Below are 72,089 nucleotides of genomic sequence, written 5' to 3' on the forward strand. Positions count from 1 at the left end.
GCAATTTTGTCTTCCATTACTAAAGGATCATTGTGCCGGAACTTGACATGAGTGGCATCGTCCTCGGTGAATGTAATAGGCTTACACTCGTACCGATGCATTTTGGGAGTACGCTCCTCGATAGCCAATACCTCTTCTCTTGGTTCATGGCGTATCGTTCTAGTGCCTTTTTGCTATTGCGAGCTAGGTGTGGTCCCCACAAATCATGTCTAATCAACCTGCTACAGGGGTTGGTAGCAATGGTTGTACTGGTGCATCAGGATTTCTTGTAGCATCAGGATTCTGCTCGACTAGGAGACAAATATATATTTTCATCACCTGATGGTTTTGACGAATTGAAAACTCAACATCGTCTTTGAGCTTATTACACTCGTTAGTTTCATAATCGTTATGGAAGCAGCAACATTTGTTGGTGTCTCTCTTGCTTATATCCTTCCTAATAGGATTTGGTTTTCTATAGGGTACTTTGACTTGTGTAACTTGAAAGACCTTCACTCGTGACCCTAAGAGCATATAGTAGGTGGTAAAACGAGGCCCATATTCTCATGTCTTGTCATTGCTCTTTGCTTGTTTATTGTCGTTATTATTCCCACTGTTGGAATTGTTGTTCCGCTTAACACTTTTTTGGTTGTCTTGTTCTAGTTAGTTGAATTTGAGCTTTTTACTGGTGCATCATTGGTTCCAAATTGGTTAGCTTGGATAGCTTTTCGAATAGATTCTTCCATTTTTATAAACTCATATACTCGATCGAGAAACTCTCTGGTCGAGTAGATAGTTTTTCTTCTAAGGTCAGTCCAAAGCGGACCTTTAACTTAGATTTCAGCCATGATGTCCATCAGTTTTCCCTCATCGCTGACTATCTTGGAGTGAGCAACTTCTTGCATACAATGCTGCACATAATCTTTCAAAGGCTTTTTAAGCCCTTGTTTAATGTCAACAAGTTCATTGAGCTTGGCTAGCAGAGTTTGAGCAGTGAAAATTTGTGAGTAGAAGAGCCTAAAAAATGCATCCCAGGAGTTGATAGTCCCTGACTCTAATTCGAAAAGCCATTTATGAGAAGATTCATCAAGGGTAGCATGAAAAATCCAGCAACAAACATCACCTCGAACTCCTTGGAGATTTGTCTGTATGTCAAAGTTGTTTATGTGGGAAACGGGGCCTTCCTTGCCAATGTACATCTTCCAAGTTGGCATCTTGAACTTGGGAGGGATAGTAAGGGCATTGATTTGATCAGAGAAAAAAGAGCCTTTCCTCATCTCTAAATCAATATTAGTTGGTTTTGGGGCTGTCAACTTCCGAACCATCTGAGTTAGAGCATCCAGTTGTGTTTGAATTGCTGGAGTAACCAGAGGAACAACTGTTGGAGCAGCGCCAGGGGGTGCTACAACTTCAGTTTGGATAACTGGAGGGATTACCTGTGCAATGGGTCCCACAACGTTAGACCCATTACCTTCCCTAAGTTGGTCGATGACATTGCGTAAGTCTCGTCCCTAGTTTCCAAGTCTATTAAAGACACCGTTTCCCCCTAGATTGCCCCGCAGCGTATGACTATCTGCTTGAGGAGCACCAGGAGTGGTCTAGCAGGACAATTGGGTTGCTCAGGCTGCGTTGGTGGGACAAACAATCCTTCAGGCTGCAAATTTTCACGAGCAGGTATGTTTTGAGGCCCAGATGGCCTTGGCGTAACAAATTGTCCTCTTAGATAACCATCATCATAATATTGGTTATTATGGGGTTCTGGGACTCTACCAACCGACCTTTGATTCTCAGCATTTTCTCGGCTAGTGTTCTCAGGTTGAGGAATCATTGATCGATTTCTTGCAGCTTGAGTTTGCTGTAAAATAGCTTCTAGCAGCCTTGCTGCTTTAGTATTACGGCGATCAGCCTCTTCTTGATGAGCTTCGAGGGCTCGCTGCCGTTGATCCATCCAAGAGTGAAAGTCTTGCCTCTATTTGTTCAGGGCTTCATCTACAGCGTCTTGGGATGTTGTCTGATTCTTATGCATGGAAAATAACTGCTCTTGCATTTGTCCCACGACTTCCTTCAGCTCCTTAATACTAGGGTTGAGGTCTTCCCCTAAATCCACACGGGGCTCATCGTTCCCCATTGCTCCTCATGGGGGCAGATTTCCAGATAGAGGCACCTGATGACCAGGGTGCTACAGAGGAGAAAATTGACTGCTTGAGGGGCGGTCATGTGGTTCAATAGTGGGGTTTCCCCTTGTTGTTCTTGGCTTTAGCTTCTAGTAGTGATAGCCATTGATTCAAATAGATTAGTGAATTAAGGTTCCTTGATTTCAGCTCTCAATGAAAGCACCAAAATATTGACCAATGTTTTGGTAAACGACACTGAGCCAAATTGAACGAAAATTATGAATGTAAGAGCTAAATTCAAGTAAACGACACAAAAAAATTTATAGTGGTTCGATCCTAAGAGTTGTTATTGACCTACGTTCACTTGCACTTTTATTAATCGAAAAGGTCTCATTCTCAAGATCAAGAAGAACAAGATTCAACTAAGTTTCTCAAGCTTGAGAGAGAATACAATTCAATAGGGATTTTGTATGTAAAATGTGCATGAGAGAATAATGACTATGAGAGATCTCTAATTATAGTCTCCTAGTGGGCCATGGGCCTTACAAGCATAAACTAGGCCCTACGTGTGTGGTGTGGGTTTGTTACAATGGATTACATATTAAAATAATATGAAAAATACATTCAAATATCGATTACATAGTATCCTTTAAATTTCGGATCATGCTGGTTGAATGGATCATCCTTCGAGCAGGGCTTCCTTCGAGGAACTTTATGAGATCAGTGTGCCATCGACCAACCTCTTCTATTCGACGAGAAACCTTTGTGTAAAAAGCTTCAATTTCTTCAAGGTGGAATTGAAGTAAATTAAATATTATGTTAATTGAATGCATTCGACCAACTCATGCAACTCGACAAGCACACACAAACTTAATACTTTTTACTGCCATTTGTCATTTTCATATGTCACATCATCATGTTCAATTTTGGGTTAACCATATATAATATATAATATATAATCTTAATTTTTATAAAATTTTGGTAGAATAAATATTTAGTAATTATATTTATATTAATTCGAATAATTTAAATATAATTATTATAATAATATTTAATACAATACTAGATATTCAATTATTATATATATATAAATTTTATTGTTGTAAAATATCATTATTATTATTATTATAATATTTAATACATAATTCTAACTTTTATAAAAAAAAAATTATCATTTATAATTGAAAAAACATGTTACTTATTTTTTTTATTACTGAATCTAACCTATATAAATATATATTCATATTAAATAACAACAAATATTATAAATGCATTATATATAGGTGTCGTGTGTGTACGAAGAATATGATTGTGTAACTACATAAAAAAGTAAATTAACATTTATGTGCTATCAAGAATAAACAAGTTTCTTCTCCAATAATTAAACTTTGCTTTGACTAATATCATGAATGTTTTGTTCCTTGAATATGATAGTTTGTGATCTCAAATGTTATTATATTATTTTTCTAAAAAGACGAAGATACAATGTTTTGGTTTAATTTTTCTTTTAATATGTTTATGTCATTCTTTTATATATAATATTGTTCATTTTTTTTAATTTATGTGGTAATCATAAAAAAATAATATATAAATTTTCTATGTAAAACTAAACAAACGTGTATTGTACGTTACTTGCTGATAAATTAGTTTTAGGCTCGTTTATGGTCTAGTTTTAGGATGGTTTTCATTAGTTTAGGATTATTTTATTGCAATATTATGTTCATTTGTTCATGTTTCAGGTTTTCCATGCTAAGTTGGTGAAAATAGTGAAAGGGAATGAAAGTGGAAGAAAATATAGTTAAGTTGGAGAAAACCGTGTTTTTCGGGGTCGTTATGTGCGAGTTTTGATGCTGTCAATAGCACTGCAGCGCTATCAAAGGAGTGCCATAGCGCTAGGAAGGACATGAAGGAGCTGTTGAGTTTGGAAGTAGCGCCCCAGCGCTCCAAAGGCAGTGCTACAACGCTATCAAGAACAACAGAGCAGCGCCCCAGTGCTACATCAAGGGCTATAGCGCCAGTGAAATAATTTTTAGGGTATTTTGACTCTGACTATAACGCTACATCGCTCAAGACATGGCACTACAACGCTAGCAACGCGTTTTTCATATTTTAAACCAGTTTTTGAAGGGCAAAATGGTATTTTCACTTGGGAATCTTGAAAGACTATTTAAGGAACATTATTCTGCGATTTTGAGGCAGTCTTAGTTTTATAAACCCTAGACTAGAAGAGGCTGCTATAATTAGTTTTCTTTTTCATCTGAATTCATTAGGTTGATTTTTATGAACAATTATTTGAAGTTTAATTTCATCATGTTATCTATGAACTAATTTCTTTTATCTAGGGATTAATGTAGTCACTGGGAATTTTATTTAATTTTATTATGATATTCTATTGATTCTTCTTCTCTATTCTAATCTATATGATATTTGTTTAATGCTAGTAAATACTTGATCACTATTTACTTGATTTAATGGTTTTGATTCAAAATTCGAAAGATGAGAATTGAATATGCTATCATTGTATAGACATAGGTTGCATATTGGACGAAAGTACATGTATGACTTGTGTAGTAATTAGGTTTCCATGTTTAATGCATTCTATATGTTCAAGTTTATCACGGAAATGTAGAAAACATGCATGTAGATTGAGATCTTATATCTTGAAAAAGAATAGGATCGATTATATTAACCTACTATTAGAATAGAAAGAAGAGAATTAGAATTGATTATTAAAATTAATAAAATGAACAGTTGATGAAATTAATTCCTATGTTTTTTTATTATTGATTTTTTATTAGTTGAGTCATTGTCTTGTTTCCAATTATTTAAATTATGTTTATAAGTTAGAGTATTCACTTTCATTTTGTTCTTTTCATCATAATTTTAATTCACCAAATAGAAAGTTAAAGAACAATTAGTGGTATTTGGAAATCAGTCCTCGTGGGATCGACACTCTATTTATCATATATTATTTGATTCGACCACGTATACTTGCATGTTAAATTTTGTAGACCACTTGCACCTAGCTAGTATGCAAGGTCGGCCCTGAGTTGTGGGAGGCCCTATACAAAATATGCTATTTTTAAAAAAATTATATATAAAATGACAATTTTCAAAATTTTAGCGCCTCATTATGTGGGGTTTGAGGCCAGGCCTGGCCCGCTTGTGCCTAGGGCCGGTCCTACTAGTATGTATATATATATATGGATGAATAAAATTATTAATTAAGAGTAAATTTTTATTTTGAATTTTATGTTAGTAGTAGCCACCAAGCAAAAAATAAATTTATTTACTAAATTTTCTAACTATTTTAGTATATTTTTCAAATCTAGGATTATTTCTTTTATTATGCATGATAGAGGGTGCTAATTAAAAAAAATGGTAGGAATATTAAATACTTCAAAATAATGCCACTTTTTGGAACTCTACCCAAAATACCCTTGTCATTTTTCCCTATCACTTCTCACTTCTCTCTTGTCTCTTTTCTCTTCTCCCCCTCTCTCTTTGTTCACTCTCTCTCACCTCACAGCACCACCAACACACCACCCACGACAACGACGACACCACCAGCCATGGCAACGAAGGCACCACCAACACCAAAAACCTCCATAACTTCGGCCACCTTGTAGAGATAAACACGATATACCCAGAGAAATATACATTTTGATGATTTTTGGAGTAGAAATTTATGGTAAATAATTTTTTCTCAAATATAGTGATGTTTCTTTCCCTTAAGACACCAAATATTGCATTTCGAATAGATATGGGCATTATTTTTGGGTTTTCTTTTTGTGATTTTTTTTTCAAATCTAAAACTCTGAAATTTGTAGAAAATTGACCTTACCCGATGGTGCTCGATGCTAGCTCAGTGGGGCCTCCAAAATCAAGATTTTCATGAAAAATGACTTTGTTCGATGGTGGTTCGATGTCATCTCGATGCTTGATGCGATTCTAGCAAAAGACATAATTTTTCACTCGGCTGTCCATTTGAGTGATTTTTTTTTTTATTTTTGGTATTTTTTCAAAATCAACACGTTTGAAATTCTTATATGCACATTTGTGAAGTGTAACACTTGAAAATAATACAAAAATGCAAACTTACCTCATGTTTAAGACATGTTTTGGTATCTTTTCACGTTTTAAACTTCACAAATGTGCACATGAGCATGTCAAACATGTAGATTTTGATAAAAAAAAATACCCAAAATAAAAAAATCACCCCAAACGAACACTAGAGTGAAAAATTACGTCTCTTGCAAGAATCACATCGAGCACTATCGAAACATCATCGAGCAAAGTCATTTTTTTTAATGAAAATCTTGATTTTGAAGACACCATCGAGCACCATCGAACGACCATCAAACCACCATCGAGCAAAGTCATTTTTTTCTTCATGAAAATCTTGATGATTTGAAGGCTCCATCAAGCTGGCATCGAACACTATCGAAAAACCATCAAGCAAGGTAGGAGAAAAATGACAATAGTATTTTAGGTAGAATTCTAAAAGATGACATTATTTTAAAATCTGTAATGTGCCTAGCATTTTTTTTTTAAGTAGCACCCTCTACTATGCATAGAAACTCAAATTTCCCTATAAAAATTATAAATAGGCCCGCTCATCCAAATCACCTCTCTTTACAAAAAATATCTATATATAATTAATGATGATTAGTAAAGTTTATATGCATGAAGATATGGAGATGCATCATGCATGCATATATGAACACGAGGATCAAACATATGAGTGAACATTTTGGAGCCATCTAATTTTACATTTTAGCCTAAAAAAAAGAACAAAACAAAAAAACAAGAAAAGTCAAACAAACAATTATTATAGTTTCCAAAACTAATAATGTTTTTAAGTTCTCTTTTTCTAAGTATTCAATTTTAATTTCGCCTCTGGTCGTTCTTACTAATTATGTACTTGCTAATATTTTCTTTAATTTACTTACTAATGATATCTTAGACCTAATAAGCATTCAATGATTAAAAAATACTTTATTAGTACATGCATCTATAAGCTAGATTATAGAAATTAACTAAAATTAAAAGAAACAAAAATGACTACATCATCTCTTTTAGCGCAATTCTCATAATCACAATTATAAAAAATAAAAAGAAAAATTATTATTTTTGCTCTATTATTTTAAACTCATTACCCAATTTAACCCTGAAATTCAAAATAACCCCCATGTTTCAAAAAACATAGAATTATTTTAGCTTTTATGAAAATACAGAGTTAAGCTTGATAATGAACTTAAATTAGAGAGACTAAAATAATAATTTCAAACTTACTACAAAAAAAAAAAAAAAAAACTTAATAATTTCAAAATAAATAAGAAAGTTGCAACAGAAATTTTTTTTCCTAGCAACTCAATCAGTTCAATTAGTCGACTAGACTAATCAATTCAGCTTCCTCCAATGATATAATCATATGAATAATAGTCAATTAATTTAACATAATTAATCAATTAATATCATTATCATTTTTACCTAAATATAAAAAAAATAGTATTATTACTTATCGAAGAAACCATATTATAAAACAAAAGAAAGCAAATGCATATACAAATAAAATAATAATAATAATAATCACATGGAAACAGCAAAATAAAGAAATAAAAACTATTCAAGGATAGAAAGGCACACCAAACAATATTTCATCTCAACAAATGAAAATAATAAAAAACGATTCTTCGTTGTACCCTCTCCCAAAACGGAAAGAAAGTGCCCTCGTTCTAATCGCTCCACGTGTCGGTGATCTATACGTTACACATCTGAAATCATTTCAATGCCCCCCACGAATCAAGGACTCCGTTATTATCCACGCGCATCATTCCCACAAGTCCACGCACATCTCTACCATCGACACGTGTCCTTTACAGTACAAATAAGCGATCTCCTCCGTCTCAACCAATGCTCAACGCTCCTGAGTTTGATTCACTATAGTACATGTCGACTTTCAGCAGCGAGTACAGGCATTTTAGTGTAGTCTTGGCGCGTGAGACTTTAGATCACTGAGAAAAACCAGAGTGGTTTTGTGAAGCGTAAAGGACCGGCTGTTAGCATTTAGTTTCCAAAAATAAGAGGTTTTTTGGTATCTGGCAGAGAAAGACTTCCTTAATATTTCCATATAAAGCATAAAATAATTTATTTTATGTTTTTTCTCCTTATAGCTTCTCTAAACCAAACAAACCAAAAAACAAAAAAAGAAGAAAACTTTCCTCTTACCTCTTCCAGCCTACATTCCAACTATAGTAAGAGCTCTTGTACCTGATTGTTTGATTTGATTGATATACATATATATATATATACATATATATATATATTTCTTCTTCTTATTGTTGTTGTTGTTCTTCTTATTGTTGTTCAAGTAGGTATGTATGTTGATGAATACCCATGAACTGAGATGGGAAATTATTTTGTTGATGTGTTAAGATGTTTTTGTTTGTTTTGGTTGCCGATCTTGCAGATAGAAAGAGTGAGAGAATTAGATCAACCCTCAATTGTTGTTATTATTAATATGGGAAGAGGTAAGATTGTGATCCGTAGGATTGATAATTCAACAAGCAGACAAGTGACTTTCTCAAAGAGAAGAAATGGTTTGCTTAAGAAGGCCAAAGAGCTTTCCATCCTTTGTGATGCTGAAGTGGGTCTCATTATTTTCTCCAGCACTGGCAAGCTCTATGACTATTCTAGCTCCAGGTTTCATCAATTTTCTCTCTCTCTCTCTCTCTCTCTCTCCCTCTTTTTAAAGAATATTAATTAGTATTTTTTTCCCTTTATATTACTTGTTTTGATTCTACGTGTGAACTTTGTGTCAGACTGCTGTGTTGGCTAGTTATATGTACTTAGGTAGTTCATAACAAGTACTTTTGTTTGAGTTGATCTATGTGAATATTTTCTTGGTGCAAGATTTATCAGGTGATACTATTTTTGGAATTTTCATTATGTAATGGGTGCTTTTATTTTTCTTCTTTTTTCCCCTTTATTATTGTTGTTAATTTAAATATATTAAAGGACAGCTACTTTGTTATAAGGTTAATCATCAAAAATATTTAATTTATTATTAAATTCCTTGTAGATTATATATAAATTAACACGCACGATGCAAGTGTCTTAGTATTTAAAAAAAAATTGACTGATGTATGATGATTTTAGTTCTTCAAAAACTTATTAGTTGCTCTAAGTTATATTACTGCCCATGTTTAGCTAGCTAAACAAATAGAATATCGATTATTAATTAATTACCTCTTTGGCCTTGAAAATTAACCACCTCATATATATATATATTCTTACTGTTCTAGGAATATATCTCAATTAGTAAAATATTAAGTAAAAAGTAGGTCTTCATTGAAATCTCACAGAATATAAAACGTCATGACTATATCCCAAATTTGGCTGGAATGAGAGAGATTAAAATCTTCATATACATACAATATTTACTGTTTACATATCAGAATTATTATTATATATATAATGCATTTGACATTAATATATAGTCTTTTATATTTCTTTCCCCTTTGGAAGAATTTTGACAAACCATGACACAATGTAGTACTCCTATTCTCTGTGAGTTTTTATACTATATTATCTGTGCAATATTGCTATGCTATATATGTGACAATTAAGAAGTTCATACATGGACGACCTATATACATACATGAATATATATATTTATATATATACACACACCAGAAAAGCTGGGAAAGGAAAAGAGATATGAAAAAGATATTTACTTTATTTATTAATATCAAATAAATAAATTGAGAAAACAATATATAACATTCTTCTCTATGGGATTCTTGCATAATATAATAGACAACCCAATAAGATGAAGTGATCATGAATTAAGAGAGTCCTTTCATGAAGTTATTTGATTTTAGGGTTTGTAATATATAATTACACACAACTGGATATAATATATCTATATATATTTATATAGTGTTCATTATGAGGATATTGACATCAATATAAATCGATGTCTTAATTTCATAACTAGTGTGTGTATATATATATATATATATATATTTGTAGATCAGATAGTTGTTTCTTAACTAGCTAGCTAGGCTTATTAATTATGCTATCTTTCGGTATATATAAAATAGAGAGCACAACTAACTTTAAACATTGATGATGATATATAATTTAACATGAGTTGTTTTTGATTATTAGGCCAGTTGTTATCATGAAATTATATGTACATATATATATGTATGAATCCAATATGTTAGGGGACTTGGAGAAAAGTATGACATTTTGAAACTTATATATATAAATATATATATATATATATATTTATATTTATTGACGCAGTGGCTACTCTCTTGCTAACTATATATGTTATATATGTATATATATATATACATATTTTATTTTCTAAACATGTTGAATATTCCAAAAAATTGATATTAGCCAGAGTTTTCACCCTTCAACGTATATGTCATGTGTGATGAATCAATGATATGAATGCACTTACATGTGTAATCAATGATATATATTCGTACATAACAAGATATTTTATACATATAATTAAAACCAACTATAGGTTCGTTTGTACTTTTTAGTGAAATAATGACCCTTAAAATTAAAGGAGCTAGGTTATAATGTTAATAATAATATAACAAATGCAGGAAAAGCAAGTGAGAAAAAAAAAAAAACCAAAATCGACAAAATCTTGTAGAAGAAAAAACAATTTAAGACTAGTTTTTATGAACTACAAGAAATTTGAGAAGAGAATTAACAACTAAAAACAACCCCCATCTTACACAACAAATTACATTACACAAAGAAGTTATCATAATAACTAGCACAACCAAGAGCACTACTAGATTGACATTATGTACACGTCTAAAAGATAAGAGAACAAATTGAAACACTCAAGCCATCCCAATTTATTGAACAAAATAAAATTAATTAATTATGAGGGACATAATCCAAACTAATTATATTCATTAATACAAAATATATTATATACATAGATCGTATAGCATGCAAAGTAATAATCATGTTTTATAATGAATAATTTATAGTATAGTGATATACTATACATAATTTTATATATCAAAATAAGCATTTGATCAGACACATATAGTAATAATCATAAAACAACTTATAAATTTAATTTATATTTTGAGGTTAAATACTCATTTTAGATAGCATATTGGATAAGTACCCAATTTTAGATTTTTATAATATTATACCAATTTCGAAATGTGAAAAAGGAAACCTTATATAATACCACAAAAATAAATGTAAAGATAAAACTCCTTGTACAAAGTCTAATTTTTCTTTATTTTACGATTAAACTCCTTGCATGTAATAAGAATCTCTTAAATATATATATATATATATATTATTCCCCAATTTCCCGTGCGCCCCATTGAAGTAAGTCCATATTAATTATATTAAAATACATTACAATTCATTTTTCGGAATTAAATATTTAATTCTAATTTTTGAATGGAAGTTATATTTTATCGAAATACAAACTTGATACCCTATATTTTCAATAGTACTCATCTGGTACCCTACAATTTGAAATCGTACATATTTGGTATCCAGGACTCAAATTTGATCAATACAATTTATAAATATGACCAAATTTTCCTTAATTATATGAATTTCAAATTCAATTTTAATTACTTAATTACATATAACTAATGATAGTTTAGTTATGTTGATAAAATTTAGCTTCAGGGTACCAAATATGTACGATTTCAAATTACAAGGTACCAAATGAGCATTATTGAAAATAGAAGGTACCAAATTTGTATTTCGATAAAACACTACATGAGAATTATTGAAAGGGTCCCTTACAAAAATGACACATTTTTTAAAGTCATTTTGCACTCTGAATTAGTTCTGATAATTTTTTGCAAAATGGTCTCCGACAGTCCAGACAGTTGATCGAAATATTTAGAGAGCTAGTCGAAATTTTAGATAGAGGCCATTTTTCAAAAAAAAAATTCAAAACTAGGCCATAATGCAAAATGACTTCAAAAAAAGAGGCAATTTCCACAAATTACATACTCTTATTCAAAATATAAGGTACTAAATATTTCGATAAAATACATGGTACCAAATATTTATCTACCTTTGAATTAATTAGAGAAATTATATAAAAATTACGAATAATATGTTCCCAACCAAATTGCTCTTTCAAATCAAAGGAGTGCTCATGTAGTTTGTAACCTTTTTTTTTATTGATATAAACTACTAAAGTTATTCTAATAAATTTATTCTAATAAATTTATTCTTATTTCTTTACTAATGGGTATAGGTATGTTACAATAGGTTTTGAAATATAAAACTTATCTAGCTACCGCCACCAAAAAAAAATCTATTTTGTGAAAGTATAATTTTTCACAATTACCCCAAAAAAAATCCATTGTAACTAAAGAGAGGAAAATTTACATCTAAAATAATTTTTGGATTTTTTGCATTTAAATAATTCCAAAAATCACCTAACATACTTTATTTACATAAACATTGCGCCACACCATCAAAACAATATTGGATTTATAAAATAATATACGTGAAATAGAAAAGTTCGCGAAATCCCAAATTTTTCCGTTTTTGTTTTTGTTTTCAAAAGCAACATTTTGGTTGCTTACAATATCAATAAGATACATTTTCATAAAAAAAAACTCCATTTTTAGATTATTTTATTAAAATTGTATTAAAACTTTTTAATTTAAAAGTTACCACATAGTATACTAAAAGTAAATTTTGCTAATAGGTTATATGATAACTTGTTATACTTTATTGTAACTTATTAGTTTCTAAAATAAGCTTGAAAGTAATCTAAAGTTATCTTAAATAATAAGTAATATAACCTAAAAATGACAATTTGGTATCTTTAAGGTAACAAATTTTCTACAAATAAATTTTGGAGGTAGGCAAAGTGTATATAAAATAATATAGTCTAAAAATGAAGCTTTCTATAAAAAAAAAGTAGCCAATCGGTATCTTATATTATCGTAAGTAACTAAAAAATTACTCTTGACAACCCAAAGAAACATAAATTTTAGGATTGCATGAACTTCTCCTTTTCAGCTATTTTACTTTTGAAATTTTTTTTTTTTATAACGTGACAAGACATTTTTGTAAATAAAAAGTTGTAGGATATTTTTGTAATAATTATATGTTATGTGTATATAGATGAAAAAATTCCAAAAAGAAATCATATTTTGACACAAATTGTGAATGTTATTCTTTTTAGTCACAATTGTTTTACATTTATAATTATGGAATGTATTGAGTAAAAGTACATTTATCTAGGACGAATATATTTTTTCAGTTAATTTTGATTGTCACGCACTGTTTAACCATGCACAGCAATATGGTCCTGACAATTTTAGTTGTTATCGTTTTTTACTCTCAAACTGTCTCCTTTCAAAAATTAAAAAATAAATAAAAAATCTCAAACTGTGTGTTACTAAATTATAAAATTTGTGTCCTAATGTTATCTGTGTGGAAATATGAGCCTTTGGTATATAATTATATTGTTTACATATATACATGGTAATTTATAAAATAATAATTAATAATTAAATTTGTTGATCGTTTTGAAGTCATGAAATTTCATTAACATATTCCCACAATTTTTTTTTTTGGTACATTACATATACCTTGGTTTTCACGTTATATGAATCGCACAAATAAATTAATAAAAATAAAACTACCTTTGAATTTTATTTTACTTTTTTTTTCTTTCCCAAATTTTCTCTTAAGTTATAATTCAAAATCATTTAATAGAAGTTTAAAGTTGTTATCCACATGTAAGTTGATGTAGGAGATATATTAACCAATCTTAATTAATTTAAATAGTCTAGATTTTTTTTAAGGTAGAATAATCTAGATTATTAATTTTAAAAATTTTTCCATTTTATTAACTTTACTGTAATGACTTTATAAGCCTAATTAGAAAAAATGTATAATGAAATATTATTGATTATTGATATTTTGAAATAGAGTCTTGATTCTTGAGAAAGAGTTTCTCTTATATATTTTGGGGTTTTTCCTTTATTGGTCATAAATTTGACATGAGTTATTATGCTCACCAATTCCAATTTGTTACATCATAAGTACTATAAAACTAAATGAAATAAAAATATTTTTATCCTTGAAATTATCTTTCAAATAAAGTTTAAATTAAATCTGAAAGACAACAAATAATATTGTTAGTTAATAATGCTACTAGGCCACTGATCTATCTATAATCCATTGGGGTTCCTTAAAAGTAGAACTCTCATTACCAATACATAAAACATATTAACTGAAGCTAATTAATTTTGTTTTGATCAGTGCAATATTTTTAGGATACAAAATTCATGTGTCAGATTAATTATTATCATTTAAGACAGTAATTAAAAAAACTTGCACACGCCATTTCAACACATAGGAAAATGTTAAAAATATGTGTAAGTTTTAAATATGATTGAAAGAAAAATAAATTTTAGATATAGAGTTATGAAAATATATTGTTCAAATTATTATGAAGTGTGGAGATGCACTTCAAAACAATTATTTTGTATATATCCATGCAATGTATAATTTCCTTAAAAACAAAAATCAAAATTTTCTATATTCGTTTCCTATAGGTAATTTGAATCTCTTTATTTTCCATATTTCCTTTTCCCATAAAAGAAATTGTTATCTTGGTGTATCCTGTACATTCATGCATGCTGAAGAAAGGTAGTGTTTTTGCAGATGCAGCAATTAATAAGAGTGGTTCTTTATCACTCTTTTGCTCAAAAATCTCACTACAATGTAGCTCTGTAACCTTGTTCTCAAGAAACAAATGGGTCTGTTTGACATTATTTTCTGTTTTTTGTTTTCGAAATTGTGTTCACAGAAATAAAAAACAATTTTTGTAGTTTTAAAAAACAAGAGGTGTTTGGTTAATGTTTTTTAAAAACTATTTTTTAGTTTTATTTTTTTTAAATCTTAAATAAAAAATTAACAGATATATTTACAAAGAGAAAAGTCTTTTAATTTTTTTTAATAAATAATGAGATAAAATAATTTGAAAGAAAAAATGATGAAAAATAAGGAGAGAGAAAGTAAGGAGAGAAAATGTGAAGAAATAGAAATTGAGAATAAAGAAATTGATCCAAGAAAAAATGAGAGAGAAGGTGATGAGAAAGAAAGTGAAGAGAGATAAGTGAGTAGAGAAAAAGTGATGAGAGAGGAAATGGCGAGAGAGAAAAAATGATTAGAGAGAAAATAAAGATATATTAGGTGATGAGAACAAAGTGAAGATATAGTAAGTGATGAAAGAGAAAATTATGACATAATAAGTGATGCAAGAGAAAATAAGGAGATAGAAAATGATGAAAGAGAAAATGAAAATATTGAAAGTGAGAAGAGAGAAAATAGCAAGAGAGAAAGTGAAGAGGGAAAACGTAAGGAAAGAGAGAAAGTGATAAGAGAGAAAATAAGGAGATAACAAATTATGAGAGAGAAAGTAATGTGAGAGAAAATGAAAAGAAATAAAAACTAATGAGAGAGAAAATTATGTGACAATAAATGATATTAGATATAATAATAATTAAAAAAGTAATGTGAGAAAAAAAAAAGATAGACCAAAAAATTTTGAGAACAACAAAAAATAATTTTTTGTTGTTCTCAAAATTTTCTGTTTTTTGTAACTTTATTTTCAAAAATTATTTTCTGAAAACAACGCCAAACATCTACAACTTGTTTTCAAAAATTAATTTTTAGCTTTTAAAAACAAAAAACAGTTTTTTAGTTAAGGAGTAACACACCCTCCATACTACACATGTTTAACCATATGTCTAACACTATAAACAAGACTAAACAAAATGCAACTCAAAATCATGAGAGTAAGATTCTTTGACTATATTTATTTGGATAAATAAGTGAAATACAGTTCCTTCATCAAGTTTGCAAATTAAGAGAAATGGATCTTACATGATGTAATTCTCATTCTAACCTTGGCTAGAAGATTGTCATTGTTATATATATATATATATATATATATATTTATATAAAAGACAGAAAAATATTCTGATGATCTGCTCATATTAGGTCAAAAGTGAGTAAAAATACTATAAGTAGTTGTTTTTATTTGTTTCTTTTTCTTTATGAGAGCTTTGTTTCTTCTCTTTCTTTGCCTTTTCCTTAATAATTTTTCTTTTTTTTTTGGAGAGTTTGGATTAAAAAGCTATTGAAAATTTAAATATATACAAAAAATATGTAATTTTGGAAGAAATTAAAAATTATATATTGTGTTATATATATACAGCCTTTAGAATTAAATAAATAAATAAAAGTTTTATATATATTAGTTTTACATTTTTTTACTTATTGACAGAAGGAGCACAATAGGCACATGTGTTATGTTGTTTATGTATTTAAACTTATTACATGCGCCAACCATACATTTGAAAGTAAAAATACGTAAGTGCATGAGTCTATTTACATGGATATTATTTTATGCATGCTGATCTTTTAATTTTATATCTATTTAACTTTATATAAACGACATAACATATTTCACATCATCATATCAATTCATAATATCTATCATTTACATGTTTTTTTAAAGATATATCTATATCATTAAGGTCGGAGTTGATTATGATAAAATCTAACGAAAGTGCATTTTTCATTTTTATAGCATGAAATCTGTTATTGAGCGTTACAACAAAATGAAAGAGGAACATCATCAATTGTTGAATCCTGCTTCAGAAGTAAAGGTAATATTATTTATAATATATAACCACTAATTGCTACAAATTAACTGTTTTGTGTAGTACTTATATACATGCATACATTATAATATTTTGAAACATCAATTATTAGAAATAAGATATGCTCGCTCAAGTGGTTAGATCTGCCAATTTTCTAGAACCTTTCATGAAGATTGTTCTTTTAATTGCATAATATTGAATATGACATAGTTTGCAAATACAGACACATATCATTGACAATCGATCGCACTTCGTTCACTAATTATCTTTGTACGTATGTGTATACATGGACTGCAAGGGATGTACTTATAAGGATGATTAAGCTTGTTAGAGAATAGAATCCCATATGGAAAGAATGTAGGATCATCATACTATTTATAAGAGCATGGGTTATTTCACTCATCACTAATTAGTTTTGAGATGAAACCCTATACTTCTTACTATGCATCATTTTCTACTTTCTAAACCACTTTCTACCACATTCTAACATGGTATCATAAGCCAAAGAAAACTCTAACGAGTAAAAACACGATTCAAATCTAAAACCGGTCCAAAAATAGAGCCAAAAAAAGCTATAAGAGTCACTTACGATCGAGCCGTTCAAGATTGGTGAGCACAAATAGCCACCATCTTGAGGGGGATGTTAGAGAATAGAATACCACATGGAAAGTATGTGGGATCATCATATGATTTATAAGAGCATGTGTTACTCCACTTATTACCAATTGGTTTTGAGATGGAACCTCATGCTTCTTATCATGCAACCTTTCCTACTATCTGCACCACTTTCCACCACATTCTAACAATAGTTTTTGTTCGTCCCTATTAAGAATATCTACCCTTATATTATTCCATTAATTAGCTTTGTTTACATTTACCTTCCAAATTCAAATATTGAGATCTTCGTTTGTGTTGTAGTAATAAGGAATCAAGCTTTGCTCTATTAAGAAATTAGTAGTGCATTTCATATAGTGTTACTTGGTGGGTGGTTGGTTGTTACTTAGAAGATTGTAGTTATAGTAATAAAAGGTTTGCATAAATAGACTAAGAATATAATTAAAGAAAGAAGAGAGGCATTGTAATGGGAAGTGACTACTCTCTAGGGAGTGAGATCCTCTCGATGGTTCGTGAATTTGGGATAGAGAAAATAGTGATGTTTTGTTGTAGTTTAGAATATTTGATGATTCATAGTAGTAGTGGCTAGAGTAACGATGGGTTATAATATTATAGTTGATGTTGTTGATTGTACAAGTAAAGAAATTTGAGTTTGGAGAAGTAAGGTTTATGTTTTAGAGAGTATAAAATAGTAGAAAGCAGTAGAATTTTATTGATGGTTTGTTTGTTTTTAGTTACACCATTTGCTACCCATGATGGGGTATTTATAGTGGCTAGCCTACTTTACATTTGTGGCTAAAATTACTTGTTCTAGATCCTTCTTTTACTAGAAGGAATATTAACCACACAAATTTACTTGTTTCTCAAGCATAATTAGAAAGTTCTAGACTTAAGTTTTCTAGAAATACTTATAAGAAATTCTAGAGTAATCTTGTTCTACAAATATCTAGAAAATTCTTGAGTAAAGTATTCTACAAATGTCTAGCATATTCTAGAGCATTCAAAAAATGTGTAGCAACTTCTGATACTCCTCCTTGGTACACATTTCAGTCACTCCAATCATGTCTCGTAGTAGCTCGAACTTTCCTCTTGGTAGTGCATTTGTGAATATATCTGCTAACTGTTCTTCAATCCTGTAGTGCTTGAGTTCTATTTCTTTGTTTGTTTCAGCTTCTCTGATGAAATGATACTTGATGCTTATATGCTTCGTTTTGTTGTGAAATACAAAATTTTTGGCCATTGCAATAGCTGATTTGCTATCGCAGTAGATCTTTGTAGCTTCATCTTGTGATTCTCCCATGTCTTCAAGTATTCTTTTCAGCCATATAGCTTGGCTTGTATAGTCATTGCTGCAACAATATACTCCGCTTCAGCTGATGATTGTGCAACTGTCTCTTGTTTCGTTGATGTCCAGGAAAATATCACTGATCCAATTATGAAAGCATATCTTGACGTACTTTTCATGTCGTCTAGTGATCCTGCCCAGTCACTATCTATGTAGCCAATGAGTTTTGACTCTTGTGTGACTCCATACCATATTCCATAGTTCTTTGTCCCTTGTAAGTATCTAAGGACTCTCTTGACTGCTCCATAGTGAACTTGACTTGTACCGGGCATGAATATTGATAGGAGACTAACTGCATACATAATGTCTGGTCTTGTAGCTGTCAGATAGAGTAAGCTGCCAATTAAACTTCTACACTTCCATTCATCTGCTTTTGGTGACCCGTCCTCTTTCTTGAGAGCTTTGTTGTTGTCTAGTGGAGTTGATACTGTCTTACATCCCTCCATCTTGAACTTCTTCAATAGTGTCTCTGTATACTTCTTTTGTGAAATGAAGATCCCATCTTCTTTTTGAGTTATTTCAATCCCGAGAAAGTAATGCATTAAGCCCAAATCAGTCATCTCAAAACTCTTCATCGTGTCTTCTTTGAATTTTTTGATCATCTCCTTATTGTTTCCTGTATAGATGAGATCATCAACATATAGAGAGACAACAAGTGTGTCACTCGTACCTTGAGTCTTGATGTAGAGTGTTGGCTAACTTTTGCTCCTATCCTGAATCCTTGTTCAGTGAAGTAGCTATCAATCCTGCTGTACCAGGCTCTTGGAGCTTGCTTTAGGCCATATAAAGCCTTTTTTAACTTGAGAGCTTTATCTTCTTGTCCTTGCACCATGAACCCTTGAGGTTGCTCTTCATAGATTTCTTCTTCGAGATAGCTGTTGAGAAATGCTGACTTCATGTCTAGTTGGAAAGTCTTCCATTTCTTATGTGCAGCTAGAGCAATCAAAGCCCTGATTATGTCGAGGCGTGCAACTGGAGCAAATGTTTCATTGTAGTCAACTCCATGTTGTTGTGAGTATCCTTTAGTGACTAACCTTGCTTCATGATTTTGAATCGAGCCGTCTGGGTTGAGCATTGTCTTGTAAACCCACTTGACTCCTATAGTGTCTTTGTCTTGTGGAAGATCTACAAGCTCCCATGTTTCAGTCTTCTCAATCATCTTTATTTCTTCATTCATGGCTTTTCTCCATACTTCTTGTTGTCGAGCTTCTTCGAAGCTTTCTGGCTCCATAAGCACTAAGTTGCATGTCTCGTAGATCTCTGCTAAAGATCTCGTTCATAGTGGTGGTGAGTCTAGTGGGAATTCTATGACTTGTATCGGCTCCTCCATGGTTAGTTGAGTTGGAACATCATTTTGTTCTTGTCTTGACTGTAGAGGAATGTTGACAATTTTTCTTTCAACTTCTTATGTCTCCCAATTGTATGTCGTATCTTCGTCGAATTGTACGTCTCGACTGATTATGAGCTTCTTCATTCCTAAGCTATAGACTCGATAGCCTTTTGATTAAGTACAATAGCCTAAGAAAATTCCTTTCTCAGTCTTCTCGTCTGGCTTGCCTCTTTTTTCTTTTGGAGTATGTGAGTAGCATATGCAGCCGAATACTTTGAGATGCTTTGCTGATGGATTTCGTCCACTCCAAGCTTCAATCTGCGTCTTGTCTTGTACAACTTTGGTTGGACATCTATTCAGCAGATAGACTACAGTGCTTACTGTCTCTGCCCAAAATCTTTTTGGAAGACCCTTCTCCATGAGCATAGCTCTTGTTGTCTCCATAACAGTTCTATTTTTTCTCTCAGACACACCATTTTGTTCATGTGTGTATCCAACTGTGAGTTGATGCTCCATGCCTTCTTCTTCGCAGAACTTGTTGAACTTGTTAGAAGTGTATTCTTTGCCTCTGTCACTTCTTATTGTCTTGATGTTGCGACCACTTTGCTTTTCGACATGGGTTTTGAATTTCTTGAAATTATCAAAAACTTGCGATTTTTCTCGCAAAAAATAAACCCATGTCATTCTAGTAAAGTCATCGATAAAGGGAATGAAGTACATGTTTTGATCATTTGATGGAGTACGCATAGGCCCGCAAACGTCTGTGTGGAATAACTCCAGTGGCTCTTTGGCTCTCCAAGCTTTACTGGATGCAAAAGATTGTTGATGTTGCTTTCCGAGCATGCACCCTTCACAGACAGTGTTGAACTCCTTGATTGCTGGGAGGTCTTGCATCATATTCTTCTGCTGGAGGATTTTTAGCCTGAGGAAATTGAAATGTCCAAACCTTCTGTGCCATAGCCATGATTCATCTGCTTGTGCTTGCATTGCGACATTGCTTGCATATCTCCATTGTAAAGGAAAGCATCTATTTTCTTTCATTTTTATTTTTGCAATTTCGAAGGATTTGTCTTGCTTGTCATAGATTGTGCAAGAATTTCCTTCGAAATGCAAGGAGTACCCTTTTTCAATCATTTGTCCTACACTAAATAGGTTTTGATCGATGTTGGGTACCAAGAGTACATCATTGATGTATCTTTTTCCTTTTTTAGTGTCAATGACAATTGTGCCCTTACCAACTGCTTCCATGAAGTCACCATTGCAAATTTTGACTTTAGCCTTGGATTTATCAAGACTACAAAAGATGCTTTCATTTTCTGTCATGTGGTTACTACAATCACTGTCTAGATACCAAGTATCTTTTTCTTCTGATGCAACTTGGCAGACATAGAAGAGCTTATTTTCATCATTTTTCTCTTTTAAAAAATTAGCATCATGGGATTTTTTAAAATGACAAGTTTTTTCAATGTGGCCAAATTTTTTACAATTTTGGCACTAAGGTTTTCCTTTAAACCAACTGTCTTTCTCCAAGTGACTTTTTCTTTTACAAATGCCACATGGAGAATACTTGTTATTTCTTTTTGTTTTTCTTGAAAACTCTTGCTTTTAAAATTTTCTAGTGATTTTCTCCCATTAGCTTTAGATTTTTGGGACCGCGAATTAATTTTAGACTGAAAGGCATTTTCAATCCAATTTTCACTATGCCTTTCTCGCCTACTTTCATATGTTTCGAGATAGCCCATTAATTCAGTTGGTGATAGAGTATCTAAATGTTTTGTTTCTTCTATCACAGAGATTATTGCATCATATTTTTCTGTACAAGAAATTAGTATTTTCTCTATAATTTCCTTGTCAGAAATTATTTCCCCATAGGCTCCCATTTATTTACTATTTCTCTAATTCTAGAATAGTAATCTTTTGCGGTCTCATTATCCTTCATTTTAAGATTTTCAAAATATCTTCTGAGCTTCTGTAGTTTAACAGTGCGTACTTGACTGTTCCTTAGAACTCCTCCTGCAACGTGTCCCATGCTTCTTTCGCAGTTGATGCACCCATAATCCGTGTAAATATATCATCTACCATAGCTTGCTGCAAACAGAATAACGCTTGAGAATATTTTTGTTGATTCTCCTGGAGGGCCCTCTTTTGATTTTCCGAGAGAGACGAAGTTTCTTCTAGACTAGTAAATCCTACCTCACCAATTTTTCACAGATTTTGTGATCGAAAATAGGTCATCATTTTGATGGACCAAAAATCATAATTTTCTCCATGGAAAATTGGAAGAGAAAGAGAAGAGCGGTTGGAATCGATTATCATGATGTGCGGAAAGTATTACGCCCAGTATTTGAATCGACCTGGCTCTGATACCACTGATGGTTTGTAAATTTGGGATAGAGAAAATAGTGATGTTTTGTTGTAATTTAGAATATTTGATGAGTAGTAGTAGTGACTAGAGTAAATATGGGTTATGATATTATAGTTGATGTTGTTGAGTGTATAAGTGAAGAAATTTGGGTTTGGAAGAGTAAGGTTTATGTTTTAGAGAGTATAAAATAGTAGAAAGTAGTAGAATTTTATTGATGGTTTGTTTGTTTTTAGTTACACCATTTGCTACACATAATGTGGTATTTATAGTAGCTAGCCTACTTTACATTTGTGGCTAAAATTACTTGTTCTAGATCCTTCTTTTACTAGAAGAAATATTAACTACACAAATTTACTTGTTCCTCAAGCATAACTAGAAAGTTCTAGACTTAAGTTTTCTAGAAATGCTTATAAGAAATTCTAGAATAATCTTGTTCTACAAATATCTAGAAAATTATTGAGTAAAAAGTATTCTACAAATGTCTAGCATATTCTAGAGCATTCAAAAAATGTGTAGCAACTTCTAATACCTCTCAAACAACTTGCTGTAAACAATATTAGATTAGATGTAAAATAAAGCACTCCCTTGTTCATACAATGAAGTATAAATTTTAGATTTGTTTTGGGTGTTTCCTTTTTGTTTACATATCATAACTCTATATAACTAGAATTCGAATTATGTGATTATATATATAAGTACTCATTTGATGACAATCATATTCTAAAGCGCATAGAACATCCAATGTGAAAAGAAAAGATGCAATATAAGCATACCATATAATTAACATCATTAACAAATTCAATTAGATAAATAAAAGGGATTTTTAACAATAAATACAACAAATGTAATTCTTCATGAACATACGTATGAAGTGTTTTCTTTTTAATTATCACTATTATCTGTTGAAACTACAAAAGTACAAATTGAAAGAAGACATTTAAAAAAAAAAATCTAGTCTTTTTCATTTGATCACACAACAAGAACAACCATACTGACAAAACAAGTTATACTAATAAAAGTGATATTTAGTAAAGAAGTAGACAAATATTTCAAATATTTACATATTCATCCATTCATTTAATGTCATTCTTCATATAATTCACATGTCAGACACTCTTACTACATCAATATTTTCATTGTAAACTAATAAACATGCTCTAATTAAATCTTTCATTACTTCGTGCTTATCTCAAAATTGTGCAAATAATTATGTTTTTAACTTCCTAGTTTTGGCAAAGGGAGGCTACAACACTTAGGCAACAACTACAGTATTTGCAAGAATGTCACAGGTAACTTATTTTTGTAGGGAGACAAAGATGAAATACTAACTTACCAACTATACTATGACAATTTTTCTTGAACAAGATTAGTAGCATATGTTGTCCCTATATAATCAAAGAATTGCCCCATCAGTCATTATATGTATTATTATTAATCAAATGTTCGGCAAAAAGAAGAAAACTGATGACAAAAAATACATAATCCTTTAATTTTTTCAATGCTATTCATTCAGACAATTAATGGGGGAAGAACTTTCTGGTTTGAGTGCCCGAGATTTACAAAATCTAGAAAACCAACTAGAAATGAGTTTGAAAGGTATTCGTATGAAAAAGGTATGTAGCTTTCAGCCCTTAGAGATCCCTTCCTTTTGAATTTCATAGACTTATCACATATTTCTTACCTTTTAATGTGCTTATTTGCAGGACCAAATATTAACTGATGAAATAAAAGAACTAAACCGAAAGGTTTTTCAACATGATTGACTTCTTTTCATCGGTTTTATTTTGGGCCTAATTTACATTATTATTAGATAACTATCATTTACTGAATTACAGGGAAATCTCATTCATCAAGAGAATGTAGAACTATGTAAGAAGGTAGACCTGCTCCACAAAGAAAATCTGGAACTGCAAAGAAAGGTACTTTATTGGACAACTTCATAGGTTAATATGAAACTCAGCTTATTAAGTATATGCAAGTTACTTTTCAAATTCAAACAAAATACACAAGGATATTCCAAAGTTCAAAACATAAGCTACGTAATGTCAAAGGTAGGTTTTTCATTATTATTATTTTTATCAGGTTTATGGGGCTAGTGACATGACAAATGATATCAACAAAATCTCCAGTCTTGGGTATACCAATGCTACCAACAAATATGATGCACAACCAGCGGTTCATCTACAATTAAGTCAACCGCAAACACAAGTGCAATCTCAGTCTAAGTCTCAAGCTCAAAACAATAAAACTTCACCAAAAGCAATGATACTAGGGTATCCACTAAAACATACCTACTCAATTTATATATTCCATTCATGATGAAGCGTTCATTTTATGTGTTAACACTAGTTATATTTATTGATTTTCAACAGGTTGCAACTGGACTAGCGAATCTATTTGACTATTGTAGATGATTAGTCATAAAAATGGCACAAGTGACAGTGAAAATCAAACCTTTGTTAGAGCTTGTACTTTAGCTACTTAGGAAGAAGACATTCAACAGAAACCACCAGACTTGGAATTATCACTGTCTTGGAACTTGAACATTGTGATAAAAGAGTAAGGTCCTGGCGAAAAGTGAGCTACTAGGTAATTTAGCAAGAGCAGCGCATCAGCAGCTACAACAACTCATTCCTAGATTTCAGGAGATAGCACCTCCTAGTTTTTCTGTCGAATCAATGAAGATATCCTTTGGATAATAATGTCAATCTTCTTGCTAGTTAGATTTAGTATTTATTTGTATTGTTATTTTATTTGTAGAATAAGAACAAACTTATTGTTATTAGTTTTTTTTTAAAACATTTTGTATTTATGTTTTGAAAAAAATTATTGTATATACTTATAATTTTTTTCTACTGTTATAATTATTTAATTGAAAACCAGATTTATATAATATTTTATTATTATTATTTAAAATTATTTAATTATAAATAATATTTATAACTCTTTTGAAAAATATATAATGATTTTGTTGACGCTTTTTGGAAGTGCTACGAGCAAACTCTTGTGTGCTACAGGCAATATGTCGCCATTCCAGCTATCTTAGGTGCTCGTTTTCATGTCCAAACATCTTCAAAATTTTTAAGTTTTTTGGGAATACTTAGATATTTCATTATATTACTTAAGACTCAAAAAAGTCAATTATAGATTACAAAAAAAAAATCATATTTTCACATCAATTTACATGAAAATGTTAAGTGTTTTACACCTCATTGTATAAGAAAACTTATGCATTATATTTAAATAATCCTAAAAAACTATTCTTAGAACTGCATTAATACTCTAAAATAATAATAACTCATAAATCCCTTCAGTAATGTGTCCAACATCCTATTTTATCATCTTAAACCCGTTTAAACATCACACATTAGGATTAGAATGAACCCCCATCAAGCTACCCTCAAAAGTGGCCTAAAAAGGCCATAACCCTTTCTTTGCCGAAACCGGTGTAGTCGTGCTACCCCACTGTGTGGTTTCGTTGGTGTAACATGCGGACGTGCAGTTGCGCTCATTCGAAGCGCGATTGTGCTGGTTGTTAGCCAATAATGAGTTGTCTCGTCTTCTTCATATTTAACCCATTCTTAATGCTTTCTTTCAGTAGATTTTCATCACAGACCACTCCTAGCATGTTTCTATCATCTCAGTATCAATTCTTATTAAAAATCAATAACAAAATCCATTTACTACCCTAAACTCTCATCAAGATTACACATGCATGGCTAGGGTTCTTGAGAAACCCTAACTTCATCTTCAACCATTAACCTAGCATCACCAGAACCTAATAAATTTATGCACCAACCATATCACAAGCCCTAAAATGTTTCTAAACCCTCACACATATCACAAACCCTAAACATCTACTCATGGATGAATCTCTCTCTCTCTCTCTCATATATGAGATCTCAAAGTGAATAGTGATCAACCACTTGACCACAATGTTTTATTTATATTAAACCCAATTAGCCTTATTACCATAAAGCCCCTAACACTACAACAAATTTCATTATTAGCGGCGGGGGACTCCGCCGCTAATAAATGCCACGTCCGCCGCTAATAGGCTTTAGCGGCGGGCCTCCGCCGCTAATACCCCGCGCCTAAAAAAGTGTCGCTAATAATGATTATTAGCGGCGGACTGACACACCCGCCGCTAATAAGAAATTATTAGCAGCGGACATTAGCGGCGGAATCCGTCGCTAATAACTATGTCCGAGGCATTAATATTAGCCGCGGGGTCCGCCGCTATTATTGTATTTATAATTTTTTTTAAATTAAATTTTAAATAAATTAATAAATTAATATTTATTAAATTTAATTATTTTTAAAAATAATTTATAATATAATTTAATAAAAATAAATATTTAATTAATTTAAACATAACTAACATTAAAATTAATATAAATAGTTTTAATATTTATCAACCTAGTAAATATCACTATAGTCATTAAAAATAAATAAATTATTAATTCAGTCCAAATATATAAACTAGTAACTAAAGAAAGTCATTAAGATTAATATTGAAATTGTACTCATCTTCAACATTTTGGTCTGGCTGTGAGGATGATGGCTGTGACGATGGCGGTGGCAGTGGCTGTGGCGGCGGTGGCGGTGGCGGTGAAGGAATATATGGTGGTTGTGATGATCGTCCGAGCGTGAGGTCCCCAAACAGATCTCGAGGCTGTGGCTGTGGCGGAGGCTGCATCGATCCTCCTGGAAAATCGGTAAAACTAAAATATTGTGGAGGAGACTGAGAATGGGGTCCAAAAATGTATTGGTTTTGATACTGAGGAGGTTGTTGCGACGATATATGTGGCGGATACATTGGATGAGGTTGGTACAGCTGCTGCAGCGGATACTGTGAAGGAGGCTGGAACTGCTGCTGTGAAGGAGGTTGATACTGCTAATGTGAAGGAGGCTGATACTGCTGTGAAGGAGGCTGATACTGCTGTGACGGAGACTGAGAAGACGAAGAACCTTCGGATTGTGGTGGCAAATGCCTCTGCAGAAAACTGTCAAACATTGGGTTATACAGTTTACTGGGATGCACAGTTGTCGAAGTCTCAAACGTCTCACGAATTGCCTTCACCAGCAAAGCCATAACTCTCATATCTTCATTAGGCGAAGCAGCAGTATTTGCTTGGGACTGACTTTGATCTGTAGAGCTAGAGGATGTCCTTTTTGCCTTCCCTTTCGCCCTATAACCCACTCCTCTTTGGTAGTCAGATCTCTCCCGGAGTACTTTACTTAGTATCTCGTATTGATCGACCGGGGACGAATCAACACCAGATACATTTAGAGATGCCTCACTCTGCTGTTGACTTTGCCTCTCATTCTGTGACCTCTCAACCTCAGCCGCCATTTTTTCCTGTATAAAGATAACATTATAAACAAAAATTAGAAACATTATAAACATTAGAAACAAGAAAACAATACTATTCACTTACATAATCTTGTTGAGCTGCCTCATTGACAAAAGATTTTGTCGATTTTCTCATATGAGCATCCCTCCAAGTATCAACAACATGCGCATGCGGGTTCTCCTATACAAATGTAAACAAAATGTTTCAGAATGTGTTATTTTATAAAATTAAATTAACATCTTCACTTACATATTCGTGACGCTTAGCTGCCAACGACTTTGTGCCTTGTGTTGTTACATACTTCATTTGTCTTCTGTTTGCTTGATTTTTAGCGGAACAAGCCAAAAATCTTTCGCTCAAAAACATTTCACAAATAAGCTGCCAAGCCTCCTTAGTGCAATGGTTAGGTGGCTTAGAGAGGACATTCTCCAAATCTTCTGGTCCAGCATAATGAATTTTGAAGTGTCTATGTCTATAGTTCTTTCTCTCGCGATATCTTTCCCCCATCTCGTTGTTGAGAGTTGCCAGAACTGACTCACGTTGTGGATGACCGTCTATATTATAGTAATACTGCATTAGGAAAAAAAATATTAGATAACTTGTAAATAATGGAATTAAATAATGAAAAGTAAAAGATTTGTAATTTTTTTACCCTCATACGATCAAGCACTTGATCCTTAAACTGTTGAGGTACATCAGCAAAATCCAAATAATGCCCGGGACACAACATGGAAACTAGAGTTCCCAACATGCGAATAAAAGCTTGATCCTCCTGCCCAACCACTTTGTTGGTCACAGGATCAAGCTCTAGATCCAATGGTTTCCCAGCTTTTTTCCTTCGTTCTTCAAGAACATTATTACTAGCAGGGCCACGACCTTTTCTTCTCGTCGACGGGGCTTTAAAATTTATTAACAATAATCAGTATTAGTATTGATGTTATATTTATCTAACAATATAATTTCTAAAAATAATTTTGATATGCAATATTTAACCTGACTCGCAAGATGTTGGTACCCTAGAAGGATCTGGCGGGTCTTGACCCCCACCATCTCCGCCTTGATAAGTAGCTATATCAGCTGACATTATACTTCAGTTTAAAATTTATTAGTTAGTAATTAGCATTAAATAGAAGTATATCACATTGAATTCATAATAATAATAATTACAAAAAAAAACTTCATTATATTTAAATATATAGTTCTGTTACACAAATAGAAAAAACTAAACAGAGTAATCACTATCATTTCCATCAGTAATCGGAGATACATTTTCATCTTCACAAAGCTCAAATATCTTATATTATAATTACAAAAAAACACTTCATTATATTTAAATACATAGTTCTGTTACACAAATAGAAAAAAACTAAACAGAGTAATCACTATCATTTCCATCAGTAATCGGAGACACATTTTCATCTTCACAAAGTTCAACAACCAATTCATCTTCTGCATCTGCAACGTCCTCATGTTCTGACATATCAGCTTCGTCGTCACCATCTTCATCAGCTCCAACATATGCAGTAGGTTGATCAGATTGCATAATCAACTCTCCGAGGTCCACAGTCAACAAAAAATTTGATGAACTTGTTTCATGTACAACATCAATAACATCATTAACCTCATCAGAATTGTCCTTAATGTCCCAAATCTATCGATGATTCACATCTTCTACAACTTTCCAATCACGACCTCTAAGTAAATCATCGAGATAGAAAACTTGCTTAGCTTGAGTAGCAAGTATGTACGGCTTATCTTTGTACCATTCACCATTGACGTTTATACTGGTGACATTATTTTCAATGACTGTTTTCTTCATTCTTGGATTTGTATCAAACCATTTGCACCGAAATAATGCCACTGAATATGCACCAGTGAAAGAAAGTATCACCACTTCTTCAAGCGTGCCGTAAAAATTAAAACCTTCTGTTCCGGCAGCAGACACTCCACTATTCTGTGTGGTGCGCTTTTTGTCTCGATCGTGTGCAATAAATCGAACACCATTGACTATACAACCTTGGTAAAAGGTTGACAAATGATCTGACCCAGATGCTAAAGCTAACAGTTCATCACCATTATCCAAAGACCCAAGCTTGTGCAGGTCATATATCTAAATACATAGAATGATATTAGATTCACAAAATATATCATTAATAAAATCACTGTTCAAAGTTCAAAGTTCAAAGCTACCTTTTTATGAAACCACGAACGGAAATTTTTCCTATGCAAACGATCATGATCACCATCTGGGTATTTTTGTTTAATCTCTTGTAGGTGTTCGCTGTTAATTAGAATAGTGTTACGATTCTTGATAACAAAAAAAAATGATAATAACCACACATGTTCTAATTTATAAGAGAATAAACTTACTCTAAATAAGGCTCAATTTCAGGACAATTCTCAAGGATGAACCACTCAGCTATTTCACGAGTCTTATGATCGAGAGTCTTCAAAGTTCCCTTTGTGAGTGGACGACATTGAGATTGGAAAACTGCAAGATTTCGTGGGATATAAGTTGCATATTTATTTCGATCAAGACGGTTAAATCTTGTTTCAATGCCTTTGAAATACATTGAACAAAAGGTCAAAGCCTCGTCTGCAACATAGCCTTCGGCGATCGACCCTTCAGGGCGAGGTTTATTTCCCACATAATTCTTTAATTTTTTCATGTATCTTTTAAAAGGATACATCCACCTCATAAATACCGGACCACCCAATATTGCTTCTTCTGGCAAATGCAATACTAAATGAATCATTATGTCAAAAAAAGCTGGAGGAAAAATGAACTCCATCTTGCACAATATCTGAATAAGATCATTTTGTGCTTCCTCCATATCTTTAACATTTAAAGTCCTCGAACATATTTGCCTGAAGAAATTGCACAATTCTGCAATAGTGGTCGATATAGATTTTGGAAGAAACTTACGAACACCGAGAGAAAGTAATCGTTGCATTATCACATGACAATCGTGTGACTTCAACCCAAGAATATTTGTATCATTCTCGGACACTTTCTTCTTCAAATTTGAACAAAAACCATCTGGAAATCTAACTCCTTTTATAAACTGACAAAACTGTTGCCTCTGCGTCGGAGTTAACACATAAGGAGCGTGCGGCTTCATCAGCTTCCCATTCTCATCTTCATAAATCCACAATGATTCTCTCACACCCATCTTTTTCAAATCATGTCTGGCATTAGTGGTGTCCTTAGATTTATCACTGTCTAAGATGGTGCCAAGGAGACTATCACACACATTCTTCTCAACATGCATGACATCTATATTGTGTTTTAATTTTTTTGTACACCAATACTCAAGCTCATAAAAAATACTTTTTTTCCTCCAATTACCTTCATCTACTCCTCTTTTACGTTTCACACCCCCAAACTGGACATGTTTTCCTGGAACTTGCGCTGCAAGAGCATTAACTTGTTCTAGTATATCCTCACAAGTAAACCGTCTCGGAGGACGTCTTCTCTCAACTTCTCCTTTGAACTCTTTGTCTCTTCTCATTCGATGAGTACTTGGCAAGAATCTTCTGTGACCAACGTAAGAAGTCTTACCGATCACTCGGATGGAAGTTGTGTCCTCATTACACGTAGGACAAGCTTTGTATCCCTGACCACTCCATCCAGACAAACTACTGCGAGCTAGAAAATCGTTCACTGTCCACAAAAGGGCTGCTCGCATCTTGAACATCCTATTGGTCGTACTATCTCTTGTATCAACTCCGTTAACCCACAGATCCTTCAACTCATCCACCAATGGTCTCAGAAATACATCCATGTCCTTACCGGGTGATTTTGGCCCAGGAATAAGGAGGGTCAACATGAAATAATTGTCTTTCATGCACAACCAAGGTGGCAGATTATAGTTTGCCAACACCACAGGCCACATACTGTATGCAAGATTCATGTTGCCAAATGGATTAAATCCATCAGCAGCTAAGCCCAGACGAACATTTCTGGAATCCCTTGAAAAATCAGGATGCTTGGCATCAAAGTCCTTCTATGCAGAGCCGTCCATCGGGTGTCGCATCACCCCTTCATCTTTTGATTTCCCGGCGTGATGCCATATCATGTGTTTTGCTGTAATCCTTGAACTGTATAATCTTTTCAACCGAGGGGTCAACGGAAAGTAACGCATCACCTTGTGTGGCACTTTTTTTCCTTTCCTCATTTCGGAAGTAATCCATCTACTACTTCCGCATACTGGACATGTCTCTTTAGATGCATGCTCATTGTAAAATAAGCAGCAATCATACTGACACACATGAATGGACTCGTATCCCAACCCTAATTTTTTCAATCTCTTTTTCGCCTCGTAGTACGATCCGGGGATTTTGTTCTCCTTAGGAAATGCAAGCTTTAACAACTTCAGCAATTCATCAAATATGTTGTTAGGCATCTTCCCTCTAACTTTTAGATGCAATAACTTTGCTAAAAAGTTCAGGGATGAAATCCAATCACAGCCAGGATACAACTCCGCTTCAATCTCCTCAAATAACTCGTCATAATACTAACTCCCACCGGGATCCCTTTCTACTTCCTCAGTTGTCGGTAAAAGGAAGTCTTCCATAACTTGAATCATCTCATCGTCTTCATTCTCATCAACCACCTCATCAGCAACAATTTCTTCCACCTCACCATGAAAAATCCACTTATCATAAGCTTGATGAAAACCCCTATCGAATACATGTGCCCGAACTACATCCAAAGATTCAAATCTATTATTATTGCATCTTACACACGGGCACCTAATTCTTCCATCAGAATCTTTATGTTCCGACGCCATCCTCAAAAAAGCTTGCAGACCATTCCAATATTCTTGACAACCACGATTTCTCAATGTTGTCAAAGTCTTGTCAATCGCCATCTAAAGTGTTATAAGAGTGTGAGTTTTAGTAATGTGAATAGAAATTGATAACAAAGGAGATTTGTTATCATTTTTGAAATCTTATGCAATATTATAATATCTTATGCTATTTTATGATGTTTTATTTGATAATGTTATTTATAAACAAATTAATTTTTTTTCCTAAACTAATTTATTATTCATTAAAACTTTATTAAATATTATATCTAACTTTTATTATTTAATTAATTACATTATTATAAATTAATTAAAAAATAAATTATTATTTATTCTTAATTTTTTAAACTTTTATTAAATATAATTATCAATTTCTATATTCATGTAATTTATAAATTATTATTTATTCATAATTTTTTAATTTGTAATAATAATAATAATAATTTTATAAATTAATTATTATTTGACTTTAAGACTAATTTATATTTTTAAATAATTAGATAAATTTTATTAATAATATTTTTAACTTATCATTTATGTGCCGATATCCATGTAATTGATGGTTGTAGTCAACAACCATCAATCACAAACATACCAAGACTAAGAAAATAAATTAACTACTAATTAATTTTTTTGTTCTATTTTTACAAATTATAATAATAATAATAATATATGTTCAAGCAAAAAGGAGAAAAAAGAACAAAATAACATGATAATATGCACTTATTGTTGTTTTTTTTTTTCTATACTCACTTTTTTTATTAAATAAACTATCTTAAATTTGTTTCAAAAAATTTCACAATCTAAACAAAATTAGTTTCCCTATTAAAAATATCAAGTTGCGGTGAAAATTAGTTAGTAGTATAAAAGCTTTCACTTATTTGACTAAATACTTTTTTTTTTGACAAAAATTAATAAGTAGTTCAAAAAATTTGGTATGGCCGCTAATAATGGCAATGGAGTAACACAGACGTGATATAATTAGTTTGTTTCAATTTTAATTTAAAAAATAATTACAAATTTTTTTAAAATAAAAAATAATTCAAAATTTATTACTAAAATTTAAAAATGATTCAAACATTAAAAAAATATTTTAAAATTTAAATTAATTTTAATTGAATTTGTATATTTTTCTAGCACTTAGTTTAATTAATATTATATAATTAAGAAAATGGTGATAAAGAAAATATGGGTGCTAATAATCTGATTGATCAATTTTAAATCCTCTTTATTCAATATTAACAAAAACACTATATTTTACTTAATACTAAATCATCTATTATTATATTTTATAAATTAATTTAAATAATCACTTAAATTTTGTTTTTAACCAAAACAGTCCTATAATTATTTACATACCAAAATTACAAAATAAAGTAAGAATAAACACATATATCTTAACAATAGATGTCAAGATTTACATACCAAGGATACTAACTAAAGGACTCAAAACTCAAATATTATACACTAAACAAATATAAAATAAATTATTCAAAAAATACAAAAGATATTAATTACAAAAAATATATCCACACCTGTTGAGGGTGTGCCAAGGTCGTGTGTGTGTCGGGGTCGTGGGTGTGTCGTTGTCCTGATAAAAAAAAATTAATGCCAAAAGATACACGAAAAAAATTCAAACCAAAATAATATAAAACTAAGTATAAAAAAAATGCAATATGTTGGTTAGGCATTACACCATTATTCACCATTGAAGATGATTAAAGCAGAGAACACAAAAGTAGCTAGTATAAAACAAGTGTTTCTATACCACTTACAACAATGATATACACAAGTATATTTATTTTAGTCAATTTATTAATCTAACTTTTGCAAGTGCTTAAAATGCATGCACTTGTTTGATTTAAATTAAAATAATAAATTCAATTACATTGAGTAACTAAATTCTAGGAATTAAGTTTATGAAAGTATAAAATATGATATGGATAAGTTACATAAAAAAAAATAAAGAAATTTATTATTGCTGATATAAATGAAAGCTACCAACAAATATATGAAATAAAAACTCGACATGAATAGAAATTAAATTAAACAAATTAAATTAAATTATTTATTTAGATAATATTATATCAAACTTTTATTATTTAATTCATTAAATTATTAAAAATTAATCAAAAATTAAATTATTATTTATTCATAATTTTTTCTACTTTTATTAAATATTATTATCAATTTCTATATACATGTAATTTATAACTATTTAATATTAGATAATATTATTCAATAAACAAATTAAATTAAATTATTTATTTAGATAATATTATATCAAACTTTTATTATTTAATTCATTAAATTATTAAAAATTAATCAAAAAATAAGTTATTATTTATATAATTATTTATTCATAATTTTTTATACTTTTATTAAATATAATTATCAATTTCTATATTCATGTAATTTATAACTATTTAATATTGGATAATGTTATTCAATAAACAAATTAAATTATATAATTAAATTAATAAAAAATAATTAAAAATAAATTATTTTTTATTCATAATTTTTTAAAATTTTATTAAATATAATTATCAATTTTTATATTAATGTAATTTATATTAAACAATATTATTCAATAAATAAATTAAATTAAATTATTTAATTAAATAATAATATATCAAACTTTTATAATTTAATAAATTAAATTATTATTTATATAATTATTTATTCTTAATTATTTTTTACTTTTATTAAATATTATTATCAATTTCTATATTCATGTAATTTATATTTAACAATATTATTCAATAAACAAATTAAATTTATTTATTTATTTAGATAATATTATATCAAACTTTTATTATTTAATTCATTAAATTATTAAAAATTAATCAAAAAATAATTTATTATATATATAATTATCAATTTCTATATTTATGTAATTTATACCTATTTAATTATTTTTTATTATTTAATTAATTAAATTAGTAAAAAATAATTAAAAATAAATTATTATTTATTCATAATTATTTAATTTGTAATAATAATAATAATTTTACAAATTAATTATTATTTGACTTTAAGGCTAATTTTTTTTTTTAAATAATTAGATAAATTAAAATGGCAGCCTAATATTAGCCTAACAAAACAAGCTGGAAGGAACAACCCTAGACATAATGACATAAACCCAGAATAAAAAGAGAACATACTCTATGTGGAAGTATCAATCTGCTCTGGAAGAAACAAACGTTACGGCAAGCCCTTTCGTGCCGAACCTACCAGCTCTACCAACCTGGCCAGAATTTCATGAGAAAGGAGTAAGAAAAATAATATGCGATTTCATCTAAATAAAGTCTTAAATATTTTTATAAAATATTTTAAAATAAAAAAGTAATTTTACGTAAATAAATGGACGGTATTATTGTCTGACTAATTAATTTTGATAGAGACTTGGTTCAAGTAGGCATTTTGTATTTCTAGCAAAACAAATTGATGTAATAATTTGGTATTATATATTGAAATCAGATGGATGTAAGTGAGTATTCAAACAAAATCTAATGTTGTAATTTGGTATTTTTAAAATTACGAAGAAACTAGTATCTATTCCGTATTATATGTTTGTTTTTAACTTGATTTGATAAAGAAAATAAAATAAAAACGTACGGATCTCTATTAAATAATTGGTTACAAACTACTACTAATCTTTGTGAACTATATATGAGTTAGTCAGAGGTGCATGTTATCAATTACGTATTCAGGGGATGGGGATTATGAACATCTATTTTCAGGGGATGGGGATGGTGCTAAAACAAAAGCACCTCTAAACTTGTAACATAACATAGTACAGAATTTCATAGGCAGGAGAAACGAAAAAGGTTTGTTTTTGTTCTATAATATACCTTAGAAACATCTTGGGTCTGCAACGCCTTCAATGAAATGGAGTATAAGAGGCGGAATAGGTTGTTTAAGAAACGCCTTGGGTCTGCAACGAAATAAATTGTTAGAATAGAGTTTAAGAGGCGGAATAGAGAAAGAGAAATGGAGAAGCTGCTACCTGCTTGGTCTGCAACACCTTGGGTCTGGTACCTACTCGGTGCGGTGTGGAGAAGCTGTGCGAAGGCAGGAGAAACGGAGAAGGCATGCGAAGAAGAAAGGTGCGGTGCAATATGTAACTTCTACATAATCATTAGCGGCGGGTACCGCCGCTATTACCATAGCCTGTCGCTAATAACGTTATTAGCGGCGGAGACTCCGCCGCTAATAAATGATATACTCCGTCGCTAATACTATTAGCGGCGGATATCCGCCTCTAAAAAAAGGTGATTATCCGCCGCTAATAACACTTTAAAAAATGAACCGTTTGATTCCCGGGCATTTTCCTCTGTTGTATTAGTGGCGGATAACCCGTCGCTAATAATAGGAAGTCCGCCGCTAATACATATTAATTATATATTTTTAAATAACCACACCTAATTAGCGACGGACCCCCTATCCCGCTGCTAATACCCTGTATAATAGCGGCGGACTGTACCCGCCGCTAATAGTTACGCTGCTACTCACATTAATTGTTGTAGTGTAAGTGACTTTCAAACTTAAACTATAATCATCAAGGTCATTTATGACATTTCCTTATTATGTCTAAACCTCAATATTTAAATATTTATCCAACCATTTAAATTATTTAAACTAATTATTCTATGATAATTTTATTTTTTTCTATTAATTTATTTCTCTAAAATCCATAAAGTTTATGCTAAAGGAATTAATCTAAGCAATCCAATTGCAAACTTAACATGAATTTTCACTTTATTCATAACCATCATATGATTTACATATAAATTCACAAACAAATCATATTAAATTACCATATAGTACCCTTATTAGGTAAAATTACTAAAATTTCCTTTAGTAAAAACTTGGATAACACATTAAATGTACTTTTATTTTAATGAAGTTAAATTGCTCATTCTCTTATTGATTTTGGTTAGGTTTATACCATTTTGGAATTTTTGTTTTGGCCCATTACTCATTTGGCCTATACATTTTTAGAAATTTACTTTTGAACTACGTTTTTGTAAAAAGTTATAATTAGGACCCAAAAATTTATTTTTGTCAAAATATTTTTGTATATGAGCAAAATACCTTCACTTATAATAAGATTTTATACAATTTTAGACCTTGTATTTTGGTCTATTACCCATTTCAACCCTACATTTTTAGAAAGTTGCCCTTATTTGTCAATATGAAGCAGTTCATTTGGTACACAAAGAATAGTTCATTTAGTCAATATAGAGTAACTTAGTTGAAACATATGGAGTAGCCTGATCGATATACAAATAGTAATCCACTTAATACATAAATTGTAGCTCAATTGATATATAGTCAGTAACCTAAATTAGTAAATATAGTTTAACTTAGTTGGATCATAAAAAGTAACTCATTTGGTATTTGATGTAACTGATTTATATACAAATAGTAACTCGGTTGATATATATGTATAACTCGAGTGTGTGTACTAAGTATTATAAAGAAACTCGATTGATTCACATATAAAGTAGTTGGTGTGTACCAAGTATCAGGTGGTAAGCTTGATGAATGTACCGATAAATATTCAGTGGGTATACAAAATTAAATATAGTAACCAAGTTAATTACCACTACAAATCAAACTAGATTTGACATCAGTTACAACCGAAGCTAATCTTTCTAGCATTGGTTATGACGCCATTGTTCGTGGTATTGGCATCGGTTTTGCACTCACGCTAATACAATTTTGTTTCAAAAAATAAAAAAATCATACCCAGATAATTAAGCACAAAACCCAATTCTTGATCTACACATACACTTTGAAAACTAACAATAATTACATACATAAGCTACACAAATAAAAGATTTAAACAAAAAAAAATATAAACTATTTCCCTACCTAATAATCTAATAAACAAATGAAGCCATAGCTTGAGTATAAACATATATGGATAGAAATTTGCATAAATAAAATAGTGGTAATAAACTATGAAAATAATTAATCTGTTCCTCCACTCTTGTGAACCTATGCCGAGCTACCACTAGCACCATGAATCACCACCACCACCTCCTTCAACCTGTGGATTTTTTCCTTGAGAAAAAACATAGTCCAGCGCCAATGCATAATCCCGTAGAAGTGAGACCTCACACAAGCAACATCAGACAAGATAAAACTCATATTCGAGAGAGATAGAAAGAAGGAATCTTACCATGTGCAAGCCTCGACCCCGATCTGTTATCCACCACATGCTGAGGAGAAGAAGAGGAATTCGTCATCATTGTTGAAGCCTGTAAAGACCCACTACTACAAAAACCCCCTTTTAGGACATTTTTTTAGGACACTTACTTAGATGCGAGTCTTAAAAACAACTCCTGGACTTTTTAGGACTCGCGTTGCTAGTCTTTAAAGAATTTCTTTTAGGGCTCACGGAGCGAGTCCTACAAACTGATGTCTGTCCTAAAAGTTTGATTTATTTTTTTCATATACACATCTTTGACTTTTCAGGCTCGCGTTGCGAGTCCTAAAAACTGATGCGTGTCCTAAATTCTAGATTTTTTTTCTAAATTTGTAATATTATTAACATTTTATTTATAATAATTTTTATATCAAAATTTAAGTTAATTATGATATAAAGAATAATATACTTAAATTTTATTTTAAAAAATTATAAGTTGTTAGTTTTTAAATATAATTAGAAAATAAAAATTAATAATATATCATTAATATTTTATTGTATTTTTTTTTTCTTAATATCATTAAATTTTGTATTTAAAATTAAAATAAAAAACTAAAAACTCTACCCAGCCAACGTTTTTTTCCTTTTCCCCTAAACCCTATCTCTCTCTCTCTCTCTCTTTCTCAGTTCTCAGCCGCAACACTCACCCTCTCAACTCCCTTTCCCTCACGCTCGGCGAACAACACAAACGACGAACGATCGTGGGTATTGGGCAAACTGTGGGGGCTTGGAGGTCGGTCATGGGCAAACGGTGCAAACGATAGGGGTTCGGGGGTCTTGGGTGGCTCAGTCTCGTGGAGGAGTTGTGGGTGGCTCAGTCTCGCAGAGGGGTCGTGGGTGGCAGTGTAGGTAGTGATGCGACAATGTGGCTGGGCTCGGCGTCGTGGATGCAGGCGCAAGTGGGGGACTCGACATCATTGGCTCAATCGACTGTAACGCGTGAGGCGTCCATGAGTGCTGAGTAAGTTTTATTTCTTTATTTTCTATGGGTTAGATTCTCTCTATTTCCTTCTTTTCAATAACTTTAACACTCTAGATTTTTAGTTAAATGATTAAAACCTGATGACTACAACAGTGGGCTCTGAAGATTTTTAGTTAATATTCTATAATAGGATGTTGATTAGCAAAAAAGACGATACATATTTGTGGAAACGTTGCAACTTAATTGTGATTAAACATTGTTTGGTTGGGTTTGAGGGAAAGATGAAGTTATATAGTTTGTTAGAATGTTAGTCATATAATTTAGAGAAGGTTTTATTTCTTGATGATGTATAACTTGTTTATGTTATATGAATTTTCAGGTTTTTATTTTTCCCTACTTTCGTTGTCGGCATTTCTTGGTTAGTTTTTTTTTTCTTTTCTTAACTTTATTATTATTATTATTTATATATATGAATATGTGAACTATACTTTAAAATTATATGTATGTTCTGTTGTTGTTGTGTTTGCTGATTTTGAAATAATACAAAAGATTTATATCTGTATTAGTGAGCAATCCTACCTTTTGAGAGTTTTGAATACGAAACTGAATTTGAGTAGGTGTTACCAGAACATTGTGGATCTCTATTAATTGTAACATCAATTGGTTTTAGTAAAAGAAAAATGTTTGTGGTTATGTGGAATTAATAGCAACATTGTGGGTAATTTGAGGAAGGAAATGATGTAATTTGGTGAAAGAAAAGGAAATGGATTGTTGTGAGCTATTTGGTTGGAGAGAACTGACGGGATTTTCCAAGATAAGGAGATCGAGTTAGAGTACATTTGGGAAAGAATTAAGTTGTGGGTAGCAATATGGCTAAAGAGTGTCAAAGGTTTTTCCTTGTTTTTTTTTTTGGACTTGTTAAGGGATTGGGATTGCTTGATGTAATTTGATGTGTTAAGTTATTTTGGGTTTTGTGAGTTTAGCTGCTGGTGTGCTTTGCTTCTTCTGGTCTCTTTTGTTTGTAATTATTTCTTAATATAACAATAACATTGTCTCTTATAAAATGGAAAGAAAAGGAAATGGACTTGGAATATTTATGGGAGAGGGTTAAAGTCTATAGCTTCTACTTGTGCTGTAATAGGCTGAAGAGTTTTTTTTTTCATTATCTGATAGTTCGAATAATTTTTTATGAGTCGTTTTGGAGTGTAGTTCATAAATTGTTAATTGTTTGTCTTACTGATATTGCATTTCACTTACTTTTATTTTTGTAATTATTATAGTCTTAGGTATTTTATTTAATCTGACCTTGCTTTTATCTAAAGTTTATACACACATTTAAAGTATCAGGATTTTAGTTAATCTTGTTCAAATTAATCATCACCAACTGTGGATAATATTGTCTTTTATACTTAATTGCAATATGATGTCTGACTATTGAAATTCTGTTTTTAGTAATTACCAGATTAATTAAGAAATGAATTAATTAAAATGCGGAATGGTAATTAGTTGTTTACACAGAAAACAGTTCTGTCGGGACAGAATCCAAACTTGTCACGACAGAACTGAACACCAAAAATAAACAGTGTAAAAATTAAAGAACACAGTGAATTTTTACAAGGTTCAGAAACTCTTTCGGATATCCTACTCCTTGGGGCCACGCCCAGAGAATAAACCAATTAGTAAAGAAACAAAGTGTACAAAAGCATTGACTTAAACAATGTAAGACTCCCTCTTAAACTATTGCCGCAATCTTGTTGTACTCTTCTCTACGAATCTGGTTTGATGAAACGCTGATTCTCTTGAACTCCCTTCAAAGAACAGGGAGTGCACACTTCCTCCCGAAGTGAGACTTAGATCGAATCCTCTCCCGAAGATTCTTATGAACACGTTCACAATAGACACTATCTGATTACAATGGACTAGATAGATATCCACAAGTACACTCAGCACTCTCACAAAGATTAAGGTGACCAAACTTAATCTCTACAAATAAACACACTCTTCAAAATAACATAATGTTTACAAATATTCAAAATGGAAGAGATAAAAATTCCAAAGGCCTTGGCAAGGTATTTATAGGAAGGGAAATCGACCAAGGCCATGATTTTCTGGTATCTTTGAAATCAATTTGCGAATTCCTTTGATTTAGGAAAACAGCCAGCCAGATGGATTCTGTGACGGCAGAAAAGGAAACTGATGAGTCAGCAACGTAATCCGTTTTATCTGGCAGAACGAACATGGTCATTTCTCTTGACCATGTTCATTTTCGACACCTTCTTTATTTCCAGAATAAACATAATCCCATATAAACCCTGAAAATAATCTCAAGATATTTGCACAATATATTTTTACCAAAAATTGATTATTTGAGATAAATAAGGCAACAAATATATTCACACTTAGAGATCTTTTCACATTACAAAATCAGCTGAAAAATATTACTAATAAAACCGAATATCAATAAGGAGATTTGCTACTGATTTTTCTTTAAACAATTAAAATATTTTGTCTAAATTAAAGTTTAGCCAAAAAAAGGATTTTACACTCTCCCCCTTTGTTAACTTGATAGACAAGAATATTTTAAGTGTTTATTTTGAAAAAATCCTGCAAGACAAGAATGGTTAGAGCAAATAGCAAAATAGCAATGGATTGCTCCCCTTGCGAAAATGATCACAAATGTAACAATGATCAAAAAATTATAGCATGACTCTCCTGCGAAAAGCAATTCAAATGAAACAGAAACAACAGCTTAAAACAATATAAACTGATCAAAATGAACCACAATTACTCCCCCTTGTTGTCTAGCAAGAAGCCAAAGGAGTAACCCAAAAACAAAAAGACACAAAAAAGCGTTCTTTTACAATTTATTGGAAAAAGAAAAGAGCAAAATAGAACTAAATGGACTCAGATGGAAGGACCGGCTGCAAAGTGAGACACCATGGTTGAGAGACAACTCTTGAGGCTGATCACTTCTGTTTGAACAGATTCCAGGGTGGCCTTGACACCAGCGAGTTCAGCAGCAACAGAATCAGCATCGCCAGCCTTGAGAGCAATCCCTTTAGTTGCTTTAACAGATGATGGTTCCTTCTTGAGCTTGTAGTCTGCTCCAGCACTTGGAGGAGTCAAGATCTCATATTCTAAGCGAAGAGGCTTTTGAGAATCAAGCAACTTGTAGATCAAATGGGGAAACACCAAATATTGACCTTTCTTTTTGGCATTCCCTAAGGCAGTGATCTGGTCAAAAATGAGAGAGGCAAGATCAACTTGGAGACCAGTGCCGACTTTGTACAGAAAGAAGGTCGTGTCAAAGGTAATGGTGGAGGTATGAGTAGTGGGAATCCAATTGGAGGTGGCAAATTTGTGAAGCACAGCATAGTAATGAGTAAGATCAGTTACCTTGAGAACTGAGTGAGGTTCCTAAACCATATTTTGTCCCACCAACTCCGAAAGCACCTTATCTTTGTTAAACTCCACAGCAACATTATCAACAGAAAGAGGCAACTTAAGAACCTTGGCAATTTCAGCAGTATTGAACAAATACCAATTCCCTCGGACATAAACTTGTCCAAACATAAAAGACTTCCTATCAAACAGATCAACATTGAGATTGGCATAAAATTCTTGAACAACTCTAGGAAGAAAACCATCCAGCCCGGTTAAGGAACCTAACCACCCCCGATCCTCAACATTTTTTATGACTCCAAACACTCTATGGGCCGATAATGAAAAAATTTCCTCACAGATAAAATTACGATGCACATAGTGCTTCATATTTTTCTCATTGTCATTGAAACAAAAATTTAGAGAGTGAGCCTTAAAGGAAGAACCTGGAGAGACTTTAGGACCCAAAGGAGACTTGGTGCGAATCTCAGGAATTTTCACAGATTTCTTGCCCTTTGGTGAAACAGGAGGGTCCTCTGATGGGTCAGATTCATCTTTAGAGCCAACATTTTCCTCAAGAGAGGGGTCGTCTTCAAGGGGATCTTCATCAGAGGGAACACAATCTAAAGAAGGGTCAGTTTCATAAGAAGAACAAGGTGGAGGAATTTTCTTTACCTTTGACCTAAACTTGGAACGAGGAGTGGAACCCACGAGAGATGAAGCCTTCGGCGTGGAATCAGACGGATGAGCCCCTTTGGAACGAGGAGATTTTCGAGAAGAAGAGACCTGGAACCAACCCTTGCTTTTCTTCTTGGGTGCAAGCACATCAGGTGATTCTGAGGAATCAGAATGGGCTTTGGCAGGATCACGACCATGATCAGAGACATCCTCTGATGGAGATGCTCGACCCCTTTTGGAAGACCCTGGGACAGAGGCGAGCGGAGCCGCCGATGGAGGAAGTTCAGACGGAACTTTGGGGACTTCAAGGTCCGGAATGACCATGGCTTTGCTCGTGGTGACGGAACCATCAATGTGGATGGGATGAGACAAGGTACTCTTCCGAGCTTTCTTCTTGGTGAGGGATGGAGATGCAGTCAACGAACCAGCCACTGACTTGACAGACCGAGAGCCACTGCCTCTGGTTCTCACCATTGTTGCACGAGAATGAGAGAAAAACTGCCAAGGAAAAACAAAGAACCAAAAAGGAGAAGAAAGGAGACAGTTGAAGTATTGGGCCCAAGGAAATCCGAATATAAAGACAGAAAAAGGTAGGGATTTGATCTTTAATTCCTTTATTTGACAATTAAAAGGGATAAACACTTTTGGAAAGTACACACAAAATATCTTAATAATAACTGCCAACAATAGTGCACGACACAAATTGGGAAACAAGCCAAAAATGGAAACTCTTGATCTTAAAAAATTATGAGATAAGGACAAAATCAATCAAGATACAACATACCCTTTTTGACACACTCAGATTTGATTTCCCTCAAAAAGAAATATATATAATATATATAATTTTTTATTTATTATATTTTTTTTTATTATTGTATTTTTTTTTATGATATTATATTAAGTAGTAGAACCGGATGTACCAAAAAAAAAATATCCCTTTTTGATTAGTGCCCAATGTCTTCGTGCCCTTGCATGTGGAAAAAGAAACAATCATTAGATCAAAAAACATCTTTACTATAAGGTTTAGAAAATATATTTAATATAAATCATGCTTTTATTTTTCAAAATAAGATATCACAAAACATTTATTCCAATCACAAAAAATATTTCACTCAAATCAATCAGTGTGTATGAGACTTACAAATTTTGCCCAACAGTATATCTTAAGCATTTGTGTGTGATTGTGAAAGCAGAGATCATTGCCCTGTATGGCAATTTTTAGCCTTTTTCAGGGACATTGCCCTATGTGGCAATTTTTAGCCTTTTTCTCAATGAGTAACCAAATTAGACGCTTTCACACTACATTGAAGGCTATTTTTAACAGTGGTAGAGTATCTTCTACATAATTGTTAGTTACATAGTTCCAACTTAGTCAAGGTTAAGCAATTTACACAACAGTGTAGGTAGCTCTATTCTAAGATGGAGCTTGAAATACTTTTCAAGGATCAAATGCTCACACACAAAAACACAGATTGAATTGAAGAAATATTAATTGGAGGGACTATTTGTTTTTTGAATTTTTTTTTTAAAGACAAATAGCATGAAATATATTAACTATAATTTCTAACCTAAAGTAAAAATATATTTTGACAAAATGATTGAAAATTTTTCGGAGAGCAAGGACATGGAGACATCACACAACTTTTTCAAGCACAGGGAAAAGGTACAATACAAACCAGTTTAATTGGGGCAAACCCCCAAGGATTTCCTGAGGGAATCAAACCTGACTGTATCAAGGGCTTTTGTAAAAATATCTGCAATTTGTTTGTCAGTCTCAATATATTCTAAGATCAAAGTTTTATTTTCAACGAGTTCCCTAATAAAATGATGATGAATGTCATTGTGTTTAGTGCGAGAGTGTTTAACAAGATTTTTTGAGATATTCATAACACTAGTGTTATCACAGAATATAGTCAAAGTTTTAAGATCAAACCCATAATCTGTCATCATTTGTTTCATCCACAATAATTGCATACAACAGCTTCCTGTAGCTATGTACTCGGCCTCAGCAGTAGACAGAGAGATTGAATTTTGTTTCTTGCTATGCCAAGAAACCAGATTGTTTCCCAGATAAAAACATCCCCCACTTGTACTTTTTCGGTCATCTGCATTTCCTGCCCAATCAGCATCACTAAAGCAAACAAGGTTAGAGTTTGTTTCCTTTGAGTACCAAATTCCATATTCCTGAGTACCGTTTACATAACGGATGATTCACTTTACAGCTGTCACATGTGATTCCATAGGATCTCCTTGATATCGAGAACATACCCCCACACTGTAGCTTATATCAGGACGACTGGCTGTGAGATACAGAAGACTTCCAATCATGCTTCTGTACAAGGTTGGATCAACTTTAACACCATTTTCATCCTTGGTTAGTTTGACTGTGGTTCCCATAGGTGTTTTGGCGTGTTTGGCAGACTCCATCCCAGATTTCTTGACCAGATTTTTTGCATACTTACTTTGAGAGATGAAAGTTCCATCTTCTGACTGTTTGACTTGCAAACCTAGAAAATAGGTTAACTCACCTACCATACTCATTTCAAACTCATTCGTCATTTGTTTGACAAATTCCTGCACTAAAGTGTTAGAAGTAGAGCCAAAAACAATATCATCAACATAGATTTGAGCAATGACAATATCATAATCAACATTTTTGATGAAAAGAGTTTTATCTACTCCTCCTCTTTTATACCCATTTGAAATAAGGAATTGAGTCAATCCTCCATACCAAGATCTAGGAGCATATTTCAGACCATAGAGAGCCTTTTTAAGTTGAAAAACATGATTAGGATTATGTGGATCTTCAAATCCTTTTGGTTGTTCAACAAATGCTTCCTCATTCAAATTTCCATTTAAAAATGCAGATTTGACATCCATTTGAAAAAGTTTGAATCCAACAACACAGGCAACAGCCAATAGCAATCTTATTGACTCAAGTCTTGCGACAGGGGCAAAAGTTTCATCAAAATCAACTCCTTCAATCTGAGTGTACCCCTGAGCAACTAGCCTAGCTTTATTTCTTATTATTGTACCAAATTCATCAGTTTTATTTTTGAAAATCCATTTGGTACCAATAACATTTGTATGATTTGGCCTAGGAACAAGAGTCCATACCTCATTTCTTGTGAATTGTTCCAATTCTTCTTGCATTGCTTTTATCCATGACTCATCATTCAGGGCTTCTTTCACATTTTTTGGTTCAAAGCTGGATGTAAAGCAAACGAATTGAACCAAATTCACATACCTTTTTCTTTTTACCATGCTTTCTTCAATATCACCAAGAATGAGATCTGAAGGATGATTCTTTTTTATTCTGGCAGAAGGTTCTCTCTGTATTGAATCTGTGATGATTTCTGGCCTTTCCTTTGTTGATCGATCGGACGATGTTGGAACAGATTCAGCTTCTGTTACAACAGATTCGGTATGTGAGGGCACAACTTCATCTTTTTTCATCGAAGAAGATTCAATCTGAGAGGTTTCTGCAATAAACCTGTCAATTTCTTCTTCATTGGAATATTTAGAAAAATCTTTTAAATCATCAACAACAACATTGGATGATTCCATTACAGTTTGAGTTCTCATGTTAAAAACACGATAAGCTCTACTATTCATAGAATATCCAAGAAATACTCCTATATCACTTTTTGAATCAAATTTTCCAATATTCTCACGATCTTTGAGAATATATCATATGCATCCAAAAACATGAAAATAACTTACATTGGGCTTTTTACCTTTCCAAATTTCGTAGGGAGTTTTGAAAGTACCTGGCCTAAGAAAAACTCGATTGATTGTGTAGCAAGCAGTGAAAATTGCTTCTGCTCACAATCGTTTGGAGAGTTTTTTACTGTTTAGCATTACTCTGGCCATCTCCTGCAAGGTTCTATTTTTTCTCTCAACAACCCCATTTTGTTCTGGAGTTTTGGGAGCTGAGAACTCATGAGAGATTCCTAGAGATTTACAGAAATCATCATAAACAGTATTCTCAAATTCTTTACCATGATCACTTCTAATTCTCACAATCTTGCCTATATTGCAATCTTTTTCAACTCTCAATTTAATGCACAGATTTTTGAAGGCATTAAACGTGTCTGATTTTTCCCGTAAGAAGTCAACCCAAGTAAAACGTGAAAAATCATCAACACACACAAAGATATACCTTTTTCCATTGATACTTTCAACTTGGATGGGACCCATAAGATCCATGTGCAAAAGTTCAAGAACTTTTGAAGTATTGATTCCCGTGACAGTTGTGTGGGAGTTTTTTAATTGTTTTCCCAACTGACATGGTTCACATTTACCTGCAGATTCTCTACCCAACTTGGGTAAACCACGAACTAATCCTGGACTTGCAATTTTTTTCAAACTTTTGAAATTTATATGACCCAGTTTCTCATGCCATAAATCAGTGGTATTACTTATAGCCGAGTGACATGTGAGAGATGGTGAAAGAGTATAGCAATTATCAATGGATCTATATCCTTTCAATATACTCACACCATTTTGATCAACAACATTGCAAACATCACGAGAAAAATTTACTGTGAAGCCTTGATCACAAATTTGACTTATACTAATTAAATTAGCCTTAAGTCCTTCAACAAGTAAAACATTTCTCAATTTTGGCAAACCATCAATACTCAGAGTACCTTTTCCAAGAATATTACCTGACATACCATCACCAAAGGTTACTCCACCACATTTCATAGATTTGAAATTGGTGAGTATATTCGCATCACCTGTCATATGTCTAGAGCATCCACTATCAAAATACCAAGAATTAGAAGCACGAGATTTATGACAAGTAAAAGCAGCAGGACAAGTTTTTCTTGCTTTTTCAACCCAAACATATTTTGAAGATTTTCTGAAAACATGTTTTGTTTTACTATAATGATTTAAATAATTGTTTTTGAAAACATTCATCATAGTAAAGCATCTGGGCCGGATGTGTCCTTTCACTCCACAGAAATGACATATTGGAATGAACCGATCTGTGTTGGGTCTTTTGAGAAAATTGGTCTGTTTAACAGACGTGTAAACAGATTTTCTTTTTGTCGGATCAACTGTGTGAGATGTACCTGCAGAAAGGTTAGCGGATGCAACCGAATGTATTCCAGATTTCACAAAAATGGTTTTTTCTTTTGATTTAAAACCATCAGATCCCAATCCAGAAAAATTACCAGCTTTTTGACCTGCATCAATGACATCATCCAAAATCCTGGAATTTGGATTAAGCATTTTAACACCTTTAATCATGTGATTAATTTCATTTGCCAATCGCTTAATTTCACAATCTTTAGCAATAATTTTTTCTTCAAGATTCTTCACAGTGTTTACAAGATCATCATTCTTTTCCTGTAAGAATTTATTATTGCTTGCCATTAAGCGATTATCAGAACAAACCCTTAACCATTGATCATACATATCTTTGTATGATTCTTTCAGAGAATCCTCGTCTAGATCAGACTCACTAGATTCACAATCAGAATTATCTTCCTGAACAGTATTGTTTAGACAAACAACTCTTTTATTATCCTGCAAATTTAGTGTTAATGCAGAAACAACAGAGGTTAAGGCAAGATTCGAGTTATCTTCCCCATCACTACTTTCAGAGTCCTGATCACTCCAAGTAGCTGCCATTACCTTTTTATTTTTCTTCAGTGTGTTAGCACATTCTGATTGAATGTGACCAAATCCTTCACATTCCCTGCATTGCACGCCTCTTTTATTGTTATTGTCAAAAGGTCTAGAAAATTGATTACCTTTGGAAGATTTGAACGAGGATTTTTTGTTGCCAATCTTTTTCATGTATTTTTGAAAATTTTTGGTCAACAAAGCCATTTCGTCTTCACCATCATTTTCTTCAGAATCTTTTATTTTTGATGATTTGAGAGCAACAGATTTTTCTTTGGGAGCACTTGGAATTTCCTTTTGGCGAATTTGTTGATTGAGTTCAAACGTTCGCAATGAACCCATCAATTCCTCTACTTTCATTGTGTTGAGATCTTTGGCTTCTTCAATTGCTGTGAGCTTTGTTTGAAACCTGTCAGGAAGCACTCTAACAATTTTTCGAACTAACACATTATTTTCCAATTTTTCTCCCAAAGCAAAATATTCATTAGCTATATCAGACAATCTTTCATAGAATTCTGTGAGAGACTCAGTCTCTGTCATTCTAAGATTTTCAAATCTAGTAGTTAACATAACAAGCCTAGAATGTTTTACATCAGCAGTTCCTTCAAATTGCGTTTGAAGGATTTCCCAAGCTTCTTTCGCAGATTCACACGAAGATATTAATTTTATGTAACCTTCACCAACGCCATTGAAGATAGCATGCAAAGCTTTGTTGTTATAACTGGATAATTTATCTTCAGCATCAGTCCAGTTAATTTCAGATTTTACCTTTGTGACATCATCAGATTCTGACGGGGGTGTCCAACCGGTTAAGATTGATCTCCATGCCTTTTCTTCTTGTAATTTAATAAAGGCTCTCATTCTAACTTTCCAATAAGGATAGTTGGAATCATTCAAAAAGGGAGGACGAGTTATAGATCCACCTTCTGCAAAGAAAGACATTTCACAAGGCACAAAACAAACGGAAAAAATACAAGATTGCACTAAGAGTTTAGTGACCCGCTCTGATACCAATTGAAATTCCGTTTTTAGTAATTACCAGATTAATTAAGCAATGAATTAATTAAAATGCAGAATGGTAATTAGTTGTTTACACAGAAAACGGTTCTGTCGGGATAGAACTGAACACAAAAAATAAACAGTGTAAAAATTAAAGAACACAGCGAATTTTTACAAGGTTCAGAAACCCTTTCGGATATCCTACTCCTTGGGGCCACGCCTAGAGAATAAACCAATTAGTAAAGAAACAAAGTGTACAAAAGCATTGACTTAAACAATGTAAGACTCCCTCTTAAACTATTGCCGCAATCTTGTTGTACTCTTCTCTACGAATCTGGTTTGATGAAACACTGATTCTCTTGAACTCCCTTCAAAGAACAGCGAGTGCACACTTCCTCCCGAAGTGAGACTTAGATCGAATCCTCTCCCGAAGATCCTTACGAACACATTCACAATAGACACTATCTGATTACAATGGACTAGATAGATATCCACAAGTACACTCAGCACTCTCACAAAGATTAAGGTGAACAAACTTAATCTCTACAAATAAACACACTCTTCAAAATAACATAATGTTTACAAATATTCAAAATGGAAGAGATAAAAATTCCAAAGGCCTTGACAAGGTATTTATAGGAAGGGAAATCGACCAAGGCCATGATTTTCTGGTATCTTTGAAATCAATTTGCGAATTCCTTTGATTTAGGAAAACAGTCAGCCAGATGGATTTTGTGACGACAGAAAAGGAAACTGATGAGTCAGCAACGTAATCCGTTTTATCTGGCAGAACGAACATGGTCATTTCTCTTGACCATGTTCATTTTCGACACCTTCTTTATTTCCAGAATAGACATAATCCCATATAAACCCTGAAAATAATCTCAAGATATTTGCACAATATATTTTTACCAAAAATTGATTATTTGAGATAAATAAGGCAACAAATATATTCACACTTAGAGATCTTTTCACATTACAAAATCAGCTGAAAATATTGCTAATAAAACCGAATATCAATAAGGAGATTTGCAACTAATTTTTCTTTAAACAATTAAAATATTTTGTCTAAATTAAAGTTTAGCCAAAAAAAGGATTTTACAACTATAGTTGTTACTGCTGTGTTCTTATTATCTCTTACTGATTTTTTGTATTTGTTATCTCATTTCTGATTTCTGGGCTCGTGGCTGTATTTTATAAATATGAGTGTTGTAATATATTGGCAAATTTTTGCTTCTTTTACTTATGGTTTCATTTCTGCATTGGTTAGGCTTTGACTGTGTGTATTTTAACTCTGTACTGGGTTTGGTTGTCTTGATTATTATTTTTCATGGATTTAAGAACTCTCTGACCTTATTAATCATGCATGTATTTTTTGAACATTTCAAGTTACAAGTATTTCTTAGAATGAATTGAAAAAGAATAACATGCTAGTTAAAAATAATTTTTAGGAATTGAATTTTTTTCTTTCTAATACTTAAGAAATTAGATATATATATATATTTATCTTATTTATATGCGAAGCTTTTGGAATTGACTAAATCTTGTGTTCTTTAATTGATAGAATTGTTGTCCTCTTTGATTGATATAGTGGAACCACTTTAGTTTATGTGTTGGGTTTATGAATGCTTATTTCGTTCTTGAGAGTTCAACTTAAGAATGGGCTTTGTGTTTCACTCTTTACTCATCTTTATTATGTATGATATTGATATAATTTCATTATGCAGGGTTGCAAAGAGCTCTATCATTGGGAAATGTATAACAAAAATAAATGTCATGATACTGCTAGAGTTGATTATTCCAATGTTTAAAGTGGACAAGAAGTGTTCATTCAAAGAAAGAGATTGAGAGAAAGGTTGCTAGTCATTGATTAATTTAGTCAATTGAGCTATATATGCTCTTTTTTATTGTACTAATAAGTAGGAATTTATTCTATTTTATATTGAATCATGTTGTCGTTTATAATACATGTTGAGAAATTTAAATTTATTTTTTTAAAAAAAAAAATTGGTGTTTTTTCAGTATTTTCTTTTAATACATTTTTGACACTTGAAGAGATATATTTTTTTAAATCAAAACGAAAATTGTAGCTGCATTTTTAAAAAAAAAATTACTTTTAAAGGCATGGAAATCGAGTCCTAAAATCTTAATTTAAAGACACTCAACGGGATCTTTTAGGACATGCATTGCGAGTCCTAAAAATATTCGTTGCGAGTCCTAAAAACTTAAAGGCACTCAACGAGATTTTTTAGGCTCGCGTTGCGAGTCCTAAAATACCTCAGTTTTTAAGGCTCTCAAATAGAGGACTCGCGCCCTGTGAAAACTTTTTTAGGACTCGCAATGCGAGTCCTAAAAAGCCTTTTTTGTAGTAGTGACCATGTGAAGTGTTGGAAACAATTTTTCAATATGCACAACGGAAGTGCAATAGGTGGTGGACCCATGATATTAAATTTTTTTTATTTAAAATACTATTAAATAACAAATTCATTAATATACATACATTGATCATAAATACATAAAAGAAGAACTAACAAGTTGAAGATCTATCAAGTGTTCTTGCTTTCTTCAAGTGTTAATAAACAAACATCCAATCCAAAAGCTTTTGACAAGAACTCAAATCACGATCTCCTAACCGTTCTCTACACCTCAGAATGTGTCTAGACACGTAGAGAAACAATGAGATCATTTGTGATTCACAAAATGTACTCAATACATTAGATCTTGGAATAGGTTATGAGAAAATTAGGTTTTTCTTTGGGAGAGAATTATAGATATGTTTCTTTTTGTAAGTGAGCGGAAGCTGTTGTCACTACAAGAAACGAGGCTTTTGCCGACGCGTTTCAGAATTGCGCCGGTAAAAGTTTCTTTTGTCAGTGTGTTTCGTGAGTTCCGCTGGAAAATAACTTAACTATCACCAGCAACAATTTGCACCGACAAAGGTGGTTTTTGCCAGCGCAATTACGAAATGCACCGGCAAAAGTTTGCACACTTTTTACGACCTACTTTTTGCCGACGCACTAGGCATTATTGCGACGACTAAAGTGATTTTTATACGAACCTTCTTTTGACGTTGATATTTTTGCCGACGCATTATGATGTTGCGCCGAAAAAGTCTTCTAAACATGCCGGTAAAAGTCATAAATGCTCTGGTAAAAGATAAAATTGCGTCGGTAAAAGTATTAAGGAATTTAAATACACAATTTTTTTTTTTTAAAGTGATTATAGTTTTATATAGTATCATTCATTAATTAATAATAATTTAACATCTAATCTAGGGTATAAAGTTGTTAGATTGATCTAAGATCAACAATAATACTAATTAACTTTGTAATTATGAACTAAGATTGTTGTGATCATTGTCGATTATGCTTATCTAACCATATGATTATCATTTATTTTTAAAAATTTCTATCATAGGTATAATAAACGGTTGTATTACACATAAGTTTATGAATATGTACAATCTTGGTCTTACTCAACATTATTAGTGTTTATTCGAAATGTTAAGCAGTACTGCTAGTTAACCTAGTTTTTTGGTATTTCATGTTTTGATCTCCTTCGATATAACACCCGAAAAGTACATTAAGCATATCAGTTTTTAGATATATTTAGTATATATTAATAATTATGGACATTATAAATTGTTCATTAAAACTGTAAGTGTTAAAATATTGAAAATGTTAAGAAGTACTCATAATTAACCTAGTTTGTTGGTAGTGTATGCTTATTTCAATCTCCTTCGCTATAACACCTGAAATTAGTAGTACATTAAGCATTTGAACTATTATTTTGTTGCTAAGTCAATAAAATGTTTCTATTATTGTGTGTGGATAATTGAAATAAATTTAATATTTTACCAGTGCAAAAGGACTTTTGTAGGCGCGATATTGCACTAACAAAAGTATTTTCCCTGACGCATTTTTCGAAACGCGCCAGCAAAAGAGGAACGGGAAAATTCCTGCCTTCCCCATTTTAAACACGCGTGGAAAAATACTATTGTCGGGGCATTTCACCTAACACGCTGGCAAAAGTCCCATGTTTTATTACCGTTGGGACTTTTGCCGGCGTGTTAGGTGAATTGCGTTGGAAAAAGTGTGCCGTATTAAATATGGTAGGTGAAAACTTTTGCTGGCGCATTTCATTGCGTCGAAAAAAGTCAAACAATGCACCAAAAAAATTTCCACTTAACCAAACGACGTCGTTTAGGGCTAGGGTTCTAGGAAAGCTTTTACCAACACAATTTTTGACTTTTGCTGGCGCAATGAAACGCGCTGGCAAAAGTTTAATGATATTTCACCAGCCGCCCCCTCCCTTCTTCCCCATTCTGCTAACTCTCTCTCTCACAGATTTGATATATGTAATTAATCTTGGTTTATGCTGTGTATGCTCTGGGAATATTCTGTATATTTTTGTGTGTAGTTTGTAGGTTTTATAAAATTTTGAGATAGTTTAAAATATAGCCGTTATGCCGCCCAAATTTTGTTAGTCTTAGGAAAATTAACATTAATTATAAAAAATAATAATTAAATTTTAAGTAAACTTTAATTTTTATTTTAAGTAATGTTGAGAAAACAATTAATTAATTCAAATATAATTAAGTAAAATAAAAATATAATAAAATTGTTATTAAATAATAATTAAGTAAATAATTAAATAAATTTGAGGAATAATTAAAAAAAATTACAAAATGCAATTAATATATAATTAAATAAATATAAAATTATATTTTAATTAATTAATGTTTAATTAAATGATTTACAAAAAAATATAATTGCATAAGACATGATTGAACGAATCTTCCATAATACTTCATAATTTGTTGTTTTGAAAATAAGAGATCGTAATACATCATAAATATTTATTTTTGCAAAAGATATGATAGTATTATCACTTAGTGATAATTTGTTCTCTTAATAATGAAGTTGAAGATGGCGTGCGACAGAAGTTGGATGAATGCTAGGAATCGTTGGTCTATGGAGTATAGAAATGGTGTTAAGGAGTTCATCGCGGTCGCCCAAAATGTGGTGAATGATCGGGGTTTGACTTGTTGTCCATGCAAGAAATGTGGGAATGTTAAGTTCTAGCCTATAAATGCAATTTCGATGCATTTATTCAACAGTGGAATCATACAGTCCGACAAAGTGTGGCATTACCATGGAGAGGCATTGTTGTCGCCACCAGATGTGGTACGAGATCAGGATAGAGATGAGATAGTAGATATCCTAGAGGATGTTACGCTGAAGATGACACTCCCGCTGGAAACTATAATGATCCTCCCCAAGATGATGTTGAACATTGCAACAAGTATGAAAATTTATTCAAGGAGATGTCAAGTGAACTGTACCTGGGTTGCAGAAAGTATTCCGCGTTGAACTTCTTGGTGAAGCTGATGCATCTGAAAGTTATTAACAAGTGCAGCAACCATTACTTTGATGGTTTTTAGGAATTGTTAGTCGATGTTATGCCTGAAGGAACAATTTTACCTAAGTCTAACTATGAGGTGAAGGCAAAGTTGCAGAGTATTGGATTGCGATATGAGTCCATCGATGCTTGCAAGCATGACTATGCACATTTTTGGAAAGAGAATGCAAATTTGGAATTCTGTCAAATCTGTGGTGAGTGTCGCTGGCAAGATAATCATGGGAATGGGAAGAAAGTGGCTCATAAGGTAATGTGGTACTTTCCATTGACGCCGAGATTGAAAATGTTGTCCAGTTCGAGATATACTGCAGAGGATATGAGATGAAGCTATTCTAAAAGGCCAAATGAAGATGGTGTGATGAGGTACCCTGCTGACAATAAGGCGTGGAATCACCTTGATGAGTTGTACCCATCTTTCGGAGCAAACCTCGAAATGTTAGGCTTGGGTTGGCTACAGATGGTTTCAATCCTTTCGGAAACATGAGCAACTCTTACAGCATGTGGCGTGTGATACTTGTCCCATACAACTTGCTGCGGGGGAAGTGCATGAAACCACAATCATTAATGTTGCCTATTCTAATTCTAGGTCCTTCTTCACTTGGAAAAGATATTGATGTCTATATGAGACCTTTGCTTGATGAGTTGAAGTCCTTATGGGTGAATGGTGTTGAAACACAAGATGCATACAATAATACCTTATTCAATATGCGTGCATCAATCTTGTGGACCATTAACGACTACCCAGCTTATGCTATGAGGTCTGGGTGGAGCATAAAAGGGTACAAGGCTGCCCAACATGTAATGAAGAAACTCCCTCTGTAGAGATTAGAAGTAAAATTGCATACATTGGCCATAAAAGGTTTCTTGATATAGATCATGAATGAAGGAGTAAACTAGCACTATTTGACGGTAACAAGAAACTCAGGCCACCACCAAAAGATTACTCCGGTGATGATGTGTTGAAGCAATTAGAGAATTTGCAGATTAAACAACCTGGGAAACACAAATAATTTGGTGGTGTGAAACGCAAAAGGGCTCCAGCTGAACTTAATTGGTCGAAGAAGAGCATATTTTTCGAGCTTAATTATTGGAAGGAATTATTGCTCAGGCATAATTTGGATGTAATGAACATTGAGAAGAATGTTTGTGATAGTGTCTTGTGAATTTTGTTGAACTTGGAGGGAAAATCTAAAGACACTGACAATGCAAGACTTGATCTAGCAGACATGAAATTTAGGGAAAAACTCCACCTTCACAAAGATGGAAACAAGTGGAAGAAATCGTACGCCAGTTACACCCTTAGTGTCCCGGAGCGTCGAGTTTTCTATGAATTTGTGAAGTCAGTTAAATTCCCGGATGGTTTTGCTGCAAACCGTTCGAAGAATGCCAATGTCAATGATGGCAAGATAACTGGGCTGAAATCACATGATTTCCACACGTTGTTTCAACAGTTATTGCCCGCCGCAATTAGATCATTTTTGGTTATTGATGTTCAGAAGCCAGTTATTGAGTTGTGGGGTTTTTTCAAAAAACTTTGTTCACTGACTTTGAATGTAAAAGACCTTAAGAAGATGGAGATAGACATTATAGCCATTTTATGCAAGTTGGAAATGATTTTTCCTCCTACATTTTTTTACATTATGGTGTATTTGGTTTTGCATCTTATGAAATATGCAATTCATGGCAGTCCTGTGCACTTTAGGTGGATGTATCCCATTGAACGTTCAGTGGCTGTTTATAAAAGTTTGTAAGAAATCATGCACGTCTGGAGGGTTCAATTGCAAAATCTTACATGGTGAACGAGGCCTTAACCTTTTGCTCAATGTACCTCCGAGGGGTTGAGACTCGATTCAATCGACCCGAGAGGAATGGCGATCATGTTGAATCCCAACCAAATCGGGAATATTCTATTTATAAGGCTATTGGTCGTCCATTTGGTAAGAAGTCAAGTATGCTCCTCAATCCACTGTTACAGCAAAAGGTTGAGTGGTATATCTTGAAAAATTGTGCCCAAATTAAGGAATGTCTTAGGTGTGTTTTCTAGTCGTTTTCAATAATTTTTTTTGGTTTATATACCAGGTAAAGGCAACAATCATAACATTGTTGTCGTTTGTAGTGAGCATATGAATGAATTAAGAAGACGGGGGAGGGGGGGCTCGAATCTTGAAGTGTTACAAGAAGCTAAGTTTCCTCAGTGGTTCAAAGAACGGGTAAGTATATTAGTCAATTCTTTTCCAAAACCCCACTTAATCAATCCAAAACTAACTTTCAATGTTAATGTTGACAGGTAAACAATTTGCATAAGTCAACATCTACTGAAGTTATTAATGAATTGTATGCTCTCACAAACATATCAGGCGACATCGTGTTCTCTTATCCAGGGATGATAGTGAATGGTGTCAAATTTGTGATTCACGGTCATGATATGAAGCATAAAACACAAAATTGTGGTGTAATGGTGCCAAGTGAGGAAGGAGTGAATTATTATGGAGTTCTAGAAGAAGTACTTGAATTGTCCTACTTGATGGGTTACAGTGTTTTCCTATTCAAGTGTAGATGGTTCAATACAAGTAGAATTAAAGTGGAATCCAATTTTACGAGCGTATATGTCAAGAAAGAATGTTATAAAGATGATCCTTTCGTTCTCACATCTCAAGCAGAGTTGGTGTATTATCTTCGAGATGTGAAAAATAGGGATGATTGGAGGCTCGTTAATGAATACATTCTGAGGAATGTATGGGATTTCTCAAATTTCGATGTTGATGATGCTGAGACTACAAATGATAGAAAGAAGTTAATTCGTCTTAATTTCAGTTGTGGGTAGAACTTCCAATTTTTTATAATCTTTAGTATGATCGGGTTGATGTCAATCCCACTGAAGTGTACAACATCAATGATTTGGTTGGTGAAGGTTTAGATGAAGTTTTTGTCGATGATGAAGTTGAATTTGAAGACGACACATTGGTCGAGTATGAAGACAATGAGGATGACAGTAATGTTCTAGTCGAAAGTGATAGTGATAGTGGTGTCCGTAATGATGTTGTAGTTAGTGATGATGAGGACAATGATATGTAATTTGAACAAATATTTGTAACTTTTTATTTAATTCAATGAAAACTTTATTTATTATCATTATTAATTAATGATAGTTCCATATATACGTACACATGCACCTAGTGGATGCCTTGGGGATAGTCAATGTATTCATGTACTGGTACTCATTTTTTCAAGATATTTGATGAAATTTCTTGAAAAAGTAAGTTATAGAACATGTCTGCTTACTATCTCCAAGGGATCCACTAAGTCAGAATATGGTAGGTTAGGAAAGACAATAAGAAATAAAATGTTAATTTTATATATATAGAAAAGCAATAGACATGCACCTAGTGGATGCCTTGGGGATAGCCAATGTATTCATGTACTGCTCCTCATTTTTTCAAGATATTTGATGAAATATCTTGAAAAAGTGAGTATTAGAACATGTCTGCTTACTATCTCCAAGGGATCCACTAAGTCAAAATAAGGTAGGTTGGGAATGACAGTAAGTAATAAAATGTTAATTTTATATATAAAAATAGCAATAGACATGCACCTAGTGGATGCCTTGGGGATAGCCAATGCATTCATGTACTGCTCCTCATTTTTTCAAGATGTTTAAGAAACATCATGAAAATATGTGGAGAAGTACATGACTGCAACTATCTCCAATGGATCCACTAGTTCGAAATAGGGTGGGTTGGGAAAGACCATAAGTAATAAAATGTTAATTTTATAGCAAAAAACAATAGAGATGCACCTAGTGGATGCCTTGGGGATAGCCAATGTATTCATGTACTGCTCTTCATTTTTTCAAGATGTTTGAGAAATATCTTGAAAAAATGTGGACAAGTACATGACTGCTTACTATCTCCAAGGGATCCACTAGGTCGGAATAGAGTAGGTTGGGAAAGACCATAAGTAATAAAATGTTAGTTTTATAACAAAAAGCAATAGACATACATAATTTAAATTGGTTGATTAATCAATATTTTAATGTAGAATGAACAAACCAAGTAATGACACCAGTGGTGGCTCCAAGAAGGGTAGGGGAGCTTATTATGGTGCCAATATCGAGAAGGAGCTGACCACCAAAAAAGTCAGCCATTTGAAAGTAGAGTTTGACGCACAAACTGGAAAAGCTATTCAAACGTACGGCAAGTGGTTCAACAATTCCATGGATCGTTATATGCGTGACACTGTACCCCCAACTACACTAGCTTGGGAACAAGTAACGCTAGCTAATCTCCAAGTTATTTGGTAGAGGTTATCTATAAGCATTTTGTAAATCTTTAATAACTCACTATTAATTATTTTTTCTATCTTCATAATATTTTAACAAATTCCAAATTTAATTGTGATTTTAGGAAAAATTCATTTATCCACAAGACAATCCAGTAATCAACGATGCCTTGGTAAGACAAATGCAAAAGCATCTGAGTGATTGGCGCCACACGATGAAGAAACACTAGGTAGAGGTTGGAGGAGAGGTGGACAATGAAAGAATGAATTAGAAACCTTATCATTCGATTAGTTCTTCTGATTGGGAAATTCTATTCGATTATTGGGCTTCTAATTCTCTGCAAGTATACCTTAGTGTTTACATTAATGTTTAATTATAAATTTACAATCTAGATTAATGAGTATTATTTTATGTTTGAAGCATATATCAAACATAAATAAAGAGGCTCGAGCAAAAAAAACAATACCAGGAGGACACGGTTCCAAATCCATCGTTGCCAATGTTTATGATCATGTAAGTTATAATAACGTATATCTTTACAGCTACGAAAATATTATAAAGGTAGCAATGTTTTAATAATTTGTATTTTTAGATCGACCCGTCTACTGGCCAGTTTCCGAGCATGATCGACACATTCGAGTAGCTCCACAAGAAGAAGGATAAGTGAATTAGCGATGAAGCGACGACAAAACATGTAAGTTGTCTAACTTTAACTAATTTATGATCATATAACTTTAAAAAAGTTTAGTAAATAAATAATAATTATTAATTATTAATTGGCTGGTGTCAATTAGTAATTACTTATTAATTATTAATTAAATTTATAACAATTAAATCTTAATAATCTATGTGCCAATATTTTTATGATTAATAATTTTGGACTAAGATAAAAAAAAAGGTAACTAATAATGTCCCCGTATCAGGGAGCTTATGGGCTAAGTTAGTTTGTTCATGAAAATCCATATCTAAATCGCAAACATGCAAATATTATTGATGTATATGTTTAGAGACATAAATTCCTCATTAATGGAATTAACTGCTCTTACTGTATATATCAACAATATCTCCATTATTGTGATTTAGATATAGATTTTCATGACCAAATTAACTTTAGCCCATTTGCTCTCTAATACAGGAACAAAATTAATTACAATCTTTTCCAATCACTGGTCTGCAGACATTAATGATAGGATGTTGGTAGATAGATAATAAAGTTATATTCTATATGTAGTTATATAAAAAATTTCTATGTTAGGTTTTCAAATAATATTATATTGGAACGTGATATATGTGTTTTTTATTGTGTAGACTGAGATGACCGAGCGTCGAGCATCGCAGAGTACGACCCTCTTATCATCTACTGCTTCTTGAGTCGACGATAATGTCGACGGTCAGTTCCCGCCTGATATGGACATTGTCACAGATGTCCTTGGGCCCTGCTCGCGTTATAAGAAAGGGTTTGGGGGGTTGCCTAGGTTGAGGGCAATTGGCGTAAAAAGGGCAGCATCTTCATCAACTTCTCAAATGTCTGGGAAATTTCCACCTGAAGTGGACACCATTTTGCAGCAAACTTAGGATATTATGCAGGAAAATCAGAACCTAAAGAAGTATATGACTAAACTTAAGAGTCGTTGACGGCGTCAAGATGTACTGCTCAGTGCTTTGTTAAAGCAGTTTGGTGTATTGGCTCCTGGTTTTATGACTGACTTACCAGAAGAGGATCTGGACGAGGACGATGGTCCAGGTGACGATGATGCTCATGAGGGCGGGGATGATGAGGAGGACAATACACATTTGTAGAACTTTTTTATTTATTAGAGTTTAATTAATTGGAGACGGAGTTTCTTTTATTTACTAACTATTATATTTTAATGTTTAGTACCAACAATTAACATTAATAGTCATAAAATCTTATTTTTTATTTTATTTCTAATTAAATAATATTACTAAAAAATTAAGTAATTATTAATATATTATTATCAAAATTCATTAATTAATATCAATATATTGAAAATAAAATTAGTAATATTATTAAAAAAACTTATTTAAAAAATACTTTTACCGGCGCAAAATTACGTGACAAAAGTCTTTACCTTTGTAATGACCTGACTATTTCTAAGACTTCAGACCATTAAAATCTACTAAAACATAGCTACTAATTTGAATACATACATAAGAAATATCATATCTTTATTTAAAACCCAAAATATTGTGAAAAATATAAAATATAAAATACGGTATGGGCACCCATTGTTTAGTACATAAAAAAATAAAAATAAAAACATCATAACTTTAATTAAATGTTAAAAAAAAAACTAGGTGCGGAAATACATAAAGACATAAAACAAAAGACTTCATCCTTGATCTTCCAGCAGTCTACTTAGTCCATTCATCCTCAACACACATGCCAAGCTGCCACGAATCATCCCCCTTCCATATTCATTTTCATGCATCATTCTAAAAAGAAAGGAATGAGCCTAATGCCCAACAAGGAAAATCTACTAACAACATATATCATAAATGATAAACATAAACATAAACTTAAATCAATTGTTGACAAACTAAGTGCGAAAATACATAAAAACATAAATCAAAAGACATAGAAAAGAACGTCATCCTCGATCGTTCCATCAGTCCATTCATCCTCAACACACATGCCAAGCTACCATGAATCCTTACCGCCTTCCATATTCATTTTTTTGCATCAAGCTAAAAAGAAAGGAATGAGCTTAATGCCCAGTAAGGAAAATCTACTAACAACATAAATCATAAACATAAGACTATATCATAAACATATACTATAAAACATATGACTATAAAAACGTATATCATATAGGACTACAATATTAATGGCCATTAACTCATTTACATGGTATGTGATAAAACCATCTAGGTCCTCACTCTACTAATCGAGGTAGGTTAGATCACAACTATAGTATATGATAACCCATCTAGGTTCTCTGTCTACTAATTGAGGTAGGGTAAATCATAACTCTAAACCATGAAAATGATAAAAACTCTTGGGGTTTGCTATCTAAGAAACTATAAGCCCCAAGTGACTACAAAACATATTTATACATATATACATAGCACATATCATAGCATAAAACATATCATAACATAAACATATAAACACATATAATCTATCCTATTTTCCTTGCCAAAAACCAGGATATGGAGACAAGAACGAGATTTTGGAACACTTCTAAAACCAACAGTAAGAATAGTGATCTTCTAAAGAAAAAGAAATGAAAAAGAGAACTAAACCATCCAAGTAGAAACTTACCGAAAACCTTAATGTTCAAGGAACTTAAACACCTAACTAAGAATCATAAAGAAGATTTAGGATCTGAAAGAAAATGGAATAAAAGAACTATGAAGAACTGAACTTAAGGATAAGAATATCTTGAATGATCTTATGACTTGATATATACCTCGATACTGAAATAACTCTATATCTTACTTCCCAAGTGTTTAGAAAAGCTTAGATTGGAAAATTTTTTATCCCAAAACCCAAGTGTTTCTCTCTATAGTAAACTTAACAACTTGGAGGCTTTGAACAATGCTTGAATGATGAATGAAATGGCTGAGTACTAGGTCCTATTTATAGAGTTCAAGAATTGAAACTAACCCCTTTTAGAATGAAAAAATAAATAAATATAAAATGAAAAAGAACTAAATTTTCATTCAGCAGATGCCCAGAACTCAGTTAAAATCGCTCAAGGGCAGGTCCAATTGGTTAAGGTTGTTTTTAAATTTAAAAACCTCAAGCATCCAAAAATACATGCTAGGGGTGATATGTCGCCTACCCTGGGCGATATATCGCCTAGACCTATATCCTAAGCCTCGTTCGTTCGTTCGTGAGAAGTCGACGTGTTTTCTGTATCTCCTGTAGGTGATATATCGGCCTTTATAGCTGCGATATATCGGCATACGTTGATATATCAAACACGTATTTGCACTTTTTCAGCATATTTTGAATTGATTAAACAACTTTGAATGAGTCAAAACGTGATCCTAACAGCTGCTGGAAGGTTCTAGAACTTCTTGATCTTTCTTTTATTTATACTATTCATCAAAAATAAATAAGTCCTTAATAAACATGATTATGACAAGTGTCACATTCTTAATAATTCTATCTAAACCTTAGGTTATAATAAATAATATTTCTTGGACCAACAATATTAATCAAACCTTATGTTATAATTAATATTTCTATACTATAGGTTAAACTTATAAAATCCATAACTGTTGCTATGAGTTTCCAACTAAGTCCCGGCTTGAACCAAAATCCACAGAAACTAATTAATTACAAACTAATACTAACTACTACTACTATCTAGCTAAGTACAAATTCTGGGACACTACAACCTTTACCGCCGCAAAAACGCACCTCTAAAAAACATACTATTATCGGCGCAAAAAAGCGTTGCTAAAGACATCCACCTTCACCGGCGCAATGTTGCACCACTAAAAGCAACAATTTTTGCCGGCGCAATTTTGCGTTGCTAAAAGTGTTTTTCACAATTTCGTGGAAAAAAATTTCGTCGGTGCATCGTATTTTTCCCAGCATAGATTTACGTCTCTAAAAGATACCTTTACTGGCGCTATATGTTTTGCGTCGACAAAAGTGCCATTATCGACGGATGTTCGCCGTCACATTTTGCCGACGCAAAAGCGCGACGGCAAAAGTCTCACTTTTTGTAGCGTGTCTCTTTCTGACCTAGAAAATAATATATACTTATATAATCAATATTGGGTTTGTTAATTATCATTTATTATTTAGAATATATTAAGTCAAATTTAAACATTTATCTTTAACAAAATAATAATTAAATAAAGAAAATAGACAAGATTGAGTCCGCTCATGTCATTTTCAGGCCTGGTGTCTTATCCTCTTTCAATTATTTATTATTAAAATATAATACCAACATTATCTCTTAATAACTTATTTATTCCAACTGATATTCTCAAAAAATATATATGTAACTTATATTCAAATTGAATCAATATTATCTTTTAATTAATTATCTATAATAATTAATTATTTGAATAAATGACTAATTCTAATTCAAATCAAATTTAAACTACCAGATTAATATCTCACATTTAAATAAAGAAAACTTAATTAAATAAAAAATTAATTATTTTTATTTTATAATTTTTAATATTACAAATTAAATAATTAATTATAATTTTGAAAATCAATAATTAATTAATATCAATTATCTCTTAATTACATATATTCCTGAAGAATAATTTTCATCCAAATATGCTCTTAAACAATTTTACCGCAGTTTCAACTTTTGCCATGAACAATGTTGATAGAGCCTGTTCAAGGACCTATGAACCTACAATTCCAAGCTCCAATAAATTTAGATTATTAATTAAAACTCTTTAACATAATAACCTTATTTATTAATCCCAATATTGTTCCACTGAAAGTATGAGATTGTAATCTTGCAATTATAAAAAATTCATTTATTGAGGACTTTGTAATAAAATGTCCATTGATTTAATCATTAAATTCAATTTAATCCTTTATTAATGGTTCATAATTAAAGCTAGGATAAGATTACCATTCGACCTCGTTAGTTATCTCTTTATCCTTAAGTACCATTAATCTTACTAGTGAATAGTTAATTCATAAATCAATTTATGAATTTGAATTCAATAACCATCCAATCCCAAATATTAACCCTCAAAAGAACCATTATTCAATTCTATATCAGAAGGCATAGATACCATATATGTATACTATGTCTCCAACCATATACAACAATGAGTCCCCAAAACAAAACTTTTTAGCCTAATCATTTTGACAAACCTTAATGAGTGAATCAAATGATATAAACTAAAGTTCATTGTAACTTCAAGATTTAGATTGATTGATTTGTATATGAACATTAATTGATATATTTAATTAATACTTTATGATAAAATGATATTTAATAAACTATTAATAACATATTAGGCTTTGTTATACCAATTTTTGGATATAATAACGTGTCAAAGAATAACAATTGTAAAGATTTCGAACCTGCAAGCTAAATCCTTTGAAGGGAAGATGAACATCAATAATAGCATTCCTGTTCACACAAAGCAAACTACTAAGCACCAATAGAAGGAGTTTGGTTGCTTAGTCCCATTCTTCAATTTGATCGCTCAATAAAGTAATAATTTGCTATCAGAGACACTTGGTCACGTACCTTTGTTTATTTATGCCTCCTCATTCAACGCAAGCTACTAGTGCTAACAGAATTAGCAACGGATGACAGAGTCTCCATTTATCAAAATACAACTGTATTTATGTAATTATAATGTTGTAGTATATTATTTACGGGCCAAGCCCAATATCTTAGTCCAACAATTCAAATGTAACCCTAAACTCTTCATTATAAATAAGAAGATATGGGATCCGAATAAGGGGGAAACTGATAGTGCCTATAGACAAAAAAACTTCATTCTTGTATAAACTAGTCCTTATGTAATATCAAAGTGAATGAGGACTGTAGAACAACTGGCAACGTAAGTTCACCAGAAACTATGATTCATCAAACTTAAATATCAATAAAAGTGACTAAGTGGACGTAGGTCATCTTTTTTGGGCTGAACCACTATAAAACATTGTGTTATTTATTTTCTCATATCTCTATTCTTGAATCCAAACTCTAATGTTCTTAAGTTGAAAAATCGCGTCAATAGTTTGCTGCTTTCATTGGGAGAGAAGATTCAAGAGGAAAAGATTCAAGTTGATGAAGTCAACAAATAAAGACTTTGACGAAATCATTTTAAGAAACCCCCCAAATTCCTCAAGAATTGGGAAAATACACTTGTTCACGAGTACCTAATCCACATGTGATTCAATTATTACTAGCAAGCAAACGCCTATCTTAGGGCACACACTACTACAAAAAAAGGCTTTTTAAGCGAGCCCTATAAAAGTTTTTAGGACTCGCAGAGCGCGAGTTCTATATTTGTGAACCTTAAAAAGTGAGGTTTGTGCTGAAAATTTTTATTTTTAATTTTTAAGAAATTAATTGGTAAGCAAATCTCCCACCAGAGCTCCGAAGATGGCAGTAGCGCTACCACCCCATGGTGGTGGTTTAGTTCGATCCTTTAGTGGGTTTTGAAGCCCAAAGCATAAGGAATGCATTAGTGGTGGTCATTGGCTCGGGGTGGCTTGAGGTGGTCGGAAAATACCGAAAACGTTTTAGAAACTTATATGGTCCCGAACTTTGGAGGCTTCGTCAAGAGGGCTAGGGGGCGCGTGAGGCTAGGAGCTTGTGGAGCTGGGTGTTTCGAGGGCTGGGGAAGATGGTGGGCTGGTGCGTGTAGGCAGCGGGCGGCTAGAGAGCCATCGTTCATGGCTGGGCAGCAGGCTTGCGTGAGAGAGCGAGAGAGAGTGAATGGGTTGTTGTTGTTTTTTTCTTTTGTGATTTAATATATATAAAACTTTAGTTAAAAAATATTCAAACTTTTAGGACACACATAAATTTTTAGGGTTCGCAGTGCGTGTCCTAAAAGAAATTCTTTAAGGACTCTTAACGAGTGTCCTAAAAAGTTCAGGAACTTTTGTTTAAAAAAATCAAACTTTTAGGACATACATCAATTTTTAGGGCTCGCACCGCGTGTCCTAAAAGAAATTACTTAAGGACTCTCAATGAGTGTCCTAAAAAGTCCAGGAACTTTTGTTAAAAAAAATTCAAACTTTTAGGACACACATCCGTTTTTAGGGCTCGCATCGCGTGTCTTGAAAGAAATTATTTAAGGACTCTCAATGAGTGTCCTTAAAAGTCAAGAAGATGTTTTTAGGGCTCGCATCTAGGTGAGTGCCCTAAAAAGGTGTCCTGAAAGCATGTTTTGTAGTAGTGACAACACTAAAAGTAAAAATCCAGGGATTCCGATTTGCAAAGTGGATTGATCGCGACGGTTCAAGGAAAGACTAACTATGATGACAACTCAATAATTGTCTACTTGGGGTCCTAATGCATATGTGTGTTTATAAAATATATAGGTATAAAAAGGAAACATGGTTGCCCATGTATGCATGCAAGGAATGAACAGGATTCAAAGGGAAGAAAATTTGCACGTTTCGGCTCATTCAAATGTTGTTTCAAGCTCCTCAACCACAATAAGATCTCTATTCGCTCATAATGCTTGTATCATATAAAAGAAAATTCTGGTCGCTCTTATACACCAATAGAAAACGATCAGAATAAAAAGATTACACAAATTCTTGTTGATGAAGATTTGAACCGTATCATCACCAAGATGACTTGTATTAGCCATCAGAGGCATCAACTTACAAGATTTATGACACCCAAATCCAAACTCAAGATCTCACATTAAAGAGATATATGTTCATTTTGTTATATGTCTTTAAAATGAGTCATTCGAGCTGGTCACTCACTTTATAATAGTCAATTGATGAGTCTCCGATATCTATACCCGAGCTGATCATCGCTCTATATGAGTTCCCCGAGCAAGTATCTGAAACTCATCTCCGAGCTAATTCATATGTTTACATCCGAGATGGAGTTGAAATTCATCTTCGAGCTAATTCATGTGTTTACATTCAAGTTGGGGTCTATTCATCATCCGAGTTGAACTTAGACCTTAAACGAAGGTTATGGTTACATGTGCGTAGCCTGGTCGCCCATGTATGCATACAAGGGATGAACATGAATAAAAAAGGATTAAATGACAAAAATAGTTTGTTCACTTATTGACATATACAAGGGGCTAAGAGGTTGTATTCGGACTTGAGCCAAAAGTCAAGGGATCTGTTCGGGTGTATCATTCACAAGAACCTGTTCGCCCACACATTCATACATGGATCAAATAAGATCTAAGTGGAGTAAAGCTTATTAATGAGCAAAATGGTCACCTATTATATGAACAAGGGATGAGTAGAAACCAAACAAAAGGCAATTTGAATGTCAAAGGTGGGTTATTCACGCTCATGTTCCATTTCATACTCACTCTCTAAGGAGCAAAACCTGTTCTCCTAACTCTTAACATAAAGAATGAGCAGACAAAGATATTTTGAAAATAAGTTGTGTTGTCCAAGAATGTACATAAAAAATGAACATAAAAGAAGATAACCTCGGATTCTTATCATAATAAAAAAAGAGGTCAACTCCAAATTCTGAATTATAAAACCAGCTCGATCCCAAAAAAAATATCCCAGATTTATAACTTGGTTACTCGGGGGGCATATATGTGTTGGATATAACCATATCACGAGCTCGGTAAAAATCTACACGAACTTTCAAGAAAAAGTTGTTTCGAACATTAGAAAAAAGTTAAAGTGTGGAGACAATCGAGTATCAAAAGGCACAATAATAATAAAAAAACTTCTGCAGCAAAATTTTAAGGAATATTTTAAGCCCGCCATGCTTCAATATATAAAGGAGTATGCGTTACGAGCAATTATAACCTCATCATACAAGTATGTTTAAATAAGTATGTAAAATTATTATGAGAATTAACTAAACTAGTAGACATACTTGGAAATTAAAATAACGTAATCATGTTTTGAAAAATTCAGGTTTGTATAAAAGTGAAGTTTGGAAATGAAACTGAGCTAGTACAATAGCTCACGGATTATCAATTTAATTCCAAATAAAACTTTAGAAAATAATATGAATAATCAAAGGAACAAGGCCTGAATAATAACAGGTAAGCTATTAAGCAATAAAATCCTGGTCTTAACTAGGTACACGATCTGAATACTACCAGGTAGCTATTAAGAAAAAAAATAAGCATGGCTGAACCGGGCATGAATCGAGTAGATAAAATCATCTCAGAAACATCATTTGAAAAGAAAATCTCAAATGTTGATTGAGAATAAATTCAAATTGCACTCGTTATCAGTAAAGAAGATAATCTTAAAATTCGATTGCTACTAGAAAATAGAATAATTTCAAAACTAAATTGTTCACCAGAAAGGAAGAAACCTCCCAATCTGGTCCCCCTATTGTGAAGAAGACCATTATGTTCTCTCGTGTCAGTCTAAAGCCACAAGAATTATGTTAGCTCAATTGTGTAGACTATAATTGAGCAGAACAAAAAGGAGTTCTAGATAAGCTTGTTCGCCCAACTATGTACAAGATCAGTGAGAAGATATAAAGGGTAGGTCTAGTTTCCCAACCATGTACATTATAAAAAAGCAGGAGCCAAGAAAATCCTCAATTGTGTAAATAAAGAACAAACTTCTTTGATATGTTCACTGATCGTGCTTGATGATAAATGAACAGAAAATCCATTTCTACCCAAGAAAAACATAACAAGTGACAAAGGACCAATTGCTCCTCAATCACTTGGAGGGCATATAGGGTATAAGAAAGAACCCGAGATAAATTTTCTACAAAATTTTTTGGTAATAGAGTTCTATTCATCCTACTATTAAAATGACATGAGAATAGATCAAACTCTTGCCTATTCGCCTATCCATGAATGCAAAAGTATATGTTCGCCTAAAAATGAAGACAAAATGAGAATAAAATTCATGTGTTAACAATAAGAAGAGAAATAAATATGTTCGCTCACATACATTCAAAAACAGGTTAACAAAAGATGTTAAAATCTGATTGGACACAAGTAAAAGCTATGGTTTGTTCGCTTACAAGTACAAGACATGGCTTGTTTGTGTACAAGTACATGCTTTGGTCTGTTTGTTTGAGTACAAGTACAAACTACAACAGAATACAAAAAGCTATTCAAAAGTTTGCCTATACCAAAGATTAAAAAATGAAATGGCTAGAGACAAACCGATCAAGGCTCTGATTGATGGGCCAGGTGGCTTGATGTCACTAGAGGATCAATATCAGTGATGGCTGTGAGATCCTTAGGTCGTGAACTCGCGTCTCCATTCGCTGGCTGCACTAAGGAGGTGCGAACATAAGCATTTTCTTCCTCATCAAGTCTCTATTTTCAAGCTTCTAGTTAGGGGTTGTCTCTGCCATTCAGAAATGATAAATTAACACTGCAGTGGTGTTTCCAAACCTAAAAAAATATTATTTATGATCTATCCTTCTTCTGTAATAATTTGTAGGGATCAACTTCAACATTAGCCCTAACCTCTCGATCTCAACTCAGAAACATGAGACTTCTGGAGTCGATCAATGTCAACCTTAAGTTGATTGATCTTAGTACAAGAAGAACTCTTGAGTTGCTCAAGCTCAGCCCTACAAGTGTTCCTCTCACCACAAACAACCTTCACTTCAGCCATAAGGCTACGACATGCATCCTCTTTGTACTTCTTCAACTAATCGATAGACTCAGATAAGTTGGTCAAAGTGACCATCGTCTACAAGAGAGATAAAGAAATCAATACAAAACACTAAGTGAAGAAATAACAGGTACAATAATAAGATAAGAGACATACTTATAGTGTTTGCAATTGAATTGTGAATGATCTCACAGGAACACAAAATTTACAGAATGACCATGCTGCACGTACCTGATCACTCCGAATGACCTCCTCAAATCGGGGCAACACCATTTGAACATGAGTAGGCAGAGAAGAGGCTAAGGACCTGGTCATGGTGGCTTCACTAGCAGTAATCGCAGGAGCTAGTGGTGTAACCATAGTAGGAGGCCAAGTTTGGATTCGGTGAGCAGAAGATGATTTTGGAAGGGTTTTTTTATCTTTGTTTGTTGATTGCTTCCTCTTCTTGTTAGCTGTTGCGGATTTTCCTAAGTGTGTGCAAGTGTACACAATCGTTGAACAAGTAATATAATGAAACTAATTTTTATCATCTCCTCAAGGATTGCCAAACAAATATTGTAAAAATCATCATCAAACAATTTGGGGTACAATTAACTATCCCTTTTTTTTTTATGACTTAATCAATTGAACTAAAGAACAAAAAGAAATAAACAAGAGAATTAAAATAGGCTTTTAACAATAAA

General features: G+C 32.5%; 2 protein-coding genes across 2 annotated transcripts; one reads left to right on the forward strand and one right to left on the reverse strand.

Moving 5' to 3' along the window:
* The first annotated feature begins 8,574 nt into the window (after positions 1-8,574).
* Positions 8,575-24,856, forward strand: LOC133792497 (MADS-box transcription factor 23-like). Its single transcript, XM_062230407.1, has 8 exons — positions 8,575-8,798; positions 16,741-16,819; positions 23,696-23,757; positions 23,982-24,081; positions 24,172-24,213; positions 24,304-24,387; positions 24,551-24,741; positions 24,841-24,856. Exons 1-8 carry the CDS (start codon positions 8,617-8,619, stop codon positions 24,854-24,856), a joined length of 756 nt encoding a protein of 251 aa, XP_062086391.1. The 5' UTR covers positions 8,575-8,616.
* Positions 24,857-27,317: 2,461 nt separating this feature from the next.
* On the reverse strand, positions 27,318-28,146 carry LOC133790070 (uncharacterized). The gene is made up of 2 exons (XM_062227656.1): positions 27,910-28,146; positions 27,318-27,830 (listed from the first exon to the last, which is right to left on the reverse strand). Exons 1-2 carry the CDS (start codon positions 27,958-27,960, stop codon positions 27,366-27,368), a joined length of 516 nt encoding a protein of 171 aa, XP_062083640.1. The 5' UTR covers positions 27,961-28,146; the 3' UTR covers positions 27,318-27,365.
* Positions 28,147-72,089: the final 43,943 nt, after the last annotated feature.

This window comes from Humulus lupulus, chromosome 7 (assembly GCF_963169125.1).
Source record: "Humulus lupulus chromosome 7, drHumLupu1.1, whole genome shotgun sequence".
Taxonomy (NCBI): domain Eukaryota; kingdom Viridiplantae; phylum Streptophyta; class Magnoliopsida; order Rosales; family Cannabaceae; genus Humulus; species Humulus lupulus.

What these genes read in the sequence shown, in the direction of transcription:
- LOC133792497 (XM_062230407.1), top strand. Translation starts at nt 8,617, where the DNA reads ATGGGAAGAGGTAAGATTGTGATCCGTAGGATTGATAATTCAACAAGC. An exon ending in TAAAAGAACTAAACCGAAAG is followed by an intron (nt 24,214 to 24,303) that starts GTTTTTCAACAT and finishes ACTGAATTACAG; the next exon opens with GGAAATCTCATTCATCAAGA. An exon ending in ATCTGGAACTGCAAAGAAAG is followed by an intron (nt 24,388 to 24,550) that starts GTACTTTATTGG and finishes TATTTTTATCAG; the next exon opens with GTTTATGGGGCTAGTGACAT.
- LOC133790070 (XM_062227656.1), bottom strand. Translation starts at nt 27,960, where the DNA reads ATGAGAAAATCGACAAAATCTTTTGTCAATGAGGCAGCTCAACAAGAT. An exon ending in AGGCAGCTCAACAAGATTAT is followed by an intron (nt 27,831 to 27,909) that starts GTAAGTGAATAG and finishes ATCTTTATACAG; the next exon opens with GAAAAAATGGCGGCTGAGGT.